At 41.4% G+C, this 66,971-nt stretch overlaps 1 protein-coding gene across 1 annotated transcript; it reads right to left on the minus strand.

Moving 5' to 3' along the window:
* Nucleotides 1-8,640: 8,640 nt before the first annotated feature.
* Nucleotides 8,641-60,662, minus strand: LMX1A (LIM homeobox transcription factor 1 alpha). The gene is made up of 7 exons (XM_081948920.1): nucleotides 60,584-60,662; nucleotides 30,407-30,639; nucleotides 25,393-25,559; nucleotides 16,551-16,628; nucleotides 14,535-14,604; nucleotides 12,470-12,643; nucleotides 8,641-11,048 (listed from the first exon to the last, which is right to left on the minus strand). Exons 2-7 carry the CDS (start codon nucleotides 30,579-30,581, stop codon nucleotides 10,888-10,890), a joined length of 825 nt encoding a protein of 274 aa, XP_081805046.1. The 5' UTR covers nucleotides 30,582-30,639; nucleotides 60,584-60,662; the 3' UTR covers nucleotides 8,641-10,887.
* Between the last annotated feature and the right edge of the window lie 6,309 nt (nucleotides 60,663-66,971).

Genomic DNA, 66,971 nt, shown 5'->3' on the forward strand with positions numbered 1-66,971 from the left:
GAATTGTGCACAGTGAACAACAGAGATCGATGTCTGCAGATCACATCTGGTGCTCACCTTTTCTGGGAGGTGAGTGGGCATGGGCAATATTTTCAGTCCTTCTGTAAATGGGAGGCTTTAAGAGGCAAAATGGTTGCCTTGCATAATGCATAGTGTTTACCTGAGACGTTCTATTTTCCTGAGATCAAGTACATCAATATGCCTTACATAATTTTTACACTCAACTAAGTCCCAAGGCAAAGTTCTATTCCAGTAAAGTGAAATTTTGTTTTGGATTTTTGATCCTCAGATAGCATATCTTATTTATTTATTTATTATTTATTATTCGTGTTTATAGACCGCCCCCTCTCCCGAAAGGGACTCGGGGCGGTGTACAGTCACTAAAATGCATTATAAAATACATACATAAAACAGTTAAATAATTAAATACGTAGGTGGAGGAGGTTGCAAGACTGTATATAGAATAATAAATATAGTACATTAAAAGCTCTAATAACCCAGGAGTTAAAATATTACCCAAAATTACCCATTAAAATATATCCACCGGGAGGTAAAAACTAAGAATGTGCCAGGCCAGCTAATCGAAACAGGTGAGTCTTTAATTTTTGACGGAAGGAACGGAAGTCAGTGGTAGTTCTAATGTCGGGGGGGAGGTCATTCCAGAGGGTTGGGCCCATCACAGAGAAGGTCCTACCCCTAGGTGTCGCCCGCTGGCACTGCCTAGTGGACGGCACCAGTAGTAGTCCCTCCCTGTGAGAGCGGATTGGTCGTAGGGATGTGTGCGGGAGGATACGATCCCGCAGGTAACTGGGTCCTGTGCCATGGAGCGCTTTAAAGATGGTAATCAATACCTTGAAACGCACCCAAAAAACCACAGGTAGCCAGTGCAGCTCACGCAGGAGAGGTGTCACGTGGGAGTATCTTGAGCTCCCCATAATCACCCGCGCGGCTGCGTTCTGGACTAGCTGTAGTCTTCAGATGCATCCCAAGGGAAGCCCCATGTAGAGGGCATTGCAGTAGTCCAGGCGAGACGTCACCAGCGCATGAGTGACAGTGCGTAGGGCATCCCGGTCCAGTAGGGGGTGCAATTGACGCACCAGGCGAACCTGGTGGAACGCCCCCCTTGCCACGGCTGCCACATGGTCATCCATAGACAGCCGGGCATCTAGGAGGACACCCAAATTGCGCGCCCGCTCCACAGGGGGGAGTTGTTCACCCCCTATGGCCAGCGATGGAGTTAGCTGGCTGAACCGGGGTGCCGGTAGCCACAGCCACTCAGTCTTGGAGGGGTTGAGTTTGAGTCTGTTGTCCCCCATCCAGACCCCGACGGCTTCCAAACACCGGGACATCACCTCGACAGTCTCTTTGGGGTGGTCTGGGGTGGAAATGTACAGCTGCGTGTCATCAGCGTACAGATGGTATTCAACCCCAAAACCACGGATGATCTCCCCCAGCGGCTTCACATATGCGTTGAAGAGGAGGGGCGAGAGGACCGACCCCTGCGGCACCCCACAAGAGAGTGGCCTCAGGGTCGACCTCTGCCCCTCTGTCAACACACATTGCGTCCGGTCAGAGAGGTAGGAGCCGAACCACCGTAGAACGGTGCCTCCGACTCCCATCCCCCCCAGCCGGCGCAATAGGATACCATGGTCGATGGTATCAAAAGCCGCTGAGAGGTCTAATAGGACCAGGATAGAGGAACAACCTCTATCTCTGGCCCTCCAGAGATCATCAACCAACGCAACCAAGGCTGTCTCCGTGCTGTGCCTGGGTCGGAAACCGGACTGGCGTGAGTCTAGATATTCGGATTCATCGAGGTGTTGCGGAAATTGCTGCGCCACCACATTCTCAACAACCTTCGCCAAAAAGGGAAGGTTGGAGACTGGACGGTAATTAGCTAGATCCGTTGGGTCCAGTGAAGGCTTCTTGAGCAGGGGCCTCACCACCGCCTCTTTCAAGGCGGTTGGCAAGGATCCCTCACCCAACGAAGCGTTCACCAGGCCCAGAAGCCAGCCTCGTGTCGTCTCCCAGGATGCCAGTACCAGCCAGGAGGGACACGGGTCCATTGAACATGTGGTGGGTCGCAGCCGTCCACGTAACCTGTCCAAATCCTCGGGGGCAACAGAGTCAAACTCCTCCCAGAGTGGTCTCACAAGACTCGCTGTTGACGGCTCGTCCGGTCCACTGAAGGGGGCCCATCCGCTCCGGATCTGAGCGACTTTGTCCTGCAGATATTCCCCAAACTCCTCTGCTCTTCCCTGCAGGGGTGCCCCCCGCGTCCTCTGTGATAGGAGGGAGCGGGTCACCCGAAACAGGGCGGCAGGGCGGTTATCGGCGGACGCAATAAGGGCGGCACAATGTCTACGTTTGGCCGCCCTTAATGCCACAAAGTAAGTCCGCAAGCAGGCTCTTACCTGTGTTCGATCAGATTCGGAGCGTGAGGACCTCCACCTGCTCTCTAGACATCTCCTGTGGCGTTTCATCACCCTCAGCTCCTCGGTAAACCAAGGAGCCCGGGTGGATCGCTGCCGCAGGAGACGCCGCAAAGGCGCAACCCGGTCCAAGGCCCCAGCCGCCGCCCTATTCCAGGCGGCCGCTAGGTCCTCCGACCGGGAGCGGGTCAGGGCTATAGGTATTGGCCCAAGCTCCATCTGGAATCTATCCGGTTCCATCAGGTGCCTGGGGCGGTACCAGCTTAGACAGTCTGGTTCCGCCTCCTCGCGGTGGGAGGTAGCGCCAGGGAAGTTCAGCCAGAGAGATGAGTGATCAGACCATGACAGGGGCGTGATGACTAAATCTAACCAGAAAAATATTCAGTTAGTCTGCAGATCCTCTTTAGGGTCAGCACTGAGATGAATTCAAATGATTCCACTCCTGGGCTGCAAATTCTTAAGAGGTAGCTTAAAATATATGGTTGGTGTTGTGTCCGAACCATGGCAACCGTGAGGTGTCAATCATCACCGGTGGGTATCAGGATTGGCTAGAATGTGCAGGCATCGTCAGCAGGAGCTGGTGTTGTTCTAATTGGTTGCCGGTTTGACAGCTGCACTATAGCTGTCAAACCGGAGTTCTCTGTTCTGTTCTGTCTAGCGAGTTGTTGTTAACTAAGTTGTTGTTCCTGAATAGATTGCCTCAGTTGATCTTACTTAAGCTGAATACTTAATAGTTAGTATGACTTAAAAATTTAAATATTTATTTCCCTATATTTTTCTGTCTTTGTTTTTTATTCATATGATTTATTTTTTATTATTATTATCCCAGACAAGTGAGTTGGGGAGTGGAGGAGATCATACGATTTTAAAAAGATCATTAACTAGAACTCCTGACACTCAAATTCTTGAATGGACCTTAAGAAAGAAGAATACTTCTTTCTATGTAATTATCTAATACATATTCTTAGTAGTGTGAAAACAGTCATACAGAAATCTACCCACATGGGATTGTTCTACTTTGTCTATTGCTATTTTCTGGTTCATTCCATTCTATCTTTTGGTTAGATGCTCTATAATTTTTCAATTAATATAATATCAATTTTTAAAAAAGAAAAGGTTTGCTTTTTTCTTCCTTTCAGAAGCATCTAATCAGCATCCTTACCTGATCATCTGATCTCCTGATGATTATTACACAGTTTCTGGAAATAATGGAGTCTTTGTTCAATGTTACAGCTGACACAGAAAGGTCAGAGGGCTCTCCTCCACCCTTCCTCTTCATATGTTTTTGGTGTGATGAAATCAAAGGCAGGGGCTACGTGTTGTTGGAGACTCAAAGCACCCCATATTTACATGTTAACTATTTTGTAGAGAAAATAGTTATAGAAGGGAAGCACAGAAAAAGTGAAAATACCAAAAAACATCACTATGCATTATTATTTTCAGATTTGTATGGAACATGCAGAAGATTCTAAGTTTGTGTGTATGTGTTTATAGGTTTCAACTGGGCCTAATACCCAATTACAGTGAGATTAATGCACACCTGTTTTAATGTTAGAATCAATGGGTTAATACCTGCTTCACTCTAATTCTAGGCCTTCTAGAAGTTCATCCCAATCTGTTTCTCTGAGCCTGCCCATTAGGGTCACATGTCTTAATGGTTGTTATGTGAATCATCTCACCTAACACCCCCCACCCACCCTTGCTCTCTCCAATGAATTGTTAAACAACTGCTGAGTCGTTAAGTGGAGCCCAGGGTGCAACAGGGAAGAGAGGCCCTTGGAGGCCTAACACAAGCACAGACACAGGGCTACCTTGCCCGGCCCTCCCAAGGCCTCCCCCACTCCCAGAAATGCCCTGTGTTCTGCTTCCCAGCCTTTTCAGTCTCCTCAGGCCTTAAGCCTAATTCCCACCCCACCAAGCCAATCACTCTCTTCCTCACCAGCCTGGAGACAAACTGCTTTATTTTGCTGCCTTAACAAGGTCTGCAGTCCTTTTCAGACCTAATTAAAGCAGCGAAACAAAGCAATTTGTCTGGTGGCTGCCATTTTATCCCTTGACAGGACAAAGTGGCGGCTGTGTTTGGTTTGCTAGTGCATGGCCAAATTACTTCATTATGCTGCCTTGTCAAATAAAATGGCAGCCTCATTTGGGTTGCTCTGTGCAGGCCAGAGACATATGGCCTGCTCTCCTTCCCCAACATGAGAACCAGAAAACTCAAGGTTGGTCATAAGGGTGAATGACTTCAGGAGCACTGCAGTCATCATAAGCTGTTCCGAGTAGCATAGTTTTTTGTAGTTCCGCTGATGTTATTGCAGGAAGCTGCAATTTGTTGATGTATCTTGTAAAATTCTTAGGCATGGTGCCAAGTGCCCCGATGACAATGGGTATCACTGTTACATGCTTCATCCATAGCCGTGTAGTTTCAATGGCCAGGTCGCAATATTTTATTATTTTTTCTATTTCTTTTTCTTCAACTCTGGCATCTCCAGAAACATCGATATCAATAAACTGTACACTTCGGCCCTCTACAACCATGAAATCTGGCGTGTTGTGCTCCAAATGATGATCCTTTTGTATTTGAAAGTCCCACAAGATCTTCACCTTCTCATTTTCAATAGCTTTCTCCACTTTATGTTCCCATGACTTTCTGGATACAGGTAAATCATATTTTTTACATAATGACTAGTGGATTAATTTAGCAACTTGGTCATGTCTAGCTTTGTAATCAGTTTGTGCAATTTTGCTGCATTTACATATTAAATGTGAAACAGTTTCAACTTTGTTATTGCAAAGTCGGCAGTTTGGGTTGTCAATGGATTTTTGTATCTTTGCTTTCATGGCATTAGTTTGTAGTGCTTATTCTTGAGCAGCCAGTATTAAACCTTCTGTTTCTTTCTTGATAGTTCCCATCTTAAGCCATGTCCATGTCAAGTTGTCATCACATTTTCCTTCAATGTTTTTCAAGTCCTGTCCATGCAAAGTTTTGGTTTTCCATCTATTTAATCTGTCATCCAGCTGTTTTTCCTTATATTCTGCCTTTGTTTCTGTTGTTTTTATGCTATTCTCTGTTTTTACAGCCTGCACCAATTTTTCTGTACTTTGGTTCACATAATCACTCAAACTTCGTTTTTCTTCTTCTACAGTTTGATGGATTTGCAATAGCCCCCTGCCTCCTAATTTTCTTGGCAGGTACAACCTGTCGATGTCACTTTGTGGATGTAAAGCGTGGTACATATTCAAAAGTTTGTGTGTTTTCCGGTCCAAGTTTTTTGTGTTGTTTGTTGTTGAATACCTTTGATCCAGGAGGCAGTGTTGTTGTGTTCCACTGGGTTTTCCCATAGTTCTTTCCAAAAGTTCAAAGTTTTTTCTTTACATGGGTGAATATTAGTTTGGATTCGATTTTCATCAAGGGACCAGTAGAAGAGGTGTTGGTTTCTTCTGAACTGGACATTTTCACGATATTGTTTTATTCGTCCTTCGTATCTTTCAATTTTCCTTGCTATTGCACATAGTTTTAGTTCTTCCATAATTTCCGTTATTGTTTTTTCCTCCAGGTTGTATTTTTTGTGTAAACTATTTTTCAGCTTTTTGTTCTTTAGTTTTCCTTCTTTTATGAACTTCAGATTGCTGATATCCCCTCGTAGTTTTTTAATTTTATTTTCAAGTTGAATTTTTCACTTTGGTGTTCCAGTGGGTTTCTTTTTGGGTATTTTATAACCTAGTTCTGCAGTTATAACGGCAGCTGTGCTATACATTAATTGGTTGGTTTCATATAGTGTGCTGGATGGGATGGAAGTTAAAATGTTGTTCATGGCAGTTAACAGATCTTTCACTCGTTTGCTATGCCCTTCGCAAATGATAGGTAGTCTTTTTCTTTCTACATTTTCTTTGATGTGGTTTTCAATTTTTTCTTTCAGCATTTTTGCTACATCACTTAACTCTACACTTTCAAGTTGTTGCACAGGAGGGTCTTCATCCTGTCCGCTTGTGTGAAAACTTTATTATGGATGATGAAGCGCCTTTGATCCATTAATCTTTGTTCAGTTATGTCACTTTCCGGATGTTGTTCCTTCCACAGTTGCATCATTCTTTTTTGAAACCCCCTGGCTGTTGGTTCTGCCTGATAGTAATATTTGAGGATTTGTCAATTTTCTTCGGTTGTCCAAGTTTTGCACTTTGGTTCCAGTCACTTTGCAGTTGCATGCCCTGGTTCCCTGGCAGTAACAACTGAGCCCTGTAGCCCTTTTTTGTGACAGATGTCCAGGAACCATTATTATTATTATTATTATTATTATTATTATTATTATTATTATTATTATTATTATTATTATTATTATTATTATTATTATTATTGCGTCAACAGAATTGTATCACAGCGGCCAGTTGTTTCGCCGGATTTGGCATTAATTACTAGTCGGGCCCCACCCAGGGGCCTAGGACGTTGTAACGTATTTTCGTAATATGTGTGCGGATCCAAGCAGTGTGGCCTTTTGCATTTGACTGATGGTGATTTTGTCAATTTTTAACTGTTTTAAATGTAATTCCAGTGCTTTTGGAATAGCACCCAGTGTGCCGATTACCACTGGAATTACCACTGCTGGTTTGTGCCATAATCGTTGGATTTCGATTTTTAAGTCCTGGTATTTCGCGATTTTTTCATATTCCTTCTCGGCAACCCTGCTATCACCTGGTATTGCGATGTCTATGATTGTAACCTTATTTTTCTCAACCAGTGTGATGTCTGGTGTATTATGCGCCAGTATTTTATCCGTTTGTATGCAAAAATCCCAAGATCTTGACCATCTGACCCTCGATGACTTTATTATCTGGATGTTTGATGGTGTTACAGATATCATCACAGGATGGAAGCTGTTCCCAGTAAAGCCGCTTTCTGCAATTAACTGGTAGTGAATTTGTCAAGTGGTGTTCCAGTTGTTTTGGGATTGCATCCAAGGCTCTTATTGCTATTGGTACTACCCTTGCTTGTTATCTTCTCCAATTCTTTCTCTTTTATTCTGCTGTCTCCAAGCACTGCCCCATCCACATCCAAAAATTTTTGTCTTTCTTATTGACAATTGTTAAGTCAGGGGTGTTACGTGGCAGGTGCCTGTCTGTTTGAATTCTGAAGTCCCAGAGCAATTTAACTTCTTCATTTTCTATGTCTTTTTCTATTTTATGGTCCCACCTGTTCTTGCTTACAGGCAAATGATATTTCTTACAGATCTTCCAGTGGACCATTGTTGCTACTTTGTCATATGGTAGCTGCTTGTAGTCAGTTTGTGCAATCTTCTTGCAGCAACTTACCAGGTGTTCCACTGTTTCTTCAGCTTCTTTGCATAGGCGGCACTTACTGTCACTGTCTTCTCAATTCTGGCTACATTTGTCCTTAAGGCTTGGTCTTGTGCAGCCAGAATTAATCTCTCAGTCTCTTTCTTTAACTTTCCTGCTCTTAGCCATTGCCAAGTGTTGTTTCTGTTGTTGTTAAAAAATATTTATAAAACGATTCAAAATGTTTCAAGAGACTGTTATTACCAACAAAGTGTGTTTTATTTTTGTAAGCAATTCCCCTCCCCACTCCACCTCAGTGACAAGTGTAATCTCAGTTATAATACAAGTGAGCAGGGCCAATTCATACAGGTTAGAGCAGATCCTTGTATTAAGAGATCCATTCTTGATGCCTGGCACATGCATGTCAAAATGCCACCTTTCAGAGCAACCAGCAATTTATTCTTTCAACAAGATCCATGGTGAGGATGATGCCTACCACTCAGGGCTGCTGGATACTCATGACAAGTAGGGAATCTCTGACCTGGAATAATTCAGGCTTATAGAAACACTGCAGCATGATGACCCAAGGAAGGCAAAGAAATGGTGACAAATCTGCACCAGAATCGGGCAGTGAATTGCACTCCCCTGTCTGAAATTATCCTTTTGGGGATGCCATGGAGTCTATAGACATGGGCTGTTTTCATTAACCCTTCAGAACCTGACAAAAGGCTAAGCCTTAAGGAGCTAGTTTATTCACTATTCTACATATACAGGCTCATGGTATTTCAACTTCAACCACTTTGAAATCATGTTATGACTGTAAAATGGAGCTTTACAACATACTAATGGTAATATGTTACATTTATTACATGAAAATCTACCACTCCAATTTGTGTACTGTATTTACACCAAAAGGGAAAAAATGAGTTTATGGTTATTAGTTCCCCAATCAAGAAAATGTAAATATAGACAAAAATCTTTTGCAACCCAACTTCTTTTATTGTTCAACTAAGGATTTAATATTTACTAATATCAATTCTGGAGATTTCCCCACTTCAATAAATGTGTGCATATGACAGTAGTATAGTAATGTGTACATTTATGTATATCTGTATACATTTGTCAGAAACTATTCTCCAAAAATGGGCATGACAAAAAAGATGCATTAATATTTGGTATAGTGATAAAGTAAGCCAATTGTACAATAAATTATTCTGACATCTTTTATACAACATAGAATCACACACAGAAGTATTTTCCTCTCCAGAATGTATAGAGCAGGGGTGCCAAACTCATGTTGTCACAGCGGTGTCACATGATGTATCAGGACTTTTTTCCTGTTTGCTAAACCACATGTGGCATGGCCAGCGCGTGATACATCTGACCCAAGGGCTGGGAGTTTGACAGCCCTGATATAGAGGAAGTAGAAAGAGCAAATACCCAGGGAAGAGATGGTAAGAAGAAACAAAAATTGGTGATGAGATACGAAGTAAAGAAAACTGAATAAGATAGGAAAGAAGAGAGAAGGAATTTCTGCTAATGTCAAGAAAAAATTGTCCCAAGGAACCATTTGCACTTCTGCCTATTTATTTGTTTTCAATCAGTGTTACCTATCTATTCCACTGTCACAATCCTCCCATTCTTACACAATTCATTAATAATTGGAGAGGAGTTATCATTTTCCTATTGATATATTTGAATGTCTCTGGCATTGTCATTTTCACACAGTTTGAAAATTGTAATAATTACAGAATTAGTTTTATGACCCATGGATTTCAGCTGGATTCTAAACTCTGTAAGAAGGCTTGGGCTTGCATATACATTTTGTCAATCCTCAGTTTGTAATTGGCTTTGTCAAATTAACTTTCCCTTCTCTTATTAGATAATTACCAGTAGTAATGGAAGATAGCTGTTTGAAGTCAGATGTTGCCCTTAATCAATGATAATAGTAAAATTTTAAGTTCTCCATGAAACTTAAATCCCCACAACATGAATATTCTGGAGTCTGAAATTTTTCCATTGCTTTGAAAATTGTACTGATTTAAACACAAGACAATTCCTGTATTGCTGGTTTAAGATAAGCCTTGCCTCACTTTTCTGTAGTGCTTTCTCACAGAAGGGAAGTCCAAATTCCATTATAGAAAATAGCAACACTCTTCTTGATTTTAATGAAGTTCTGTTTTATGCATAAGTGTTTATGATTATCCTGATATTATCATTTAAAAATAAATTTTAAAAAATTGGAAGTATCAAATTGTCTCCAGATGAGAATGGTAGGCTCTCAGCTTGCTCAATGTTCACAAAAATCCATTTTCGCATTCCATAAATTGTGCATTGAGCAATTCCTCGAATATGATTCACACAGAAAATAAAGTTATTTTTGTTGTACAGTACTATTCTATTGTTAAGGATAAACCTGATGCAATATTAGGCAAGTCTGTGCCTTAAATATATAAGTATACATAACTTACCCCAAAATTTATGTATTACAAACTTAGTCACACAAATATTTTTTCCTCATGGTAACTGTCATATATTAAAGTTCAAAAGCTTCTAGTTTGCAATCTCTGTACCTGCATGAACAAGCAATGAATGTTGTTTTGAACACAATTTTAGCAGTACTTATTTATTTCATTTTTGCTGATTTGTCATTTCTTGTGAAAGGATTCACTTATTTGTATACATTGTTCTTCTTTTCCTTTGGCTTCAACAGTTATGATAAGCCATGATACCAAAAAGTATTGTAAAATGATGAGTATTGAAAAGTATATGCATTTGGGGGGAGAATGTTTTACTTCATCAAAATTGGAAGTTTCGATTCAAACTTTAAAACTAGGGAAATATCTTGCAGATACAGTCTCAATAGAAAATGTTTTTTGAAATTCACATTAGATACATCTTAACTTCAGAAGAAAATATTTTATTTTCTTCCATACATTGCTTCTATAAATTGACTTGCAATGACAAAACAATTCTGAAACTATTCTTTCAAATATTCCTACTATTTTTTGCCAAATATTCCAGATGAGAAATGAATTTTAGAAAATTCAAATATATGAAATATTCATGTGATTTTTTTTTTGCATGTTGTGCCTTCCTGATGAAAAAGTAAACCTCTTCCCATTTTTTCCTCCATATGACTTCTGTAATGAATCCAGCACTCCGTTTATTCATGACCTCAAATTCCTCAAGATGTAAAGTAGGAGCTATGCATCGAGTACAGGTTGTCAATGGGATTGCCCACTCCTGATTGTAAGGGCCCAGGTTCTGTAGTTGCTAAGAAACAGTTGCTCTGGTTGCTGAAGGAGGTGTCATCACTATCCATCTCACAAAAAATGGGCTCAGAACCTTCACAATAGGAAAAAAAAGGTTAGTTGTAGCATCATCCTTTGAAAGAGACAAGTCATATTTGGAGCCACAAAAATGAGTCAAAACTATTCAATGCAACTGTACTCTAATACAATTTCCATTTATTTAAATAATGGATAGAAAAGTTGCCAACCATTTCTGAATATCATGGCTGCTAGATGTGAAACTGCAAAAATCCAGCTGATCACTAAATGGTGGCAAAAACATATTTAAAACCCTAGTTTGTTGCTGTTATCTTAGTGGTCATCTGGAGTTTTATAGTCTAGATCTGTTGGGGCTATAAGATAGGATAGTTGAACTGGCCTAGATACATACTATAGGTTGGAAATGTATAATGATCAAATTTCCAGAAAATTGATAAAATGAACTCATACATATGAAAACCAATTTGGTGTGGTGGCTAAGGTCCTGGGTTAGCAACCAAGATGTGTTGCTCAAATTTATTATCTTATCTTATTTTAAGCCAACATAGTAAAATTTATATTTTGAAAGATACTGTATAAACCAGGTGTGTCCAACCCATGACTGAAGCACTGTATGAGGATTGGACAGCTAGTAAAACAGCCCCACAAGATGATAAAAATGTTTTTTTAAAAAGGAAGTTCATTATTCATATACATTTTCTATATTATATATTTTGTTTGCTCCAAAACAATTCATCTTCACTAATTGAGGCCTAGGCGGTTCAAAAGGTTGGGCAACCATGGTACAAACTGTTATAATACAGAAATAATCATAACAAATAAGAATGGTTATCTGCTTCTCAAAAAAAGAACAAGAAAAAAAAAACCTAAGTCAGCCAGGAGCTGGATAGTACTCAGAGACCATCTGGAAATTGTTGTAAGATAACCTAGGAGACTAAAAAATGCTGGCTTGTTTTCTTGCAGATGTTTCATTACCCAAACTAGGTAACATCATCAGTAATGAAACATCTGCAAGAAAACAAGCAAGCTCAGAGAGCACCAAGGACTCCTCATTTCAACCCTGGGCTACAAATATTCTCCTTTATTGAAAGCCAAAAAATGTAGCAAAAATGAAAGGGCAAACTATTTAAATATTGTTGCCAAAAAAACAACAAGGAGAATCCATATACTGTAGTCATCTGGAATTAAGCTCAAACTGAGGGAATCTTTATCAGCGTCACATCACTTTAAACCTGACTGCCCAAACGAAGCATAAATGTAGTCTTAAAGGATTAAACATAGTTGTTAACTTTGGAGAAACTGAATTTTGTGCTGCTACTAAGAATTTAAGGTTAAATTCCTAGGAGGGCTTCTCCACAGATACTTCATGACATCTCAACTTGGAACTGTTAAGTGTTTCCCTTAGTTCAGGCAATACATTGCATCTACTTACATAGAACAGGGTATAGGTGCTATCTGACCTTTTTCAGTCCTTACCATAAGGGTGCATGTGGTCCCCTGGCATCTGTGGGGGAGTAAGTCCTTGCTGGAAAGAGTCTGAATTATAGGCACTATGATCAATAACCAACATGTGTTGTGAGGCTGGTTGCAAGATTGTATATGAATTCACGATTCCTTCAAAATTAGTGCTGTTGCCATTGCTTGTCTGAGCTGGAAGACAAGGAAAAATGAAGAGTTTTTAATTTTTATCTCACCTTTAATTTTGATCAACATGTGATGGTGTATCTACCTAATATTCCCATTTCCTATTTTCCACACGACAACAATACTATAATACAATACTATACTGACCTGAAAGAGAATGACTGACTGAAAGTCATCCAACCAGCTTTCATACCTAAGGGAAAACTAGAACTTACATCTTGGTTTCTAGGCCAGCATCTTAGCCACTACACCAAACTGGTTTCATATGTTTGAGTTCGTTTAATCAATTTTCTGGATATTTGATCATTAGACTTTTCAAACCTATAGGAGGTATCTAGGTCATTTCTGATATCTTATCTATCTATACCCCTAACATATCTGGATTACAAAATTTCAGATGGCCACTAAATATCAGCAACAAAGTAGAGTTTTAAATATGTTTTTGCTACCATTTAGTGATCAGCTGAAATTTTGCAGGTCCATCTAGGATAGAGATCTAGGTGTCCTACTGGACCACCTCTTAAGTATGAATCAGCAATGTGCTGCACCTGCCAAAAAAGTCAATGCAGCCTTAGGCTGCATCAACTTAACTGTGATTTCTACATACTTGTCTATGACCAAATAAAGATTTGATGATGATGATGACAAGAAGTGGTAGCACTACTTTATACCACACTGTTGAGACAACACTTGGAATATTTCATCCAGTTCTGGTCAACATGATACAAAAAAGATGTTGAGATCTTTAAAAGTGTACAGAGAAGAGCAACAACAATGATAAAAGGTCTGGAGTAAATCATATGACAAATGGTTGGGGAGCTTGGTATGTCTAGTCTATCCAAGAGATCATTAGGGGGACTTGGTATTTACTTGGGGGGTGTCACAAAGAAGAGGGGATTGACTTATTCGTCACCAGAGGACAGAACAAGAATTAATGGGTAGAAACTTGTTAAAGAGAAATCCAACCTAGAAGTAAGGAGAATTTTTCAATGAAAAAGCTTGCATGTGATGCATTATTGGAGGTTTCACAAATAGACTGGAAAATTATTTGACTGGGATGATATAAGGCTCCTACCTTGAGCAGGGATTGGGCGAAGACCTCCACTGTCCCTTCCAGCCCTATGAGTCTATGAATGCTAGAAGACTCATGATTTATGACTGGTCCTATCATCACAGCATCCCCACAGCATCAAAATTCGAGCACCTGGCAATCAGCATCTATTTATGACTATTGCAGTATCCCAGGGTCATGTCATCACCATTTATGACCTTCCCAATTGGCTTCTGAGAAGCAAAGTCAATGGAGGAAGCCAGATTTGCCTAATGAGTAAGCTTAACAACTACAGTGATTTGCTTAACAATCATAGCAAAAAAGGTCACACAATTGGCACCACTCACTTAGCACCTACTTTCCTTAGAAGCAGAAATTCTGATCCCAATTGTCAGTCGAATATATGAATAAATATTTGGCCAAGAATGGAGAACAAATTGTGCATGTATCTGTTTGTATGTGAAAGGGAAAACAAGAGTATGGAGATAAATGCTTAATGGATATGTATATTTCTGGGCATGTATTTTCAGGTTTACATATCCACAATAGCAGCATCTTCTCCCTTCAGGCTAGAGCTGTCCTACCTGGTTGTTTGTGGCTCCAGTACAGTTGCCTGAAACTCATTCAGGCTTTGGCTGAAATAGGTTAATCAAGCACTGTAATAAAATATATACAAAACCTGAATTTGTAAAGAGAAACAGTTGGAATATATTTTCCTTTCTTGATTAATAACCACTGTACTTTCCCTGAAAAGAATTTACATCTTATTTTCAGAATGGCAGCAGGTGGTGCATTTTCAAGAGAGAGAGTTTCCATGTGAAAAGAAAATTAGAGACCAAATCTTACTTGCAGTGAATCTTTGTGTGTTTTGCTGATCTTGCTGTTGCTGTTGTTGTCGCCTTGCTAATTTCTTCATCTGTGAGTAAAGTGGGAAGAAAATTCAGAACAACATAATAACCCTCCTTGGTTATCTTGAATGGTAGAGTAACCTCAGAGAAAATGGATGGATGGGTAAACAACTTGGATGATTCCTGGTGATGCTACTATGGTACTCTGATATCCTTCATCTGTTGAATTCTATGACGGATAACTGGGAGAAGCTCACAAGCTTCCTACACTTATAAAATGATGAGACATTCCTGCCTCATGTTTATTCAATCATCTTTACCTTTCTACCTAGAGATATCCCTACATTTACTGACTAGTTCAGCAACTATTTAAAGTTCCAACAGCACTTCATGAATGAGGGGTACTTACAAGAAATCCTCAAAATTCCAACTGCTGCAGTGCCCCACAGTCATGTGATCATAATTTGGGTGCTTAGCAAAAAGCTTGAATTTATGTTGGTTACAGCATCCTATGGTTGTATGGTCACCATCTATGCCAGTTTCCCTAAGCAAAGTCAATTGGGAAGCCAGCAAGGAAAATCACAAGTTGCTCTGTAAGTCCTACCTCCTATCTTCCAACGCACCACATCACACATTTTTTTCTATGGGCTTCCCTATACTCACACACATCCCCTCCCCCAACTCTCATGTGGACTCTGTTATGCTCCTTACCTGGACTCCTGGGACTTCCCAATTGTGGTTTCAATGGCAACTGAAGCTACTTTAATTGATCTTTCTAAGTGATACAGTCACATGACACCACAATTTATGACTGCATCCCAATTGTTGCTGTAATTTGAGTAGTACCTGGTACTGCCTACAGCTGCTGTTCATTTTTTGTACTCATCCAGCTCCCCTATCTTTATATTAATATACTCCTATTAGTACAAAAGAAATAATTGCATCTGGACTGAATAAACTCTTATGTAACTTTGTCCAAAAAGTTAATGGAAATATAATTTTCCCATAGCACCTCCTTCTATGTATATTCCTTGTACAGTCTTAGATAATTTCCTATACTAAAGAATATGCGAAACAAACATTTCCACACCCAATTTATTTTCTATAGAAATATCAGTCTTACACATTTTCAAAGGTTAATTTAAAAATCATACTGAAAGTTTTAACTTTTTATATACCAGGTTCATAAACTATTTTTATGTACAAATGCACCAGTTTAAAGTTTTTACCTGGAGCCTCCTCTATGAAAAAGAAAAGAAAAACTAAATGAACAAACACACACACACCGCCCCCAAATCTTTTAAATAGAATGGCAGTCTGGTCTAATGGTGAAGGTGTCAGGTCAGAAACTGAATGACCATCACTTCTTGTCCTGTTTTAATTATGGAAACCAGCTAGTGATCTTGGGCCAGCTACTTTCTCAAAGCCCAACTCACCTCACAAGATGATGTTGTGGAGAAAATAGGAGGAAAGAGGAGTATTAGGTATGTTCACTGCCTTAAGTTATTTACAAAAATAATAAAGGCAGGGTTAAAAAAATGTTTTTCATTCCTCAAACTTTCCTGGCTCCTTCTTTTAAAACTCTAGAGGTTTCATAGCTATAGACAGATCTGGGATGCATATAATTTTCATATAATTTGTTGAAGAAATTTTGACAAGGGAAATGGTGAAAAGATCTACTTGCCCCTTGTATAAAGTTGAAGAGGTCTTTTTCATAAAATCCTTCTGAAAAAAATCTTATTTCTTAGTTCCAACTTATTAATATGAAAACTTTGAAAGTACTGATATAAAAGTAGTAAAAATGCATGTCATCAAATGTTGGAAGTTAATGTTTTTCCTGTGCACATTAAGTATTCTGTGAGACATGATGGCTGGTTTGAGTAATATATATTGGAACTCTAGTCCATTAACCCCAATTTCTGACATTACTGGGGAAAGAGTATACACGGTTGATGTAGATAGGCATCCTCTCCTAGCAAATATCATAATATTTAATTATTAATGTAATTATTACCTTAGCTCTTTGATTCTGGAACCAGACCTGTACAACTCGGACACTAAGACCTGTCTCAGCTGCTAATGTTTCTCTTACCTTTAGGAAATGCAGAACATGTAATTATACTCAGTATCATGAGACAAATGATCAGCAAAATGTAAAATATGTCTGTTTACATAACATTTTCAGCTTTCAATCTGTCCCAGTATTTCAAAATTTCCAAATATATTGCAAGGTCTCTCAAAATATGAATGGCAAGAAATTTATTAAAAATTAAATTTAAAAGCTCCATTATGCCTTACCTTTTCTTTCTAAATGAGGTGTCTGACCACAGCAGTTCTGTTTTATTGGTAACCCATTACTACAGAATCTCTAGCTATCTAGGTGGTTTTAGGGGCTCTTAAAAATATATATTACTCCCTGCAAAGTAACTGCCATCTGCACAGTAGGAAAACATAAACTATGACAGATGGATCTCATTGTGATTAGTGGATCAGCATTTGCCCTAAACAAAATAATTTTTCCTGATTTTTTTTTCTAGAGAGTGATGGGAGAATGGGGTTGAATGTTTGACGTGAGAGTACTTGAATTATTTTTTTTAAAAAAATCTGTTTTTGAAGTTTTTAATTGTTCTTTAGGCATTTGTTTTGGAGTTGGGTTTTCTTCAAGTCAACATTGAAAGTTTTGGAGCAGACAAGAGTGAGTGAGTCAATAGTCTTCTGGTAGTGAAGAGACTGACCCTAGAACTGGTATTTTGGATGTGGTCATCATGTTTCCACCAGGGAAGATGAGGCCCAGTTCATTGTGGTGCTAGAAATTTACACAAAATTCTGCTACAGTTGACTAGGATGAGTCATGCTGGAAGGGAAGCAGATACTCTTTTTAAAAATTTTTTATTGTTTTGATTAAACAAAAAACACACAAAAAAATCATTCTTCATTACATCTTCCAGAAAGCATGTCGATTGGTTACAAATAAATTTCGTGTGTTACTACCACAATCATTCTTCATATTTCATTCATATTGGATTGTACATTTTAAATCAAAAATCTTTATGTATTTTACCATAAATGTACCATCATTATCATTTAACTATAATTGTTTAAATGTGCTTTCTTCTAAAATCATTTATATTTAAAGACACAACCACATACTGGCATTCATTAGCTGTTTCTGTAAACCTCAGGCTTATACCCAATTGCTTTCACCAATGCCAACACATATAAAATCATTAAACTATCCATTAACATTTCATTATTGTTATTGTAGTTATCTAACATCTTTATAATAAAACTAGACATACATTTATTAATAGAATTTATAAGTATCCGGGAGAGATTACATCTTTATAACAAAATCCAAAACAAAAAAGTATTAGTAAAATTGATAAATCTTTTTCTCAGGTCCCAAGTTATAGTTTATATCCAAATTGTTTTACTAATTAAAGTTATTATTTCATTATTATTATCATAATGGATTATTTGTTAACGAATAAACATTTTAAAAACAAAGGCATTCTATAATTACAAAATCCTACTTATTAATCACCAAAGATTAACTAAGTTTTTAATTATCAGCATTCATTGTCAACCTGTATCTTTCCAGTAATAAAACAATCTTATCTCTTTAGCCAGTTGTTGCATCAATTCGCTTATTAGCTTCTTTACAGAGTTCTTAAAAACTTCTCTCTGCTCTTTTTTGCTCAGAAGATCTCTCATATAGTCTCGTTGCCCTTCAGCTGATATTAAAATTAACATGTCTTTGATTATCAGACGTCTTTCTAAAGCTATTTCTCTTCTTAATTCCATCATCAAATCCATATCTTGACAAGAGAGGTAGAGCTCCAGGTAGTCAAATTCACTTTTCAATATCTTTTCACTTTCACTCATGGGTGCTTCATTAGTAGGTTCATCTGTTGTCTTGCCTTTATCTTCTATATCTTCATTCTCTTCTTTAGTTTTTGGAGCTCCAACCCCTTCATCTTTTGCTATGCATAACAATAATTTATCCAACTTCTTATCAAATCTCTCAGATTCTTCCAATAAATTTTGAAGTCCATCCAAAACATCTTGGAGATTTAAGGCTTCCTCATCTGTATATAGATACATATTTCCGAAAAAAGAAAAAAAAAGATCTAAACTCCACTGCCACTCTCGCCTTCAATATCTCTTTGATGTATAAAAATACTTTCATTTTGAAATCACTTGTGCACAAGTTTCTTCTAATTTTTTCAGAGATGGAAGGTTCTATCTTTTCTTTTCCTTCCCTTGCCCAAAATATTTCTCACAGACACCTGCAAAGGAACAGTCCGTGTCCTTGAGATGTTATCAGTCCACAAACAAGCTGCAAACCCTGCAACTTCAGTAAAATCAAGGAAAGTAGAACAAAGGATACATTGTTTCAAAAGAAAAAGAAAAACCAAGTTCTGGCTTCCCAATGGCAGATTCAACTTTCTCTTATTCGTTTCAGGCTTAAAAAAAAAAAAGCAAAAGTCTCTAAGTATCTTTAATAAAATTTAATAAACAATAGGAGGAAGGATTGTTAAAATAAAAAAGAAGTTTAGTTCAGCCAAAAAATAAAGTAACAGGGAATAGAAGAAAAAATCAATTCATTCACTTAAGAGGAGAAATGAGAAGCGTTACAATCACTTCAATCCACAAAACGTTGTTACATAGAAAAAAAAACTTTCTAAGGCAGTCCAATAGAGATAAATTTTGCTGCTTTATTCTTAGCTTAAAGGATTAATTTATCCTAGAAAAAAAAGTTTCTTTGGGCGATCATTCTCAAAGAAAAAAAAATCTCACCAAATAGACTCACTTCCACTTTCACTGCCTTTCCTCCGGAGCCATCTCCGACTTTGTCAGCCTGGGGGCTGTCTATTTACCGCCGCTTTGGAGAGCTTCCCTTGGGTCAAACAGGGGCTTTGCCCTGTGACCAGCAAGGATTTCTCTCCCTTTCACCATCCCTCCGGGTCGGCTTAGGTCCATATGGACCGTTACAGCAGTAAAAGAATCAACGGCAGTCTCGGACTATTAGTCGTTGCGACGTCTGGCTCTCGTCTAGAAAGCAGATACTCTTTATGATATTGTGGTGAGGAGACAAGGTAGTGGATTCTGAATTGGTTGGGGGTAAAAGTGTCAGACTTGTCTGAACATTGCAGTTCCTTGAGCATAGGCCTCTTAAATACACCTAATGGTTCCTGCCCACAGGTTCCATGCTAGACAACATTTTTCATTTGAAAGCTTGCAGAGCTTCCCTGCTGGACTGGTCATGTGATTCATGACTAAGATCTTTGACTAGTTTGGTATTGCAGACTAGAGTATATGATTTAGTATTATTCCAGCAACTGATACTGATGGAATTAGGGGCTAGAAAAGTTGTTAGAGATGTGTAGGATAATAGTAAGAATATATGGGCATCTTTTCTAAGAATCTGGCTTTCTTGTGCCTGCTGAATGCAGAAGCAGTGTGGGAGCCTGCTGTGACTGATGGTGGGATCAGGGTACATGTGAGTGACAGAGGGAACAGGGCAGGCAGTTCCATCTGAGCGGTGATCAGCAGAGAGAGATATGAGAGGAAGCTGGGAGTAGGCTATACACAGGGACGTCAGAGTCAATATTTAATATTGATGTCACCTTCCAGTTCCTAAAAGTGCTTTTTCAAAATGGCAACTGGACTGTTTTTTCCTTGAGGAAGGAGAAGAAGATGTTTCACTCTTCTTCTTCAAAGCTTTACCAGTTATGACAGTGGGGAGATGGAAGGATAGGTTCTGACAGGATGGTACAGGGGGGAATGGAAGGACTGTATTTCTTTGCAGTCATCTGGTCGTTAGCACTTTCTCAGAGATCCATTGAGGCCACTTGAGGGTTTATTTGTGTCATCAAGATCACATGAATCAGAGTGATTTGATGAAGAGCCAGTTAGAAACGTCTGCTATAAGACAGCACATTAGGCAACAGAACTATCCTCAGCCCAGATCACATATGTGCCATGTTGGACCTCTGCCTAACCACTACCTATTTTAAATACAATAAAGGTTTCTACAGACAAAAACATGGTTGCACCATGGGTTCACCTGTGTTCCCCATTGTGGCCAATCTCTACATGGAAAAGGTAAAAACCAAAGTTCTAAAATCTTTCACAGGTTTTCCACTCATTCACTAGTATATTAAACCAGTGGTATAGGTATATGGACCATACTTAGGTCAAGTTTGAAACACAGGAAGTGGAAGCTTTCACTAAACATATCAACTCTGTGGACATATATATTAAGTTCACGTGGGAACATGTTAAAGAAAACAGTCTTGCTTTCCTGGACTGTGCAGTGCACATTAAAGAAGACAGAAGCCTTAACTTTGAAATTTACAGAAAACCCACACACAGTGCGCTCACATTTGCAAACCGGTAGCGAAGGTAAGTTGATTTCACTCCTGGTCAGTGCCTATCCTTCCATTTCCCCACAATTATAACTGATGAAACTTCTTGGATGAGAAGTGAAATGCTTTCTTCCTCCTCAAGGAAAAAACAGTCCAGTTGCCTTTTTGGAAAAGCACCTGAGAATCTCCATAGACGTTTTCTTCCAGTTTCTAATATCATCCTGTTGCCAGGTCTTTAGATAATGATCCTGTTTAAATGCCAGGTTTGCTGGTATGTCGGCTACAGTGACGTGCAGTCAGGGGAGGCAGGGGAGGCACGAAAAGAAAAAAAATGTAAAAGGGAAAAGACGAGTGCTGAGGTGAGGCTAGCTAGCTGCTGCCTCACCGTGAATGACTGCCTAACTGTTTAAAAAAGCCTCTAAAAAAGCGCCCTCTACTATGAGGCAGGAGAACTGCATGCCTCATCTAGTCTGACTTTTTAGGCATTTTATAATCACTCGAGCAGAGTTAAGCGAGGGTTAAAAGCCTAAAAAATCCTGAGGTAGGTAAGGCACACAGTTCTCCTGCCTCATAGTAATACCCCAGAATCACGGTGGTGGGGACAGCAACTCCTTCCGCTGTGCTGTGAAGAGCCACGCTGTGCAGGAGACTCCTCAGCGCTAGACTCAGGTCAGCGTGAGCTGCAGTCCCCTTCCTGTTGGCTCAGGAAGGAGGGGAATGGGACCGTGGCTCGCGCTGACCTGAGTCTAGCGCTAAGGAGTCTCCTGCACAGCGTGGCTCTTCTCCGCAGTGCAGCAGAAGGAGTTGCTGTCCCCGCCACCGTGATCCTGGGGTATTTTGTTTGCACGCGCAAGAAAGAGATGAAAGAGAAAAGGGGAGAAAGAGAGATAGATAGAGAGAAATGAAAGAGCTGGAAGGAGAGAATGGGAGAGAGGGAAAAGAGAGGGAAACAAATTAGAGAGATAAGGGGGAGAGGGAGAGAGAAATGAAAGAGAGCTGAAGGGAGAGAATGAGAGACAGAGAAAAGAGAGGGAAACAAATCAGGGGGAAAGAAAGGAAGAGAAAAGAAAGAAAGAAAGAAAGAAAGAAAGAAAGAAAGAAAGAAAGAAAGAAAGAAAGAAAGAAAGAAAGAAACTAACTTTCTCAGACCTATGACGAAAGCAATGGCAAGCTGGATCACTTGCCAAGAAAACTGCAGTTTGCCAGAAGGCACAAATTGGAAGCAAGTCTGATTTTTTAAAAAGAAAATAACAGATGGCAAAAAAATGCATCTGAAAATAAGATTATTTATAATTTTGGATAAGGTATTATATTGTCAAACTCAAAAGGTTTTTGATACTTAATTGTCATCATCATAATCATCTCCTCCCCCCCCCTCGTAGGGACTGTCCTCCCTTGTGGAAAACACAACAAGGAACTCCTCGGCTCCTTGCTCCCCACCCCCAAATCTCTTTTGTTGTTGTTGTTGGCCACTGATGGTCACCGCATAAGGTCCTCGGCGATATGCTCTTGTCCACCACCCCTTCAAAATGTGCAAGGATGGGACAAAATGGCATGAATCCTTTTATTAAAACCCCCTGTATTACAAAGGCATTTTAATAAAAAGATTGTGATGACATCAGTGCCTCACCAGCCATAAACCTCACCGCACATCACTGGTCGGCTACTACCAGAAATATGTACCAATAATGACTTATTTTTGGCAAATGACAAAGCCAAGAAGGTGGCTTCATTTTGGCAATTTAAATGTTGATCTAGACACAGAAGAAGAAGAGGAGGTAGAGAGGTTCTTTGAGACTGTCAGTAAGGCCGCTTGTTTATTAGATCCATGCCCCTCCTGCTTAGTTAAGGCCACCCAGGAGATGATGTATGGTTGGATCCATCATTCTTGAAAGAGAGATGGTTTAATCTCCTTGAAGACAGTGGTGCATCCCCTCCTCAAGAAGCCATCATTGGATCTGTTTTAATTCAGTCTCCAATCTTTCTAGGTAATATTGAGGAAAAGGCAGACAGGCTCCAGCTCCAGATGATTGTTAAAGAATTAGTTATTCTACTTATCCAAATAGAAAATTTGGATGAAACTGAAGACCTACCTGTTTCGACTAGCCGGCCTGGCATAACTCTACAACTTCTCCACCCCTTGGGCATTTTTTAACTGTTAATTTTAGTTTTTAAATTTTTAATGTTATTGGGGTTTTAACTTTTTCTAAGCACTGTAATTTATTTATTTATTTTTACCTCCTCTATATGATACTGTTTTGATTGTTGCTTTTGTACGTCGCCCCGAGTCCCTGTGGGGAGAGGGGGCGACTAATAAGTTCAAATAAATAAATAAAATAAAATAAAAAATCTAGACCGGGTGTTGGCAACCTAGAGTTGCATGCAGCTCTTTCACCCCTCTTCTGGGCCCCCAGTGGCCCTGTCATGGCAGAGGGATGAAAGAGCTGTCACCCTCTCATGGCCATGGTGATGGGCAGAGCCTTAGTGTGGGAGCGAAGTTATGGGGCAACAGCATTCCACCTTTGTCACAGTACATTTGCTATTGCTTCCATCAAAGAAGGCTGGGAGAGAAGTGGGGGGGGGCAGATCTTTCAGGGTAGGGGCCTTCCCCCAAGCCTGGCTTTCCTTCCTCCTCATTGGTGAGGCCAAGAGAAAGAAGGGGGCAGCTTGGGAAAGTGTTCCCCTCCCCCGGCTGAGCACCAGGCACAAAAGCCCAGTGGGGGGAGGTGGCTGGCTCGGCAGAAGTGTCCCCATTGGTGAGTCAGACAGTGGAGAGGCCTGGCCCAGCTCTCGCAGCTGTCCCACTGTTCAGCACCTCCAACGCGAGCTGCTGCCTTTGAAATGTGGTGCCCCTTTGAGGAGGCCGGGCAGCGATGGCTGCGGCAATGGGGGGGACAGAGGATGCATCAGGGCTGCTCCCCCCTCCTCAGCAAGCAGGGCCTGGAGGAGTGCAGAGAGTTGCGGGCTGGGCACCAGAGGATCAGAAGGCGTGCTCCGATGTCACCCCAACAAATGTTTCAGCGCATGCTCCTCCCGAATTGGATTTGGAAAGGGGGAAGGAAGCAGGGGGAAGGGTAGGGGGGATTCTAGGAGGAGAAGCCTGGCTGGCTTTCCTTTTGGCATGAGGCAGGGGGGAAGATGCAATACCCCCTCCATGATCCTTCCTCTGTTCTTGCAGTTCCTTGTGCAGCACAGTGAAAGCTAGTGTGCATCACAATGGGGGAGATGGGGTCCCCCCCTCTCCTAGAGCCCATTCCCTGCCCCACTCACCCTTGGCAACTCACTCTCTCAGGGAGCACATCCAGCACCAACCAAGGCCAGAAGTAGGGTTGGGATGATGCTTCTTTGAAGTGCGTGCAGCGATCTAAGGCAGCAATCTTGTGGTGCTATGATGTAACAGCCTGACAGTCACTCCTTTTGCAACCCAAGATTTATTTTTGTATCTTTCCAGAGAGAGAGAGAGAGAACGTGGCCAAATTTCCTTACAGTTATTCCCTGGGTGTGGGGGTTGGGAAGTGGGGATGGGGAGTGGGGGAGGGAGGGAGAGAAAGAAAGAGAGAGAGAAAGAGAGAAAGAGAGAGACATAGAGAGATGAGAGAGAGAGAGGTATAAGAGAAAAAGAGAGATATAGTTAGAGTCATAGAGAGAGATGGGGGGAGACAAAGAGATGAGAGAGAAAGAGAGAGATGAGAGAGAAAGAGAGATAGAGGGAGAAAGAGAGAAAGAGATGAGAGAGAGAAAAAGAGAGATAAGAGAGGGGTAGGGAGATAGAGAAAGAGAGATGAGAGGGAGAGAGGGAGAGAGGGAGAGAGGAAGACAGAGGGGGGATAGAGAAAAAGAGATGAGAGAGCGAGTGAAAGAGATATTAGAGAGAAAGAGAGAGATAGAGCCATAGAAAGAGATAGGGGGAGGAAGAGAGGGAAAGAGATGGGAGAAAGAAAGAGATGAGAGAGAGAGAGAGAGAGAGAGAGAGAGATGAGAAAAGAAAACACCAGGAGACACAAAACCTGGATAGACATGGCTGGGGGAGGTCATGTGACTGGTGGGAGAGAGTGATGTCAAGTTGGCCATGCCCACCCAGGTTTTGTAGCTCCCGGTGTTTTGTTTTCTGTGGGAAGCGGGTCCAAATGGCTCTTGGAGTGTTTAAAGTTGTAGACCCTTGAGCTAGATGAATTTTGGTTGGGTTTCAGATTAATATGGAGGAGCACTTACTGCATTTTTAATGACTTTTTTATGGAGCCAGGACAGAAGCGATGTATTAGATTTAATTGCATGCAGCCCAGAGTCTGTGCTGAATGGGGTGACCCTTATAAATTAAATTAGAAATATAAAGAATTATTGTTTTTGGATCACAATATGCATGAGTTATGGAAACATCAATCTCTATAAGTATCTTGGGATACAAAGACCTTAGTCAGTAAAAACTGCCAACCATAACAGATCCTACATATAGGATTCCAATGTCTTCTAATTATTAAAATGTACCTTCCTACATGGCTTAGAAGATACTTCAAATGATGCTTTAAATGCTCGGCGTTGCTGTGTGGTTAGGATTGTCCGGGGCCGCTTGGGCCGTTTATGATCCCTGATCTCTTCAGATGCTTTCCCAGTCTCTTCCATTTTGCAGAAGCTGGCCTCCTCATCACTTTTACCTTATAATATGAAAACAACCCATTGCAATAAAATTCACAAATTGCTATAATTAAAATATTTAGCTTTAAAATGTTGCACAAAAACTTTAATAAATGAACACAGATGCAATTTGTGAAGCTACTTCCAATAAAGTGCCGTGCAGTACATGTGTGTACATGTTGGTATGCACTTGCCTCACAGGTGTGTGGTTGTCAGGGAAACAGGAGGAAGAAAGAATATTAAGTATGTTTACCACCTTATAAATCACTTTGTATTATGACTGATGTCTACATTCAGAGAATGTAGTTTTAAACAAACATGTGACACATTCAAATTTTAACTCCAACTTGCAATCTAAATTGAGTACATTCCATTGTATCATGTTAATATCATGTTAATATTTAAGTCTATGTAGTCAAAGTCTACATGAAATCAAAATACCATTGTAAAAATGACAGAATATATGAAAGTATTGGCATAATGAGATTACTGTTCTAATTTTAAAAAATAGCTTTTTAAAATGTGTTTTCAGACATTCAATTTCTTTTGAATGCAAATCACAGAACATGAGACAACTGGAAGTAAAAGGAATCAGTGGTTTTTCTCTTCTAATTCTTGATCTTGAAGAATTGCATTGCAGCCCTACCAGGAATAGCTGGATATATTGCAGCTATAAATGAAGATTAATGAGAATTTAAAATTAATTTGCATGGTAGGGTTAGTGGCACTTCTAATTTTGTGGAAACTAAAAAAAAATGATTTGCATTGAATTCGCTTTTTAAAACCCCAATGCAAGGCAGGGATAAAATTTTGAAGCAAGTGGCTGTAGGTAGGAAGTTTATCCTGGTCTATTTGCATACTGTTATCTCATTTAGGGTCATTTATTTTTTTACACTCTTACTCTTTTAAACTCTTACAAACTATTTGCAAGTTTGTAAATGTGTTTTGGAGCCTTAACCTGGATGTGTAGCTTACCAATTACCAAATTTTAAACTAGAACAAATAAACACTTATCCTCAGTATTCTAAAAAGAATCAGACTTTATTCCTGCTGTATTTCCTTTGTCCAAATCTATTATCCCACAACTGTACTGATTTGGAATTCCCACCACTCCCAACAAGGCTAGGGGATTGTTGAGAGCTTGAAAATGGAAGACTGAAGAAAATTTAAGAGAATTAGAGTGATAAAATATTTCCCACCTCTGATTGCATTTGAAGCATGAAACAGAGAAAGTTTAAAATGACCGATTGGAAAAATGGTGCTGAGAGAATCCTATCCAAAGAAAGAAAAATAGCTTCAACATCCCCAAACACCTGCTTACCAAATCCCCCCAAATAATGGAAAGTTGATTCTGCTTTAACATAAGCAATGCTTTTAATTAACTCTCCTCCACAGACAGGGTAGGAATTAATTAATCTTTAAAACTCCACCTTATGTCACATGGCAAAGGACAACAGGCGGTGTATATTGTCTGCACTGACCTCGACTCAATAGGGAAAGCAATGAAATACTGGATTCATGAAAAAGATGAAAAAATTCTTTGGTTTGAGGGAATTAGGGGAAGGAGCGATGTTAGTGCACTTTTAATTGGAAAGAAGGCACTTCTTTCACAGGCCTCTGTTTACTTAGGCTTGGCCACTGGGGGTTAGAAGAGGGAATCATTGAATGAGGGGCTTTACAGATTATGGACAACATATGGCTTCCAGTATTTTGTGCTTTATCTTCATTTTCTCACAAAGATGGTCCTGCTACTTGATCCCTTGGGTTTCTAAATGGGATTGTAAAGAAAGATACTGACCAAGCAGGAATCTGCTGCCATTTCATAGCTGGGGGAAGCTGACTAAACGTCCCGGAGAAGGTCTGTTCTTGCTTGCATTCCTACTTTGTTCTGAGTTACTGTCTACTTATGCTGCTAAGCTAAATGTGCTTGCAACAGAGTGTGCAACAAATTAAGACAACCCTTGGAGATGCCGGGCCTCATACAGGAATCTGGAAAACTCCAAGAGGCTTTCCATTTAGAACAGTGCTTTAGGATTGTTAAATTATATGCAAATAGTTCCAAAATCAAGTGGTTTTAAGTAAAGAATAGCACATTGGCAATGGTGACAAACAATGAAACAAAAGATGCTGCACAAATTGAAACCAAAATTCTATCCAGTGGGCTGATCTTCCACAAGGATGAGGGAATTCCCATGCGAATGATGGAGATCAATAGCTATTTATATTATAATAACAATATTGTTTCTGATCACAAGTACAAAGATGAGAAACTCTCTGCTCAATTATTGTGAAATTTTTTTTATTTGCATTGATACTGCTGAAATAGCATAATTAAATCTGGATGGATTTTATATAAAATGGCAAAGTAATGGATAAGACAGTGGTATCATTAAGAAAACCCTTTACCTAATATGGAACAGGAATATTAATGCTGGCCCTAAAGACCAATGCAGTGGTAAGATGTTACCGTGAACATCTTCACTCTAACAAGTGGGAAGCAACTCCTGTTCAGAGTTGGCAAGAGATGGCTTGGTACAATTGTATTAAGTAATTTTTAAAGTAATTTAAAAGTTTAGTTTCAAAGTAATTTTTGCAAACCAGGCTACTAGCAACTGAAAGAGTCTCAGCCAGCACTGGGGAAAAATCATTGTATTTCTTCATTGATTTTTTTTTCATTTTTAAGCTATCCTATTACTTAATTTTGATAGCCAGAAAACTACATATTTGCCAGAAGATGGCAGTATTTTGCTGATTCTGTTTTAGATGGGACTATTATTTTCAAATAATGCATTCCTGTTAAAACTGGCATTTCCAAAGTAAGCAATAAAACACAATTCATCTAAAAATGGGAATTTATATCTATACTTTCTTTAAAATGATTCTAGTTTTGATGAAAAGCTTCTATTGACTATGAGATCCAAATTTTAGGAAACTCAAAAGTATGACAGGCAGTAATAGGAGATGCAGAGGATGGGCGTGGCCAGCCTCTGGCATCAAGTTCAATAGCTAATAACATTTGAACAGGAAAGCAGCTCTAAATCAGATTCTTTTATCATGGGATTGAAATACTTCACATAAACATCTTAAGAATTTCCAAAGTTACTTGCAAATCTGTCAATATGGAATTAACAGTGAGGTAATGGGGTGATATTTCCAGACTCAGAAGTATTTTCCTTTCTTTCTTCTGTGCTCCATAGAAAAGAATAAGTTACCCAGAGGAAAAGGAGCATAATGATTCAGAGAAGTACTCATCAACAAAACACCTAATTAGTTCAAGAGTCTAAAGAACAATTTGTAAGGCTGAACTTCCTTTTTCCTTTGGCTCATTGTTTTTGGCTCTTGAGGTTTGTGTGTACATATAAGATTTATGCCCTAGAGACAAGCAAAGTTATAATCAGAAGCCAACACGAGTTTGTCAAAAATGGACCATACCAAACAAATATTATCTTTTTGACAAAATAGTGAACCAGAGAAATGCTGTGGACTTTAGTAAGTCATTTGGCAAGATAGACCATAACCTACTACTTGGTAAGATAGAAAAATGTGGATTAGACAGTATCACCACCAGATGGATTCATAACTGGCTGACTAATTGACACAACCTGTAGTACTTATAGGAACTATATCTATATGGACCGACTGATACAGAGGAGTCCCTCAAGGTTCTGTCTTAGACCCAGTATTCTTCAACATCTTCATAAATAATTTAGATGAGGGGATAAAAGGGAAACTCATCAAATTTGCAGACAACATCAAGCTAGGAGGAGTAGCCAATACTCCAGAAGATAGGCTAAAGATTCAGAAGGATCTCGACAGACTTGAACACTGGGTCCTATTCCACAAAATGAAATTCAGGGGTGAAAAAAATAAGGTTTTACAGTTAGGCAAGAAAAACCAAATGTACAAGTATGGAATATGTGGTACTTAAGCTCAACAGCAGTAACTGTAAGAGAGATTTAGGAGTTCTACTGCACAATCACTTAAATAGAGCCAGCAGTGTGCTGTAGCTGCTAATTGACAGCATTAACAGAGGGACAGAATCAAGATCATGTGAAGTTTTAGAACTGTTTTTAAATGCCTCGGTAAGACCACAATTGGAATATTGCATCCAGTTTCGTTCATTACAATGAGAAAAGCAACAAAGATGATTAGGGAGGCTAAAACATATGAAGAACAGTTGCAGGAACTGGATATGTCAAGTCTAGTGTAAAGAAGTACTAGGGGTGAAATGATCAAAAATATTATTTCAAGTTACCTCTGGTAACTTCTTTGCCTCTAGAAATGTGACTTCAAGGAACTGATGTCTTATTTATAAGATCAGAGCTAAGAGCAAAAATTCTGACAAACTGTACACAAGTACAGGGGGTGAGCATGTTATTTACTTTATTACCAGCCACATCTGGATCCATTGTAGAATGTTTGAAATTATTGATGGATTAAGCAGGTAAAGAATTAATCATACTTTAATTTTAATCACTATTTTAGGCACAAAAACCAGCTGGGTGACTTTGGGCCAATCCCTCTCTCTCAGCCCAGTCTTCTTTACAGGATTGCCGTGGGGAAAATAAGAGGATGAATTAGGTACATTTGCTGCCTTGAATTGTTTATATAAAAAAATAAGGTGAAATAGACATACGTAAATAAATTTTATCCCTTAGTTTTAATACTTTTAAGTGTTGTTGCCTTTGCTTAATCTACTGGAATAATATGAACTTCTTAATAAAGCATACTTTTCTATTGTTGTGCGATCCTTAACCTCAGGGACAGCTATTTCTGGGAAATATTAAACCTTATAAACAGCATGATACTAACAAAAAACGTTGCTGCCTCATCAATGCTCCCAACAAAATAAGTGGTTCTGCCTTACCAGAATCTGATGGGGCTGGACTTCCAATGCTGAGCCTTTCATGTTCCTTCTCATAGTCATTCCTGCACAGCAGTTGGCCATCCTTAAGGACAAATTCATCTCCCTTCTGAAGCTGTTTCTCACAGACACAACAGCAGAAGCAACCTACATGGTATACACTTTTCTGAGCTCGCATAACAAACTCACTGGGTGTAATTGCTTCCAAACAAGTGTTGCACTTCACTGCAAAAATCCTGTCACAAAGAAAATCAAAAATAGATAGGTCAGAATTGTGCTTTGATTATGTTGATCACTTAGGCAATCAGTTAGGAGCCTGGTCTTGATGACAATTGCATATTTTACAGAGGTAAGCCCTCCTTAAGAGCCATGATGGCACAGTGGTTAGAATGCAGTACTGCAGGCTACTTCTGCTGATTGTCAGCTACAGCAGTTGGGCAGTTCGAGTCTCAACAGCTCAAGATTGAGTCAGCCTTCCATCATTCTGAGGTTGCTAAAATGAGGATTGTTGGGGGCAATATGCTGACACTTTAAACTGCTTAGGGCTGTAAAGCACTAAGAAGCAGTATATAAGTCTAAGTGTCAGATCCCTAAACGTAATACTGCCATTCAGTTGGGAGTCAATTTATTGGAGGTGCCCATGACAACTGATATTTTACAACTGCTTTCCTGGTGCCAGAAGGCCGGAGATCTCAGTATCTCTGGAGGGATGTTTATTATTATTATTATTATTATTATTATTATTATTATTATTATTATTATTATTATTATTATTATTATTTATTAGCGTTTATATACCGCCCCCTCTCCCGAAAGGGACTCGGGGCGGTGTACAGTCCGTATCAAAATACAACAAATTAAAACATAGTAATAACTACATAAATACATGTATGAGAGGAGGATAAAATATGCCAAACTGTACAGCTAAATAAATAAATCGGTACAAAAGTTTAAAATCCCAATGTCATATCAGGTTAAATTTAAAACACTATCCCTCTAAAAACCAGTAAGAATGTGTATGCCAGGAGGTAGACGTTATAAATTATGCCAGACCAGCCAGTCGGAACAGGTGTGTCTTCAGTTTCTGTCGGAAGGAGCGGAGGTCAGTAGTGGTTCTAATGTCGGGGGGGAGGTTAGTCCAGAGGGTTGGGCCCATCACAGAGAAGGCCCTACTCCTCGGTGTCGCCCGTTGGCATTGCCTCGTGGACGGCACCAGGAGAAGGCCCTCCCTGTGAGAGCGAATTGGCCGCAGGGATGTATGTGGGAGGATGCGATCCCGCAGGTAACTAGGCCCTATGCCATGGAGCGCTTTAAAGATGGTGATCAGAACCTTGAAACGCACTCGAAAGACTACAGGCAGCCAGTGCAGCTCGCGCAGGAGAGGTGTTACGTGGGAGTACCTAGTACTCCCCATGACTACCCGCGCGGCTGCGTTCTGGACTAGCTGCAGTCTTCGGGCGCGTCCCAAGGGAAGCCCCATGTAGAGAGCGTTACAGTAGTCCAGGCGAGACGTCACCAGTGCATGAGTGACTGTGCGTAGGGCATCACGGTCCAGAAGGGGGCGCAATTGGCTCACCAGGCGAACTTGGTGGAACACCCCCCCTTGCCACGGCTGCCACATGATCATCCATTGACAGCCGGGCATTTAGGAGGACGCCCAAATTGCGCGCCCGTTCCACAGGGGGCAATTGTTCGCCCCCTATGGCCAGTGATGGAATCAGCTGGCTGAACCGAGGTGCTGGTAGCCACAGCCACTCAATCTTGGAGGGGTTGAGTTTGAGTCTGTTGTCCCCCATCCAGACCCCGACGGCTTCCAAACACCGGGACATCACTTCGACAGCCTCGTTGGGGTGGCTTGGGGTTGAGATGTACAACTGAGTATCATCAGCGTACAGATGGTACTCAACCCCAAAACCACGGATGATCTCACCCAGCAGCTTCACATATGCGTTGAACAAAAGGGGTGAGAGGACCGACCCCTGCGGCACCTCACAAGAGAGTGGCCTCAGGGTCGACCTCTGCCCCCCAGTCAACACATATTGCATCCGGCCGGAGAGGTAGGAGCCGAACCACCGTAAAACGGTGCCTCCGACTCCCATCCCCTCCAGCCGGCGCAGTAGGATACCATGGTCGATGGTATCAAAAGCCGCTGAGAGGTCTAATAGGACCAGGATAGAGGAGCAACCTCTATCTCTGGCCCTCCAGAGATCATCCACCAACGCGACCAAGGCTGTCTCGGTGCTGTGCCCGGGTCGGAAGCCGGACTGGTGTGGGTCTAGATATACGGATTCGTCGAGGCGACGTGGAAATTGCTGCGCCACCACATTCTCAACAACCTTCGCTAAAAAGGGGAGGTTGGAGACTGGACGGTAATTAGCTAGCTCCGTTGGGTCAAGTGAAGGCCTCTTGAGCAGGGGCCTCACCACCGCCTCTTTCAAGGCAGTCGGTAAGGAACCCTCGCTCAATGAGGCGTTCACCAGGCCCAGAAGCCAACCTCGCGTCACCTCCCAGGATGCCAGTACCAACCAGGAGGGGCACGGGTCCATTGAACATGTGGTGGGTCGCAGCCGTCCACGCAACCCGTCTAAATCCTCGGGGGCAACAGAGTCAAACTCCTCCCAGAGTGGGCTCACAAGACTCACTGATGACGGCTCGTCCGGTCCACTGGGGGGGGCCATCCGCTCCGGATCTGAGCGACTTTGTCCTGCAGATATTCCCCAAACTCCTCTGCTCTTCCCTGCAAGGGTGCCTCCCGCGTCACCCTAAACAGGGCGGCAGGGCAGTTATCCGCAGACGCAATGAGAGCGGCACAATGTCTACGTTTGGCCGTTCTCAATGCCACAAGGTAGGTCCGTAAATAGGCTCTTACCTGTGTTCGGTCAGATTCGGAGCGTGAGGACCTCCACCTGCTCTCTAGACGTCTCCTATGGCGCTTCATCACCCTAAGCTCCTCGGTGTACCAGGGAGCCCGGGTGGGTCACTGCCGTAGGAGAGGTCGCAGAGGCGCAACCCGGTCCAAGGCCCCCGCCGTCGCCCTATTCCAGGCGTTGACTAGGTCCTCCGACCGAGCGCGGGTCAGTGCTACAGGTAAAGGCCCAAGCTCCGTCTGGAACCTATCCGGTTCCATCAAGTGCTTGGGGCGGTACCAGCTTGAACAAACTGGCTCCGCCTCCTCGCGGTGGAGGGTAGCGCCAGGGAAGTCCAGCCGGAGACATGAGTGATCTGACCATGACAGGGGCGTAATCTATAAATCCCCTATTCCCAGATCACTCGTCCACTGCTCAGATACAAAGACAAGGTCCAGTGTGTGGCCGCCTTCGTGTGTGGGGCCCTGAATTAGTTGGGTCAGGCCCATGGCTGTCATGGAAGCCATGAACTCCCGAGCCACCTCGGACGCTGCTCCCGTCGACGGCAGGTTGAAATCCCCCATAACCAGAAGTTTGGGTATCTCAACCGCCGTCTCCGAGACCAGCTCGAGGAGCTCAGGCAGGGCCGCTGACGTATAGCGAGGAGCCAAGTATACAATCAGCAGACCCCACTGCCTCCCTGGGCCCCATTTCATACCCAGCGACTCACACCCAGGTATCTGAGGAACAGTGAACTCCCTCGGCTCTAGACAATCCCGTATAACTACCGCCACCCCACCACACTTACCCAGGGCCCGAGGCTGATGGAATGCACGGAAACCCGGTGGGCACATTTCCACGAGGGGTAAACCACCCTCGTGACCCAACCAGGTCTCCGTTATCCCTGCAAGGTCCAGCTCCCCCTCCGAGATCAACTCGTTAATGAGGGGGGCCTTGTTGGTCAGGGACCTTGCATTGCAGAGCATCAGCCTCAGGCCCTGGCTCTGTAGTTCCTGGCCACCTAGGCTGCGGGGGTTGGTACAAACGACCGGGCGTAGCTAGCAGCCATGGTCTCCCAACCGACCTTGCGATCTTTTCTTGTCCTCGCATCCCCCCCTCCCCGCGACCGTTGTAATAAAACAACCCTCTGCTGGAATAACTTGTTCCCTCTCCCCCCTCACCCCGCTCACTTCCTTCGTAGACTCACCTGTTCGTCTGGCGCTATGATGGCCATGTGAGATACCTTACTTTAATGTCTAACAAAAGATAGCCATGGGAATGTATGTTTATTCGGCTCTCAGGGCAGTTGGTAAAGGAAACATTTTCACACTTGTGTATTGGCCAGAAACTGCATTCTGAATAAAGGGGAGGGATCACTATTACTTTAATTCCACTTGCATTGCCTAAAGGGATTCAGATGTTGCTTTGCCTTAACGGCATACATTCTTCTTAATTAAAGGTTCCTTTTGAAATAATCCGTTTCAAGAATCTTCACTTTCTTAAGTTAGGAGAGGAGTCCTTACATAAAGAAACATCTCTGCAAAGTGGTCAACCAGGAGAGACAATATTTTACTCTACCGAGGGGACCCTACAAATCATGTCTGAACATAACAGCGAACAAGGGGAAAGTGACTGCTGGAGGGAGATGGACACCCCCCCCCAACCAGAGACCTGTTCCTTGTACCCTGGCGGAGAGAATGAGGTGAGCCTGGAGGATCCCAAGAAGCCCCGCTGGTCAATCGGAATCTTGAAAAAAGACGGCTGGGATGGGAGAACCAGGGAAGTCACTCTTACCTGAAGTAGCCGAAAACAAGGGTGGAAATTGGAGCTAGAATCCCCCTCTGACCAGGAGGAACTAAATGAAGCCTCACTGAGAGAGGATTGTCTAGAAAGACATGTAACCCAGTTGGTGATGGAGATTTTGGAAAATCTCAACATCCGGAGGGAGCCAGAAGGCAACCGAGAAGCGTTGGAAGGGCTGGATGATGCCAGGGGAGCTAACCCCCTCTGGGCCCTGCTGATCAAGTTGACGGCACAGCAGCAACCGCTAGGAACCCAGCAAACCCTCCCCCCAGTTGGCGCACGGATTGGGGACTGCTCCCAACCAACCCCGAAACCTGCAATTAGAAAGGAAAACTCCTTCCCTGGGGGTAAAATTTGATGGGAACCCCCAAAAATTGGGATTGTGGCACACGTGCTCACCTACATGCAAGAATATGGGTGTGATTTTCGAACCCAAGGAGCCTGAGTGCGAATGGTTACCCTAGCCCTGGAAGGAACCACCACCAGATGGATGGTGACTTTACATGATGCCAATGCACCAGAACTGCGGGACTTCGACCGTTTCATGATGGCCCTGCAACAACAGTTCGAGGACCCCCTCTCAGACTGAAAAGCGCGCGATCGCATTAAAGTTGTGAAGCAGGGACGCCAGCCAGTGGCAGAGTATACCAAAGAGTTCCAAGACCTGGCATGTCGTGTGAACTGGCCAGAAGATATCCTGGTAAGCTGGTTCAAGGATGGGCTGAGTGATGACCTCTACAATGCCTGCGTGGCCCGAGGGGCACCGAACCACCTATATGAGTGGTATCTCATTGCTGAAGAGGCAGAGATTGACATGGCCAGGAATCAGTAACTAACTCAGTTAATCCAAGACTCCACCCATAACAGGGGACACACGCTCGACCTGATTTTTGTCTCTGGGCAGTGGATGAATGATCTAGATTTAGGGGATATTTCTATCCAACCCTTATCATGGTCTGATCATTTCCTTATCAGGCTTGACTTTCATACTGCTACCCCTCGCCGCAGGGAGGTGGAACCGACTAGATGGTTCCACCCCAGGTGCCTGATGGACCCTGAAAGGTTCCTGATGGAGCTTGGGACTTTTCCTGAATCCCTTGCTCACAGCTCAACCAAAGCCCTAGTGGAAGCCTGGGATAGGGCGGCCTCTGGGGCCTTGGATCACATTGTGCCTTTGTGGCTTCTGACCCGGTGTCGATCCCAGGTAGCTCCCTGGTTTACCGAGGAGCTCCAGGAGATGAAACGCCGGAAAAGACACCTAGAGAGTGGTTGGAGGGCCAGCCGGTCCTAATCTGATTGAACACTAGTAAGAATTCATATTAAATCCTACTTAGTGGCGATAAAAGCGGCAAAACGGCAACATTTCCCCCTCTTATCGCGTCCGCAGATAACTGCCCAGCCGCCCTGTTTAGGGCGACCCACTCCTTACTTAACCAAGGAACTGGGAAAGACCCCTTGCATTTTAGGGCTGAATAATTTTTTCAATATCTGCAGGATAAAATCGCTCAGATCTGGACAGGCTTGGACTCTGACTGGGTAGATTCGGGTGAGTCCATGGGGATGAATCTTGTGGAGACTATCTGGGATGAGTTTGACTGTGACCTATGACCCCCGAGGGCATGGACAGGATTATGGGGAGACTCAGTGCTTCCACTTGTCAGCGGGACCCGTGTCCCTCTTGGTTAGTTTCGGCTTCCCGGGAGGTGACATGAGGCTGGCTCCAGGCAATTACAAACGCTTCATTGAGAGAGGGGTTCTTTCCCACCACCTTGAAGGAGGCGGTGGTGAACCTTCCCTGGACTCAGCTTCTTTAGCCAACTATTGTCCAGTCTCCAACCTTCGCTTTGTAGCAAAGGTTGTCGAGAGTGTGGTAACACGTCAGCTTCCCCAGTACCTGGATGAAGCTGCCTACCTGGATCCGTTTCAGTCAGGTTTCAGGCCCGAGTACAGCACGGAGACTGCATTGGTCATGTTGGTTGATGATCTCTGGTGGGCCCAGGACAGGGGCTGCTCCTCTGTCCTGGTCCTATTAGACCTCTCGGCAGCTTTCGATACCATAAACCATGGTATCCTACTACGATGACTTGGGGGGTTGGGAGTGGGGGGCACTGTTTTACGGTGGTTCTCCTCCTACCTATCGGATTGGTTGCAGTTCATGTTGACTGGAGGACAGGGATTGACCCCGAGGCACATCACTTGTGGGGTGCCCCAGGGGTTGGTTCTCTCACCCTTCCTGTTCAACATATATATGAAACCGCTGGGCGAGATCATCCATGGTTTTGGGATATGGTATCATCAATATGCTGATGATACCCAACTTTTCATCTCTACCCCAAAGCACCCAAACAAGGCCCTTGACGTGATGTCCTGATGCCTGGAGGCTGTGTGGATCTGGATGGGGAGGAACAGGCTCAAGCTCAATCCCTCCTAAGTGGCTGTGGTTTCCATCATCCCAATTTGTGCATCCTGTTCCATCTTTTATGATAGGGGGAGAAATTTTAGCCCGCAATCTGGGAGTCCTCCTGGGTACACGGCTTAGTTTAGAAGAACACCTGATGGCTGTGACCAGGGGGGCCTTTTACCAGGTTCGCCTGGTACGTCAGTTGCGCCCCTTCCTGGATCGGGATATTCTGTGCACAGTCACTCATGCCCTCATCCTTTCTTGCCTGGACTACTGCAATGCTCTCTACATGGGGCTGCCCTTGAAGAGCACCCGGAGGCTTCAGCTGGTCCAGAATGAGGCCGCGTGGGTTATCATGGGGGTACCTAGGTGCTCCCACATTACACCCCTGGTTGCCGGTTGTTTTCCGGGTGTGATTCAAGGTACTAATTATGACCTTTAAAGCACTCCATGGCTTAGGCCTAAGGTACCTGCGAGACCACCTACTGCCACCAGTAGCCTCCCACTGCCTTACACCCTGAGGGGCTTTGGACAAAGGCTGGAGGGAAGGGCCCTGGCTCGGTCACACTCTCTCCCTCCCTCCCTTGTGTAATTTGATGCAGCCTGCAGTCAGTGAAGCTGGGTGCGTGCACACACAGAAGTTGGATTGGATCTCTCTCCCATTGGCTTGAAAACAGCTCCTCTGCCATCCCCCCCATTCCCTCGCTGCCTTCCACAAACACCTCCCCCATTGCAAATGCAGTGTGCTGTCCAAGTGGGAAATGCCTGCAACACAATAAAGCCCACCCACTCACCTCTTGCTGGCAGGCTGGGGTGAGAGGAGAAGCAGAAAAGCTGGAAGAGAGCCAATCGGAGCCCTATGAAAGAATGGGGCTGGGGAAAAGTGTGTGTGCTACAGCATGGCTCTTTGCCTGGCTTCCTGCCTCCTCCTGTGGTCTCCTCAGTGCCCACTCATGCTCTCCCTCCCCAAGTGTAGTTTGATTGCAGGCGGAGCCACGTTGCCTTTTCAAACCTGTAATCAGTGAAGCTGGGCTGGATTTTTACATAGCTTTATCCAGCTGTGTGGGTGGGTGGGAGAAATGGATGGGGGCCTGGGGAGGAAATCATTCCCCTTCCCTCAACAGCTGGATAAAGCTATGCAAAAATCCACCCCAGCTTCACTGACTATAGGTTTGAAAAGGCAACGTGGCTCCGCCTGCAATCAAACTAGACTGGGGAGGGAGAGTCCCGTTCTTTCAGAAGGCTCCGATCGGCTCCCCTCTGGCTTCTCTGCCTCTCCTCTCACCCCAGCCTGCCAGCAGGAGGTGAATGGGTGGCCTTTATTGCATTCCAGGCATTTTCTACCCAGACAGCATGCTGCATTTGCAATGGGGGAGGTGTTTGGGGAAGGGGAGGATGGCAGAGGAGCTACATTCAAGCCATTGGGAGAGATATCCAATCCAACTTGTGTGTGTGTGTACGTGTGTGTGCATGCATGTGTGTGTGTTTGAGAGAGAGTGAGAGAGGGAAGGGGGTAGGAGAGATAATCCAATCCAACTTCTGTGTGTGTGTGTGTTTGAGAGGGGGGAGAGAGAGAGGGAGGAGGGGAAAGGAGAAGAAAAAGAAAGAAGGAAACCTCTTTCAGAAAGGAGGAAAAAAATGCTGTCGCTTTAAATTGGAACTGAGCATGCCTGGCTGTGGAATTCTGGGAGTTGAAGTCCATAGGTCCTAATGCTTATACCTTTAAATTGAAAGGTGCAGGGAAACAAATTGGTTATATGGTTTCATGTTTTTGAAGTTTTGTGGTTTGTGCAATATGGGCTTTGTGTTTCTAAAAGGGTTTGGATGATTCCCTGCTTGTGAATGGAGCCAAACTTTCTCTAGGGTCATTATCTCATTATCTCTACCTGGCAGGGATGTGGAATGAGTCTCAAGCAGGTTTCTTTGTTAGCAGAAAGAAAGAAAAACAGCATCACAATTTAGGGCTAGAAGGCTACTCGGAGGCCATCTAGTCCAACCCCCTGCTGCAGCAGAAAACCTTACATTGTCTGGATTATTTTGGTGTCTCTAACAGAAAGGAAAATTGCCAGAAAGGAGAAGGAGTTTACTAGGACAAGGCTGCCATGCAGAGGAAGGCAGAGATAGTCCTTGTCTTATGACTACAATTGAGCCCAAAATTTTGGTTGCTAAGCAAGAGCGTTGTTAAGTGAGCTTCACCACATTTTACCCAATCCATGACATCTCCTGGTGAGTGACACTCACCAGGAGATGTCATGGATTGGGTAAAATGAATAGGTTCTAAAAAAAATTGAAACCCACCACTGGTATATACTTACTGGTCTAGCCATCTGACAAAAGTTACCTCTTCCCCCAGCCTTGTATTAAAGGGAGTGATTGGTGGGTGTTTTCCTATTAGCTGGTGACATTCCATGAGAAGGGAAGAGAAACAAAATTGAGGAAATCTACCAAAACAAACTTTAGATAACATTACTAAATACATTTCCATGACATCTTTATTGGGGGAAGGGTATCAAAACCTCATTTGTTTTATGATTTTGAACAATGTTAGAATTCAGCACCTGCCTACACATGAAGTTCATTTAGTTCAACAGTTCAAAGTTGCAATGGAAAAAAGTGACTAATGACCACTTTTTCACATTTATGACCTTTGTAGCATCCAAATGATCATATGATCAAAATTCAGATGCTTGGCAACTGGTTCATACTTATGATTGTTTCAGTGTCCCAAGATCAGGTGCCTTTCTGACAAGCAAAGTCAATGGGGAAGCCAGATTCACTTAACCGTGTTACTAACTTAACCACTGCAGAGATTCACTTAACAACTGTGGCAAGAAAGGTCGTAAAATGGGACAAATCCTACTTAACAAATGTCTCACATAACAACAGAAATTCTGGCCTCAATTGTGGTTGTAAGTTGAGGACTACCTGTATTCTTACATCTCCCAAAATGATTTTGAAAGTTTGACTCAATACATTAGTAATAATTATGTTGCACCAAAAAGAGGCAACATGCCTATGTATGAGTTGTAATTGCTTTATTCTTTCATTTCTATTATTTATTATTATAGAAACTGGTCTCTGAGAAATGTACCATAAGTGGCTATTTTTAGAATAAAAAAATAAATGTTAAGACAACAGCCTCATGACAGTGAACTAAGCTGCTTCCCAAAAACAGCCAAGAAGAAAGAAAAGAAAAATATTGCCGCTCTAGCCACAGGTATCAGAGGAGGGGAGGTAAAATCCAGCAACAGATACCACAATGAGCTGATTTATAACAGAGCATTAGAAAGGTCTTGATCTATGGATGGGTGGCAGATTCCTCTGCTGACTTTTTGGATCACCATTTAACTCTGACAACTGTGTGGTTTCTGTAAAATGAGTGAACATCACACTGGATATTGTGCTATGCCAGGTATTTGACTCCAATTCTGCCTGGAAGATGCCAAACACAAACCGTATCACATGGCAAAGCTAATTGCAAACATTTGCTGTTGTTACCAAGTGCCCTATTTTCAAAAGTCTATGAAGATCCAGCAAGAAAAACAGTGAAACCCTCAACACAATATGCATGCTTTTTTTCATTCATTCACGTGTACTCCAGAGATTTTACTCATATGGATGAATTCTTGTCCACACTGATTTCAGAATTAAATGGAAAGAACACAAGAAGTCAGCAAGAATATTTGATCAAACAAAAATAACTGGCTATGACCAAATCTAACAGCTCTCTTCATCATCTCAGAGAGTTACATTTGATCAAGTGTATGGAGAGTTAATTTGATTTTTAAAGGACTTTCCTTTGCATTGAACAATAATTTTGAATTGTCTTTACCATGATTGTCACGTCAACCACATTTTGGCAATAACCCTCTCTAGTACTAGGCAGTGATGCTATAATAAATATGGGTGTAGGAAACTAAAAAGTGCTCCTCTCACAAGGAAATAGTAGTAGAAGATACAGCTATTGTTTTGGTTTCAAAAATTGGACTACCTAAAGGTCTTAAATATCTATCAACTTATTTTACTAGAAACATTTCAAAATAAACTCATCCATCAAATTGAAGTTAATTGCAGATCTATTGAGCTAGTGAAATTATTTAAACACCTAAGTGTTTTCAATCTTCTACATGCTAAGATAATCAAATAAGAGATATAAAAGCTCAAAAAGTATATCTGATATAAATCTGAAAGTATCTAACAAATACGCAAGTTGGTGGGGGGACCACTTTGTTCCTGCAACAATTAAATTATTCAAGGTCAAACTTTTTAGTGTGATCTCAGATGTGTATTTAAAAAAAAACATTGAGTCCTTCAACAAATTCAAACAATTTTTTAAAAATCAATAGCACATATTCTTTATTCTATTTCTAATGCCATTGCCAGATTAGACTTATTTGACATCTCATTTGAGGCCCAGGCCAGATAATATTGGTTAAGATTCTGGACAAAACAAATCATTTGTGGGACTTCATTGATACAGTTCATTCCATATTATATACATCAATCTACTCTGCAAAAAATAGAATAAGATCTATTTTTTTCTATTATTTCAAAATAGAACAAGATCTGAGATAGTCAGGATTGTTAATACCAACCTCACTTGCTGTAGCCCAGAAAAAAAAACTTAGTAGAAATTAAGCAGAGGGTACAGAACTTAGATTACAGATGAATTGCTTTCTCTCCTTGGACATTCCCCAAATACCTCTATAAGATTCTGTACACTGACATATCTTTAGCTTGTATAGATGTTCTCCTTACTAAAGTGATAGCTGGCCAATATGCCAAACATTCGTATGAAAACTGAGTATGTATTTGCTCCTACAGGCGGAGTCCATTTCACACATTCTTTTAAAGTACCCAGTGTACTTTCATTTGCAAACAGAGCTAATACACTCTTTCTTGAACCTGATAAGCTCCATTCAGGATGAGGAGATTGAGGTATTCTCACTAAATAATTAATATGCAAGTGTTTTGAAGACAGCAGCAAAAATTGTATTTATAGCCTTAGCTTATAAAACTGGTGCCTTCAATGAAGTATAAATTTTACATGGTTTTTTTCCTTTTATGTACAGTATGTATGTATTATTATTATGTATGTATTCATTGTCTGTTGTATTTTAAATTTTGTGACTTAGTCTTGAGCCATAAATAAATAATGTGCAGTTCTGAGACTAAGGAGGCCATATCAGATGGAGAAGACAAAAAGATCTTTCAACTTACCTGGTTTATCTTCTCCCTCTTCATTTTTAATTGCATTTTATATAACATTTTTTTGGCTATGAGAAAAGTCATTTTATAAAAGCATTTTAATCAATTGATAAGTAAGAAAACATTTCTGCTCATCAGCTAGTTTTGTGAAAGGTAGAGAAGAGGAGCCATAGCTAAATAAAAGTGTTGTGTTCTACCAGGCCCGGCCAGCAGATGGCGTTAGGAGAAACGCCTCTGATTGGCCCAGGCACGCCTGCCGGCTGGCGGGACAAAAGCCAGCCACCCATTGGTTCCCCGTCTGACAGCTACCCATATAAATAGCTGTCAGACGAGTTCAGTGTTGCTTGTTCCTGTCAGCTGTTCTGTTTAAATAAAGGGTTTCGTTTGAACTTCGCCTCCTCAGTTATTGCCGCCTCAGGCTTTAAAACTGGCGACGAGGACAGGCGAAACGGACCCTCACCAAGTGCCTCCCATGGCTGCTGCTACTATCTTTTCTCCTTTCCACCCTGAGGCTGAGGCATGGGACGTGTTCCTCGAACGCTTTGAATGTTTCCTGATCACCCATGACCTCACCAGCATTTCACTCGACAGGAAACGGGGCATTTTTTTTTATTATGTGGCCCTGAGATGTTTGCCACAGCTAGGGCACTGTCTTGGCCTACTCCGGTCCACACGATGCTGTGGGATCAACTTCTTGCCAAGCTCATGAACCACTATGAACCCGCTCCTTCCCAGTTCGCACGCCGACAGTTTTTCCACCGTTGTGTCCAGTCTGAAGGCCAGCTTATAAGTCACTATGTGGCTTCCCTCAGGGCAGCGGCCATTAACTGTGAATTTGCTGATCTCGATGAGGCACTGCTAGAGCAGTTTATCTATGGCCTCAGAGATCTCAAGCTCCACTGGCGCATCCTCTCACGCTCGGAGCTCACCCTTAAAATTGCTGTGGACGAAGCCCGCGCCTCTAAGATGGCTGACCAGTCCACATCGAATCTCCGCCGTTTCCCTCATCCAATGCCTCAGATGCCTCCTTCTTCCTCTGTCCACCATCAGCAAGATTCTGACTCTTACAGGTCCGACTTGGACCTTGCCATCGACCGCTTGCAAGCCCTTTCGCACAAAGACAGCCGTGCTTGCCTCAGCTGCGGGGGTCGCCACCTCCGCTCCTCCTGCCGTTTCCGCTCTGTGGTCTGCCGAAAGTGTGGCAAGAAGGGCCACTTGGCCTCCGTCTGCCGCTCGACCCCTGCCGACCATCGCTCGCCGCAACCGCCTGCTTTTCTTCCCCACGCCTCTACCAACCCGGCCGCCCGCCACCAGAACTGCCTCTCTATTGGTGACCCCGAAGACTCCTGCCCCAAATGGATCATCGACTCGGCCTCGTCTACTGGGGGTGGTCGGGGTAAGCTGCATCTCCGCATCTTCCTGGAAGGCAAACCCTGCTCTATGGAAGTGGACACAGGATCCGCCAGATCCATCATGTCCTGGGACACTCTGCACGCCCTCTTGCCCCACTTACGACGGCACCACCTGTCTCCCGCCTGCTACCACCTCCATGACTATCAGGGGAACCCCATACCTTTACCTGGCTGCGGCCACTTTCTTATCTGCTATGGCTCTTTCCAATCCCGCTTACCTCTCCTTGTAGTTCAAACCCCCTTAGCTTCCTTGCTGGGCCTCGATTGGTTCCGGGCTCTCTGGCTCTCTATCTCTGGTATCCATTCAAGCTCTCTCTTTTCTCCCCCCGATGACAACTTTTCCTCTCTCCTCTCTGAATTTGCTGACATTTTTTACCCTTCCCTGGGCTGCTACACTGGAACGCCCATTTCCCTTAATCTCGATCCTACTGTGGCCCCCATCCGCCTTAAAGTGAGACACCTGCCTCTCGCATTGAAACCTAAGGTTGACTCCGAGCTGGACAAGCTCATCGCTCAAGGAGTTTTAGAACCTGTCGACTTCTCCCCATGGGAAACCCCTATCGTGGTTCCTTTAAAGTCCGACGGATCTATTAGGATCTGCACGGACTTTAAGTCAACTGTCAATAAGGCCTTGCACTCCCACCCTTACCCTGTGCCCGGAATGCAACATGTGCTGCACTCTTTGGGCCAGGGCAAGGTCTTCGCTAAGCTGGACCTCGCGCAGGTGTACCAACAGCTACCTGTTGACGACACCACTGTGACTGCGCAAACCATTGTTACACACCGTGGCGCTTTTAAATGCTGCTGCTTACAATTCGGCATCAGTGTTGCCCCCAACATTTTTCAAGGTCTCATGGAGCGTTTGCTTATTTTGACGATGTCCTGATCGCTGCCACTGACCAATCAGGACTCGCCAAAACGCTTCGAGCCGTCTTGCTACACTTCTGTGCCGCGGGCTTACATCTAACGAAATCAAAATGCCAGTTGGGTGTTCCTGCCATGACGTTCCTGGGCTATTTAATTGACCAGCATGGCATTCACCCATCCCCTTCTAAAGTGGACGCTATCCTCTCCACGCCCACTCCCATTAATAAAGTGGAACTACAGGCCTTCTTAGGCCTCCTCAACTTTTACTCCTCTTTCATTCCCCATAAGGCCACTCTTGCTGAACCTCTCCACAGGCTGCTGGACAGCTCCACGCCTTGGAATTGGACAAGCTGTGAGACGCATGTGCTCACGGCTGTCAAGCGTTCCTTAACCGCCCCTCCCGTCCTGGCTCAATACGACGACCGTTTTCCCTTAGTCCTTGCCTGTGATGCCTCCCCCTTTGGCGTCGGGGTGGTCCTTAGCCACTCCTACCCTGACGGTTCTGAGTCTCCTATTGCGTTTTACTCTCGTACCTTATCCAAAGCTGAGCGCAATTACAGCCAGCTGGATAAGGAGGCTCTTGCCGCCGTTGCGGGAGTAAAATGCTTCCATCACCACTTGTACGGCCATCCCTTCTCCCTGTTGACTGACCATAAGCCCCTCCTCGGCATCTTAGTCGGAGACCGCCCTACCCCCCTTATTCTCTCCCCTAGGATGTCCCACTGGGCTGAGTTCCTCGCTTCCTACACCTACTCCCTGATCCATAAGCCTGGTAGCCATATGGGCCACATGGATGCCTTGAGCCACTGCCCTCTGCCCCTCGACGTCTCTGATCCTGCTCCTACTCACTCGCTCTGCCTCATTGAGGACCTGCACCTCCCCATGTCGGCTTCTGACACGCTTCCTTCTCTGACCCAGTCCTAGCCTATGTCATTAATGCCCTCCATGGATGCCGACATTGCTGCCTGGGTGCAGCGGTGCCTGCCCTGCCAAAACGTACAGCTGGTGCCTCCCGCCATGCCTTCCAGGGACTGGGAATGCCCCATAACTCCTTGGAGTCACCTCCACGTCGACTTCCTGCGCCCTATGGCCGGCCACACCTTCTTCATAGTGGTTGACGCATGGTCCACATGGGTTGAGCTCTTTCCCATGACAAGCACAACCTCGGGGGCCACCATTTAGGTGCTTGACTCCTTGTTCACAACCCATGGTCTCCCTATGTGCTTGTCTCGGACAATGGCCCCCAGTTCACCTCTGAAGAGTTCCAACGTTACCTGTCTGACTTGGGCATTTGCCATGCCCCAGTCGCTCCCTTCCACCCAGCTGGGAACAGTTTGGCTGAACGCACTGTCCGTTCAGCCAAGGAGGCCCTCAGCTGGATGGCTCCCCTTCCCTGGCCCACCAGGCTCTCTACCTACCTGAGGTCTCAGCGCACCATTCCGTGCCCTATCACGGGAAAAAGCCCTGCTGAGTTGTTAATGGGTAGACGACTTCACACTACCTTGGACTGCCTTCACCCTCTCTATACCCCCTCCTCCTTTCACCACTCTTGCCCCCTTAGGGCCTTTCTGGTGGGGGAGGGGGTCTTCGCCCATAATTTTGCAGGCGACCCAAAATGGGTTCCCGGCCAGGTTACAGAGATAACAGGACCCTGTTCCTACAATATCCTCCTCGACGACAGGAGACATTGGCGGCGGCATATAGATCAGCTTCACCAATGACCTGCGGAGAGGCCCGTGAACAGACCAACCAGTCCAGAACAAAGAGGCCCTACCAACGCCGCCTGCCGGCCAGACAATCAAAAGCATACTAGCTCCAAGTCCACGCCTCCCTTTCCGTTCTTGCCGGCTGCCTTACCTTTGAACACTGGCGCCATGCTCAGGGCTGGGCCTTCTGTGCGTCCCATGCTGCCGATTCGCCAATGCAGTGGAGCTGACACTCCTCCTCCTTTGGCATTGACTCCACCTGTGACCAGAAGATCCCAGCACATGCGCAGGCGGCCTGCCTATCTCCAGGACTACGCATGTTCAGTCCAGGGGAAAGAGGTGTTGTGTTCTACCAGGCCCGGCCAGCAGATGGCATTAGGAGAAACGCCTCTGGTTGGTCCAGGCGCGCCTGCCGGCCGGCGACACAAAACACCACCCACCCATTGATTCCCCGTCTGACAGCTACCCATATAAATAGCTGTCAGACGAGTTCAGTGTTGCTTGTTCCTGTCAGTTGTTCTGTTTAAATAAAGGGTTTTGTTTGAACTTCGCCTCCTCAGTTATTGCCGCCTCAGGCTTTAAAAAAAAAGCTTCATGATTGGTAGTATACCTTAGCATACTTCCTCCCCTTCTTATCTATCACCATCAACAAGAAAAATTCATACTAGCATTTTGTTAAAATCTGCCAGTCCTCTGTAACAATGGCTAGTTCTTATTTAACTATATGGTGTTAGTTGTGAGATACAAGAAAAATATCACAAGAATGTAGTTTAAAAACTACAATATAAACAAACAAACAAGCTACAGTATATAGCCAAACTAAGAAAAGTTCTCCAAAGGATAAGATGTAAGAACTCAAAGAAAGTATAGTTCTTAATTCCATAGTGCAGTTTCTTATGGGGTCTTTATTTGCTTTATTATTTATACATCCTTTCTAGCATATTTAAAAGGATAGAATAACTCTGTCCAGCCACCTTGGAAGGGATGTCACTGAGGAAGTCATCAGAAGGACCCTGGAAAGCCAGCAATCATCCATATACAGAGAAGAAAAGGGCAAGGCTGTCTTTCAACATTGTTTAAAATTATAGCAGCTTAATCTTTAGGAGATCCAGCAATAAGAACACAGTAGCTGCATTATCACCATACATTGTTTCTTACTTTCCACGGCGTTTGTGTTTCAGAATAAGAAAGCATTAGGGAAAGGAGTCCATCTCCACCCCATTGTATTCTGGTTCTAAACTTATGTAATTTTTTGTTAATTTTAATATTTAATATTTTGTTTTGTATTTGCATTTTATCATATCAAGTCATCCAGAGTCATGTAACAGTGAGATGGGTGGCATAAAAATTGAAAAATAAATGAAACAAAATATCAGAAGACCAGCAACAGGTCATCAGGATAAAATGGGGTTGCTATATTCTAAATACAGCCTTGAACATCATTTGAGAAGATTCCACATGTTTTTATACATGTTTTCTTTAAAAAAAAGAAACGATTCTTCGGTTCCATAAAAGGGCAGCTGAAGGGCGCCAAACTCCCTCTCCACCCAGAAGATAAAGAAAATGCATGATCACTGGCCATTACAGAATGTCAGAGAATTCTACGGCCATCATTACTTCATTTTTTTTTGAAATATATTTTTATTATTTTTACATTTAAAACAATGCAATACTGCAGAATCAAAGTGACCATACATTCGCATTATACACAATTAGTCTCAACCATTAGCTATTAGCCTACTTAGTGCATTATCTATCCTTCTGTCCAATCACAATATATACAGTTTATTCCAGTCTTGTCACCTTGTCTTATACCAATCATAAAATCTGTTCCAGACTTCAAAATATTTTGATTCCCCTTCATTTTTAAGTTCAAGAGTGAGCCTATCTGCTTCTGCACAGGCCAACACTTTTCTGATTATATCTAGCTTTGATGGTATATTTTCTGTTTTCCAATACTGCACAAAAGTTATGCATGCCGCAGTTAGTACATATATAATTAGATAGAATACATTTTTCTTAAACCCCTCCGGTATTATGCCTAGGAGAAAAAATTCTGGTTTAAACAAAATTTGGTCTCCCACCATTTTTTCCAACCATGATTGAATCATATTCCAATATCTTTTGGCCTCATTGCATGTCCACCACATATGATAAAAAGTGCCTGGCATTTTTTTACACTTCCAACAATTTGGAGCCAGATTTTTAAACGTTTTGGAGAGCCGTGCTGGGGGGAGATGCCATTTGTAGAAGATCTTATAAAGATTTTCTTTATAAGTAGCCAATGTTAGTTTCCGATTAAGTATCCAAAGTTTTTCCCACTTAGCCAATTCCACATTATAACCAAAATAATTTGCCCAGGTGACCATAGCTTCTTTGACATGTTCTTCCTCGATTTTATATTCCAACAAGAATCTATACAGCACTTTGATCAACCTGTTTGATCAAAAGTTTATCTAATACTATGTAATCTTTAGCAATATCTTCCTTCTTCCTGTCCTGTGCAAACCTTGACTGTATCTGTAAATAAGACCACCATTCTACTTGTACCCCTTGTGATGCCAATTCTAATCTAGTTTTAATATCCCCCTGTCTGTTCAATAACTCTTTATATGTAACAATATTTTCCATATTAATTAAATTTGGGTATATATATATATACTTCCATCGTAGATAGCCAAATGGGTGTTTCGGTATAGTGGTCGTGTTTAATTTTGTTCCATATTAATAACAGGGACTGTCTGATATATTGTCTATTGAAATATTTATGTGCAGATCCTTTTTCATACCACAGGAAGGCATTCCATCCTGCTTGGAGGTCATGACCTTCCAATTTGAGTAATTTTTTATTTCACAACATTATCCATTCTTTTAACCATGTTAGGGTGGCCGCAATATAATAAAATTCCCAGTCTGGTATGCCAAATCCTCCTTTTTCTTTAGTATTTTGCATGGCTTTGAGTTTCATTTTTGGTTTTCTTCCCTGCCAAATAAATTTCATAACCAATTGATTCAAATCCTTTAAAAAACCTTTTTCTAATTTAATTGGAATATTCTGAAATAGGAAAAGAAATTTTGGTAGTACATTCATTTTTATGGCTGTGGTCCTACCCATCAGGGACAATTGTAGGTTTTTCCATCTTTCTAGGTCTTTCTTAGTTTTGTTGATCAGATAAGTATAGTTGTCTTCTTTGATGGATGCACACCTCACAGATAAGTGTATACCTAGATATTTCACTTTTTTAACAATTTGGATACCCAGTTTCTTCATTAACTCCTCTTTCAATCATATTTTAAACCAGCATTTTAGTCTTTGTCATATTTATCTTTAAACCCGCTACTTTCCCATATTCTGTCAATTCCTCAATAAGTTTCATACCAGACTTTATAGGATCCTCTAACACAAACACTAGATCATCCGCAAAAGCCTGTAACTTGAATTGTTCCTTTTTAATTTCTAGTCCCTTTATCTGTTCCTCTTTACGTACATTCCTGGCTAAAACATCTAAGGTTAATATAAACAGCAGCGGGGATAGGGGATAACCTTGTCTTGTACCCTTCTGGATTGCTATACTTTGCGTTAATTCACCATTAATTATTACTTTTGGCTTTTTGATTTGTATATATTGCTCTAATTGTGTTTATAAATTTATCCCAAAATTCCATGTGTTCCAATTGTTGATGCGAGAATTCCCAGTTCACATTGTCGAATGCCTTTTGGGCATCGAGAAAAAATAGTGCAATTTGTTTTTCATTATGTACTTCATAATATTTGAGAATGTCCAGCATAATTCTCATATTGTTTTTAATTTGTCTTCTGGGGAGGAATCCATTTTGATCTGTGTGGATAAACGATGTGAGGAATTTTTTCAACCGTTCTGCTATTATCAGAGCAGAAATCTTGTAATCTGCATTTAGCAGTGAGATTGGTCTGTAATTTTGTATGAATGTCTGATCTGAGTTCCCCTTACGTTAGTCTCTGTCCATGATAGCGGTGTCTTCGCCTCTTTCAACACAGCTTTATAAACTTCCAACAGTGTTGGAACAAGCATATCCTGGAATTCTTTATATATTTCCACTGGCAGTCCATCCAGCCCTGCAGCTTTATTAGTCTTTTGTCTTTGCATGGCCTCAATTATCTCTGATGTTTTAATTTCTTCATTGAGCATATCTTTTATTTCCTCTGGAATCTTTGGCAGATCTGACTTTTCCAGATATTGTAGTATTCCTTCCTTTGTATAGTCTCGGTTTTCTCTATAATTGTTCATAGAACTCTTGGGTAATCCTTTTCTTTTCCTCTAGTTTATAGCAGATCTCGCCTTTTTCATCTTGTAGTTTAGTGATCCAGTTCTCTTGCTTCTGCTTCCTCAGCCTATAGGATAGCCACCACCCCGGTTTTTTTGCATTCTCAAAGAAATTTTGTTTTGCTTTTTTTATAGACTGTGCCAATTTTGCTTTTGCAAATATAGCCAATTCATGTTTAATCAGTTCCATACTTCTTTTTATACTTCTATTTTGTGGTTTCTTTTGAAGTTCACTCTCTAAGTTTCTATACCTTTCTTTCAACTCTCTTATTTTTTGATTCTCAATTTTTTTCTTCCTAGCTGTAGCCAATATCGTGACCCCTCTTATAAATGCCTTAGTTGTATCCCATAGGTTTTGTATGGATGTGTCTCCTGGCCAGTTTTCTTTGAAGAAAAATCTCAATTCCTGATTAATTCTTTTAATATATTCCTGATCCTTTAGGATTGTTCTATTGAATAACCAACAATAACAACCCTTTTGTTTTTTCTATGTAAATCAGCCCATAAATTGGGTTCTATGTCTATCTCCTTCACTTCCGAGATTAACTCCATTGACATCCAGACCATATCTATCCTTGACCAGGATTCATGTCTATTCGAGTAAAAGGTGTATTGCTCTCCCTCTGGACATCTTTCTCGCCATACATCATAGATATTTAATTCTTTGGCCATTTGGAAGAATGACTTGGGCAAAATTCTCCTAGCTCCTTTTCCCCTCTTTCCACTTTTATAGTACCACTTCTGGTCAACTATAGCATTGAAATCACCCATTAAACAGACATTTTCGTTTTCCATCTCTCGAATAATGCTATGTTGTCTATAATAAAATTTTCTCTGACCTTCATTAGGTGCATATATTACAACCAGTAGCACCTTTTTTTGGTTTAACATTATTTCTACAATTAATATTCTCCCCTCCTCATCATGATAAATTAATTTAGTCTGGATCGTGCCTTTAACTTATAGTGCTATTCCTCTTTTCTTTTGATCAGCTAATGCCATGTACAGTTTACCCAATCTAGGATATTCCAAGGTCTGGATCTGTCATTTAGTTATGTGAACCTCTTGCAATGCAATAATAATAATAATAATAATAATAATAATAATAATAATAATAATAATAATAATAATAATAATAATAATAATAATAATAATAATAATAATAATAATATTTATTTCTTAGCCGCACCCTCTCCCGAAGGACTCGGGGCGGCGTACAATAAAACACATAAAAATACAAATATGGACAAAACATACATATAATATAGACGTATACAAAGAGGAGGCGGACAAATGGATGGAAACAATTAAAATTGCAATATTAAAAATCCCCTAAATAAATTAAATAAAAAATACAAAAATAAAAAACCCGTCAGGAGCGATATGATCAGACTGTGGCTGAGCCAGGCCAGCTACTTGGAATAGGTGGGTCTTGAGCTTTACACGGAAGGAGCGGAGGTCAGAGGTAGTCCTAATATCCAGAGGGAGGTCATTCCACAGGGCTGGGCCCGCCACAGAGAAGGCTCTACTCCTAGGCGCCACCCCTCGGCACTGTCTGGTGGACGGCACCTGGAGGAGTCCCTCTCTGTGCGAGCGAATTGGTCGCAGGGATGTATGGGGCAGGATACGATCCCGTAAGTAACTAGGTCCTGAGCCATGGAGCGCTTTAAAGATCGTTATCAAAACCTTGAAACGCACCCGATAGACCACAGGAAGCCAGTGCAGCTCGCGCAGGAAAGGTGTCACATGGGAGTACCTGGTACTCCCCATAATTACCCGCACGGCCGCATTCTGGACCAACTGTAGCCTCTGGGTGCATTTCAAGGGAAGCCCCATGTAGAGAGCGTTACAGTAGTCCAGGCGACTACTTGAATTATATAGTAATTCAAACTTTGTAGTTTATTAAAGGTTGTTTTCCTTTTCTGGGGCAGGTTTAGACCATTGATATTCAATGATAGAATCATGATTTCTCCTGACATGATTCTATGTGTATTTAGGTCGTGTACTTCTTGTTGCCCTTATCACTCTCACTTCTCTTAGTTCTTCCTCTTTTTTCTCTAAAACAACTTCTTTCTCCTTTCTTGTCTCCACTAGTTCTTTTTCTCTTCTTATCTGTGCCCTGAGTCCTTGCATCCTTGTTTCCAACAGTTCTCCTTTGTCTTCCTCAACCTCCTGCCCAACCAGATTATTGTAGAAATCTTCCGCTTGTTCCACCGTGTCTATTCTGAATCTTCTATCTCTCCAAGTTACCAGTATACCCTCCGGCATCAACCATCTGAAGTTAATTTCGTATTTATTCAGCACAGATGTCAAAAATTGGTAGGGCCTTCTCAGTTCTCTGATTCTCCTCGGTACCTGTTTTAGGACTGTTAATTGTCGTTGACTATGTACTATCGGATCATCTCTTGTTCTATTCAGCACCTCGTCGCGTATTGATTTTTTAACGAACTTTACATAGACTTCCCTCCGGAAATTGTTCTTTTTTGCCTAGTTTGTCTGGATTCTCTATGTCTCATCGATCTCACTTGCCATCTCATCCTTTTCTATTCCCAAAGCCTTTGCCATAAGTCTGCCATCATATCTGGTAAATCCTCGCCTTTTTCTTTCTTTACATTCTGAAACCATAGAAATTGGGCCGCTTTCTCCGATTCGAATGTAAGGACCATTAACTCAAGTTCTTTGTTTGCCTGGATCAGCCTAGAACTCAGCTCCTCCATTTTTTTCTCCTCCTTCTCTATCCTTCCTTCTATTATGTTTATTCTTTGTTCATTTTTATTGATCTGTTCCTGGAACTTCTCAAATTTATCATCCATCTTCTGGATCCTCTCCTTTAGTTTTCCAGTATCATTTCTTATTTCTCTGATATCCTTTTTCAGTTCTTGGTAATTTTTAGCCATTGTCTCTTGCATAGTTTGTAATATCATCTGAAGCTCCTTGGTTGAATTAGATCTTTTGCTCTGGAGCATATCAGAGGATCTTTGGTTCGAAGGACCGGTGGCCGCTAGAGATAGCTGGGATGCTGACTTCCTCCCTGTGCCAGTTTTTGATAGATTTGGAACGCTTGTCATTTTTTTGAAGAATTGGATCCCTAATTTAGATATTTTCCAGAACTCCTACTTTCTTCTCTCACTCGTAACTTCCTCCAGTCCTTCTTTTTCTTTCTGTCTTTCTGTCTTTCTTCCTTCCTTCCTTCCTTTCTTTCTGCCTTCTTCCCTCTCCCTCTCCTTTTCCCTCTTCCTTTACTCAATAATCAATTTTAAAGGGTATTAAGGGGTAGTATGATCTATATATCAATAGATTCATATATTATATGAAAACAGTTATCATAGGATAGAAAGAGAATGAGAGAGACTTGTCAATTTATCACTATATATATATGTATGTATGTATGTATGTATATGTATCACACTTATAATATTCCTATATTTCTATATTTCTAGCCATCTATTCTATTAATTTAAGAGTAAATTCTAAGAGTGAATTCCTTATAATTATTGATTATATTGTAATCAAACCATCTCCTTGATCAATACTAATGCCAATAATGTCAAAAATGGTGGAATTAATAATCTTATAGCAATACCAATACCAATGACAATAACAATATGTTCCTTTGATAGTAGTCTTATAACATTAATTCCTAACCTTTAAGTTCAACCTTCCATATGACCCTCCTGAATTAAGTGATTATATAAATATTCTGAGTCCCCTTGGTCGGGTAAATTTTCTTTCTCTCTCTCTGATTGTTTCTTTTAATAATGTCCAAAGATTAACATCAATGTTCTCCAATAGTCAGGTCTCTTGTTATCCAATGGGTATAGTCACCAAAAGTTCTGTTTTCTCTTGAGGTATACCATGAGGGGTTGGGGGTTGGGGGGAATTCCTGATTTCGCCAGTAGATGTCACTCTTCCACAAGCTAACCAGATACAAACTAACAAGATACAGATGCCATGAGTAAGCTTTCTTCTTCTTCTTCAGGCCTTCAATAGTTAACTCATTTCCCCCTGAAGGTATCCATGTTATCAGAGTTATTTACAGCCGGCCTTTGTTGTGTTAATTAATTAAGTTTAGATTCGGCTCCTCAGACAGTTCAGAGAAGAAAAGAAAAAAGTCTCCAGCCTTCGCTCAGCGTATTCCTATCGCCGCTACAAAGAGGCAGATAGAAGGGGGAAAAACCACCCCACTCCTTCTTTGAGCCCCTTAGTCTCTTGAGATGTTTAGGAATAAAAATACCTTCCACCAAGATCAAGAATCTGATAATCCACTCGCGACTCCTGCAGCTTCTCTGCAATAAATCCTCGCTTACTTTGAACTGCTATCAGCACTCTGGGACGGCCTTTACAGATCGCCCTCTTCCACACCCGGGGTTATGAAGGAAATTTCAAGCACAGACCATGAACTGCCATCCTATGGTCCTGCCAAACCAACCTTCTCTTCAGATTTCCCTACAGGAAATCATCGGTTTACAAAAGTCTTTCAAGAAACCCCTCCAGATGCCAGACCCAGCTGCTCTTCATGGAGCTCTCCGTTCAAGCAGCTATTCGTGCTCGCAAATAGCTCCGCCTTCAGTTTTTTTTTTACTTCAGTTTTGATGGAAGTGGACAGGACTATACCGTACTGAGAAAAGAAATGAAAGACTTTACACTCCTGGATCCATATTCTCTCAACTCACCCACTTCCCTCAAAGGAGAAATCTCTAGCCTGGAACTGGTAGATATGCTTTATTTCTTTTGAAAAATGTAAAAGGGGTCATAGGAGGAGAGAAAGGAACTGCATTCCAAACACCACATATATTCTTTTTCTTCTTCCTCCTCCACCTGATTACTCAGTTCCAGCCTCTTCATATACCAAACGTCATTGAAGCAAAACTTCACTTTGCCATTATTGGTTACCTGCAAAAGGCAATGGTATATCAAATAATAGAATGGCCTACAACAGAAGAGTACGGTGTCACATTTTAAATTATTTCTTTTATTAAAATATTTGCTTTCTATTTATAAGGAGGGAGTTGTGGTTTTTGTTTAACAAAACAGCATTAAAAATTAGCTGTCCTACAAGTAGGCTGGCATGATTCAGTCCATTTTATCTTCCCTTCTCATGCAAATATGCTTTAGCGTTGTATCGATCTATAGACATACAAGTTCTTTATTTTTAATTATTGTGGTTTATTACCATTGACAGAACTGATTTCCTCCATGAATTTATCTAACCCTTTTTGAAAATCATCTGGAGGCAATACTCCATGCAATGATTGATCACACGATGAAGCATTTTCTTTCATTTGTGCATAATTGAATTTATATCATGACAAAGTGAGGAAGTATTCAATATATCTTTTCTGCATCATGTATTATGTTAAATTCTGAACCTTATTCGTCCTTATAAATACATGGCTCAATAAGAAATGATATTAATATTGTGCAGCTGAACAATTTTAGATAGTTTCAACTGGGCTAAAAGCATTCCCATTGAATTAGAAATGTATCCAATCCTTTGTCACAACACACAATACTTAAGAGTGAAATGCATCTTTTCATCCTCCATTAATTTTGGAAAAGAAAATGGATATACAGTGGTACCTCGGTACTCATCATTAATTGGTTCTGGGAGATAAGTACCAAAAATGATGAGCAGCAAACTATTTTTTTCCCATAAGGAATAATGTAGTGAGTCACAAGGCAGCCAACACCAATAAGTTCTAGCTTATGCAGTGAGTATCAAACAAACAGTACTGGGACAAAATTTCTATGTCAAAATATGTTAAGTCCTAGACTCAATGAGTTTCAAAGCAGTTGAGTACCAAGGTACCACTGTGGAAGTGGAATTACACTAGAATTCAGTGTCTAGCTTCCAACTCTTCAGATATTTATAGAATATACAGTGACCACTGGAATAAAGGCATAGAATCACATTCTATATTTGTCCTAACAAACATTCACTAAGTTTGCACAGTTCCTATAATTAAATTAACTTTACTAGTATAAGCTTGGTCCTAAAATTCAAAAACTCAAAATAAGTTCTTTGAAAATTCCTGGTTAGATGCATATTATCTGATATATACAACTTGTTTATATAATTATATGAATAGGTCAGAGAAGCTACACAGTATCTTTCAAAAATTCAAATTAAAGTTCATACCACAAGGGGGCTGTAGAAGGTAAGACAGAGAAGGATTTACTCTATGTGTCCTTTCTTGGCTATGACTTGCCTGTTCTTTGTCTAAAAGATCACCAATCTCAGGTCACTTCTTTCTGCACTTCTTCCTAGGCATTCATGTGTTCTTGGATGCTATCTATAAAATCCTTCCTGTAAATAAGTCTTCTGATCATAACTATAAAACCGGCTCACCAATCAGGTCAGGGTCCTATCAGGAATGCTAGGTTGCACACCCACAATGCTTCAACTTCCAATGGTATCTGCCACTAGCAGATGTTCATCACTTATAGTGCAAACATATGAGGACACTGTTTTTCTTAAAGTGGTCCAAGACTCAGGATGGACATAGAAGCTGTAAAATTGCTGATGAGATTTAGTCACTTGTATAGGTAAAAGTCTGTGGAGATTCTCAGTCATCCTGGTCATGGTTGTCCCAAAGGTGCTTTTTCAAGAGGCGACTGGACTTTCTTGCTTTTTCTTTGAAAATGTTTCACTTCTCATCCAAGAGGCTTCTTCAGCTCTGACAGGATAGTGGGAAATAGGTATGGGAATAAGAATAGATTTCCAGAGGAAAAAGTAGTCTGCAATTTTTCAACTGTCAAGCTGAAAAAGCTTCTTGGATGAGAAGTGAAATGTCTTCAAAGAAAAAACAAGGAAGTCCAGTCGCCTCTTGAAAAAGCACCTTTGGGTCACTTTAGATACTTTTTTTTTCAAAAATTAAAAAAAATCCTAAGATTCATTAGATGGTGTTTATTTACTTCAATTTTTCAATAGAAAATTCTGAGTTTTACAATTAAAAGTTCAGTCTTTTAAATCTTTATGTTTTCTTTCTAAAATAAAATATCTTCATTGCCATCTATCATTTGAAAAAAGACCTTGTTTTTGGTGTTGTGTGCAAAGGCCTTTCCCCTCTCTATTCTTATCACATACCCCACCTCCCATCCCTACGCAGTGGTAGACAAGAGTTAGTTTTACTGCCTGGCAACCGGGTTGGGGCTAAGCCTGCTAAACTATGAGTGGGTTTTTTTGGCTGGAGTACTGGAGGGCCTGCAGCCCTACCGAGAGAGAAAAATTAAGCACCCCATGCCATGGCTCCAGAAAGGGGAAGAATTAGGTTTCATACCGAGCAGGCTGGACCATGGCATTCTTTAGCTAATGCTTAACAAACCCCTTGACAAAAGAAACCAACTTAGCTGCATGTTTGTGAAATGTATTCACAGCAGAATTAGGTTTGTCAGGGAATGCTGTGATCTCCTACAGTGGCTGTGGAATCCATGCTCACTTCTGTCAACTTAACACTTTTAAGTTTTAACTACCTGGACAATCAAATGCCTCGTTACATATCAAGTGTATAATGATCATGAAATTATATCTGATGCTCCAATAGAAACTAAATTCTGCACAGAGCAAGGCATTTCTCTACTTCTGATTTGAAATAGGGTGTACAGAGAAATGCAAGAAAGCAACTGACACTAGGCCAAATTATGGGGACATGCTCCACTAGATCCTGTACCAGCCACACTTTAAATTCAAGGGCAAGCAATAGATTTTAAGAGAGGTGACTGACAAGCCATATTGTTTGAGTTAGAGGGGGGGGGATATCAGTTTTTCATTAACATAAATGGTTAAGAATATAGTGGTGTTTTTCAAAGCAATGCAAAAGTCTAAAAATCCCACCAGGATGATAGTAGGAATAAAAGATACAAGACTCTACACAAACTTCACTTTCATTTAAAATTATTTATTTTTCTCAATGTTTTAGCAGCAGTCTAAACTGCTCTCTTCAATAAATTGAAATTCAAGCACCATACTTGTACCATTCATTTCAACAAAACTCCTCAAAGCGTATTTTTAAACTCCATCATGGCCTTCTTGAATGGATCATCTTCCAAGAAAAGGAAGGAGACCAGAGTCTTGACATGGCACCAATAGGCCAGAATCTGGCAACCAGGCCCTAGAATCAACATCCCAGCAGAATCAGGCTTCATAGCTTAAGTTTGCAGTGACATTTTTTATTCCAATATAGAAATAAGTACAGGTAATTCTCGACTGTAATTCTCTTGCAACAGTTCAAATTTAAAATAGCACTGAAAAAAGTGACTTATGACCATTTTTCATACTTATGCCCATTGCAACTTCCCTGTGGTCACATGATCAAAATTCAGACTCTTGGCAACTGGTCGATATTTATGATGGTTGCAATGTCTCAGGGTAATGTGATCATCTTTTGCAACCTTATGATAAGCAAAATTAATGGGGAAGCCAGATTCACTTAACTGTGTTAGTAACTTAACTGCAGTGATTTAACAAATGTGGCAAGAAAGGTTGTAAAATGGGGCAAAACTCACTTAACTAATGTCTCATTCACCACAGAAATTTTGAGCTCAGTAGTGGTCATAAGTCAAGGACTACCTGTATCCACAAATATCAGTAACAATGCATTAAAAACCAAGAGGAAAGAGGCATCTGGGAAGTAATATTGTTCTTGTATGTAGCCTTTGTTCCCATGTTAATTAATCAGACAATCAGGGCTGATCCATACCAGTCCCCCTTGGTTGGAGGCTGGAGACTTTTAGCATAAGCCTTCAGCCTGAGAGCAATAAAGAACAGTCTACACAGCAGTTAACCAAGGCAGTGCTCTGAATCTTGCTTCTTTACCTGGATTTTTATTTATATCTGTAAAAGTGTAGTCATCTACTTCTAGAAAGCCTCTTTCTCTTTCTAAGGAAGACATACTTTCAAATTGTTATAGTTTACTCATAAACTTTATTTTACAAATGTCACTCATGCTCATCAAACATACTTATCAAAATTTCGATTAACTTCATTCTGTTTATTTTCTGTGATCTCAATATTTGCTCAAAGAATACTGCATCTTCCCAATTTCCTTGTTTTTATTTATAAATTCTATTTCTGTTGGTGCTCATTTTCTTGTAATTAGTCGGGATTTTGCAATTCCCACTCTGATTTAGGCATTACTGTTTAGTACAAGGGATACTTCTTTAGGGATGGCATTTAGTACCAAATAGGAAAAAATCTAAATTTGATTTGCAAACCAGCTGTTTAGACTATTTGACAGACGCAGAGTGGCTGGAAAAACTGGATTGTCAAATGGAATTATCTAATTTTTCATCTTTTCATTTATCAACTCATCCCCTTGTGGCAGGTGGGAAATTATTTTTGTTGATCCTTCAGTTTTTAAAAAGTATGTATAACTGAGACGTGCAATCCACTGGTTTTCAGAAATTATAGAATGAAAAACAGCTGTTAAGCCAGATGAAAATCTTCTGAACTCGAACTGGATAATGGATCTGAGTCTCAGAAGCATTTTTTTGCTTCTTTACAGCCATGTGTTCTAATCATGTACACAAAACACAGCTCAGCAGAAGAGCAATCATCAGTGAAATATGCCGCAGAATGAATTGATATGTCCTGTCCAAAATAAATGGGCTGCAAATCTTTGAATACTGACTTACCAAAAGCAAAGACCAAATGAATGTACAATGGGACCTTGGGTGCTGATCGTAATCCATTCCAGGACTTCAGTCGGCACCCGATTTGGTCGTGACTAGAAGCAAGACTGATTGCACATGCGCAGACACACAAAAAATGGCGCAGAAGGGGAAATTGCCGTGGCAGGGGAAATCACAGCAGCTGTGTTTATTCGGCACCCGAGGATGTGTTCATGACGTGAGTGAAACATTTAGTGGATTTTTTGGTCGGCACCTGAATTGTTTGTAGTCTGAGCCGTTCAGGACCCGAGGTCCCACTGTAATTCCAAATAAGCATGCTTATGTGGTTCTTAGTGAAATATATCATTTTAATACAGACAGTTATTTCTTTATGATACTTCAGAGTTTAGTTTGTATAAACCTTTACTCAGTGAAAACAAGATGATGTGCTCTATTTGAACAATGTTGTTAAAGATCCTAGTACTTTATGTTGTCTACTCTAGAATGTACAAGTAACAAGAAAGCAGAATGGTATGAATGAAAAATTTAATTTCAACAGATATCAATACATCATTTGCTTTCTATTAGGAGTAAAGTAGGACATTAACAGCATTTTTTAATAAAGTTCACAATAAGCCTTCATATGGAATGTTGGAGGTTACACACCCAGTAAGCAGACAAAGATCAGAGAAAAAAGTGGATGGAAGCTGGAAGAAAACTACATTTGATTTAATGTAAGTTAATTTCCATGTAATTGCATTTAATATTAAAATTAATCTGCACAAAAATATTCTCTGTGTATGAAATATTTTATTTTAAAAAACCCACTAGTGTTTTGGGGTGGGTTACATGCAGTGGTGGGATTCAAATAATTTAACAACCGGTTCTCTGCCCTAATGAACGGTTGGGTAGGTGTGGCTGGGTGGTCATGTGACTGGGTGGGTGTGGTCAATTCATCATCACATTGAGGGGTGCCGGGCCTCATGCGGCCTCTCCTAGCCATGTCTGGCCCTGCCTCACCCCTCCCAGCCACTCCTTGTCATACCTGGCCTCTCCTTGACTTACAACTCCAATAGAGTCCAAAATTTTTGTTGCTAAGTGAGAAATTTATTAAGTGAATTTTGCCCCATTTCATGACTTTTCTTGCCACATTTGTTAAGTGAATCACTGCAGTTGTTAAGTTAATAACACGGCTGTTAAGTGAATCTGTCCTCCCCATTGACTGTTCTTGTCAGAAGGTTGCAAGACTACAACCGTCATAAATGTGAGACAGTTGTCAACCATCTGAATTTTTATTTCGTGACCATGGGGATGCTGCAACGGTCATAAGCGTGAAAAATGGTCATAAGTCACTTTTTTCAGTGCCATTATAACTTTGAATGGTCACTAAATGAACTGTTGTAAGTCAAGGATTACCTGCACAAAAACATAAATAGCTTCTTTGCTTGCAAAAAGCTGCCCTAAATACCAATCATTAGATTAGAAGTGAGGGAATATGCACTGAAGTCACAGTTATCATGGAAACCTAAACCATTCTGTCAGAATACTTTTCTTTTCATCAGCAATACCTGCAACCCAGATTTACAAATCAGACAGAGTGCCAGAGTACTGAAGGGCATCCAAAGGGGTCCTTTTTGATGAAGCCAAATGTTCTGGCTCTAAGCCACAATAAAGATAAAGAAAGGTAAAGCCAAATGTACATAATTTGCTGCCCATCCTTCTGTCTTGTGAAGGTCTTTAGGCAATTTAGAAACATTTAATATGTACAAAAAAAATCCTGAAAAGAATTCAGTTATATTGCAAGTAATTTAGTTCTCTTCTGGGGCAAAAGATTCATAACCTCCACCATTTCTGTTATCCAGTTAGATATAACAGATATAGATAATGATGCCTCATACTTTTCTTGAAAACAGTTCAGCTATTAGAAAGGATTTTAGGTTGTGTAGAAAGTTAGCACTCACCCACCCTCCTAGAAGAATGAAATATTTTGAGGAATATTTTAGAAAAGGCAGGATAAAATATTTCCCCTAAAATAGAAATAAAAAATCTTAAGGGAGACAAAACTCAGAGCCCCACCTCCCTGCTCCCAAGCACATACTGAGTTATGGCAGCTTTTAGAAATGCAGATTTGGTAATCCATTACTCCCTGCAGCAAAGTCTGAATAAAGACAGATTAGCCCTCATCCAAGAGCCAAAATAGGGCAAAGCCATTAATTATTGCATCAACCTCAGAAACTTCAACCAAACTTAACTCAGACAACCTACAGACTTCCATGACCTCTTCATAACCCCTACAACAGCCAATAGAATACATGTTCTTGCACAGGAACAGGAAGCTCAGGTGCAAAGTCCAAGAGAAGGTATAAAAACCCCACACTCTCAACTCCATATGGTCAGCTGCCCAGAATCACAAACCCATGTAGTTCTGCTTCATCATTAAGCCATCTTTCCAATCAGTCTCCAGTCTCCACAACTTCTAGTCTCCAGTGCCTTTCTCCGGGCTTGGAACTGAACCATATGGATATTTCTTCCAACAGTTGTAATTTCTGCAGCAAAGAAATTGTTCTCATCCCTACTATATAACTTCTGCTGAAGAGAAGCTTACAGAAGGGGGGAAAGTCCCAGGGTACCCATTTCCTTATTTAGGTCTACTCCCCAAATCTCCTCAAAATGAAAATGACCAGGAACATACTTTGTAATCCTTGGAATCTATATTACATGTTTTTGATTGCTAGAGAACAATCTCCTCTCCTCCCAAAAGCTTGTCCATAATACATGGATTTTATTTCCTCTCATACCTGCATCCTAGATTTGAAAGGGGGACGTTTTTCTGCATCCTAGCTGTGATGGAGGACAAGGGAAAGGGGCCCTTCTCAGTGTGTTCTCTGTGTGTACACAGTGTCTATTATCAGTTCTGTTTTATAGCAATTGAGTGATACAGCATCACAACTTTCACCCTGATTTTGGAGGTTATTTCTTCAAGCACCAATGTTTTAGGAAGAAGAGATTGTCTCTAAAACTTCAGTTTACTGCTTCTGCTTTTAAAATATTATAAAATAAATATAAAATATCACCAAAAAGAACAGGTTTATTTACTTTTCACGTAGATGTGTGACTTTAACTCCACCATTGACCGTGAAGTTGCTAAACCCATGCACATCAAAGGGTTTCAGGCAATCTCAGAAGGTCTCAACAAACATATTGGGTTTTTAACATGTTACAATTCTTAATTGATAAGGGACTTGTACTTAACCTGCATCTGATACCGGTAACAAGCCTATCTTCCTCCCTTCTCATCTCAATTTAAATCCTACATCAATCAAGTCACATTACAAATCCAATGAATGCTTATGCCTTTTAATATTGTTAGAAAACATGCTGCCAATTTCCTTCTGATTTTATGTTCCACAATATCTATTGCAATGGACTTCTTTCACTTCTGCTTCTCTTAATGTTGACTTTCCCTCAACTACACTTAACAAATACTGATCATAACAACTACTTTCTATTATGTATAGATAGCAACAGTGGTGGGTTGCAGGCGATACGCCCCAGTACAGGCATACCGGAGCCAGCCCAGAGCACCTAATACTGTTCCGGTATGGTGCTCCAGAGGGCCCATCTGTCTGTCCTCGCTCCTTACCTGTGCTTTAAGCTTTTGGCACATGGCATGTACAGCTCCTATGCAACACTCCACCAAGCAGATGGAGCATTGCGGAGGCTTGCGGAAGTATCACAGGCAAGTGCATGCATGCGCCGCATGTGTGTGCGCGCACACCGTGTGTGTGTGCATGTGGTTGACGCCAAGGACGTTCCAACCATACCAGTTAGAACAGAATCCGGAACCCACCACTGAACAGCAAGGTGATCTTTAAGAAAGCCATGGAAAACTAATTTCATAAATACCATCTCAGTTAAACTAGCCTCATAAGCACACTTAGTATCATCAAAACTCATTCAATTCAAGTAAAGAATGAAAAGATACCTTTAGCAACCACTTTCTGGATAACCCTAAAGCTGATAGTAGCTCATGGTCTTTTGACAAAGGCAAATACCTTATTTCATCTAAGACCAGGAAATGTTAAGAGACTCATCTAGAATGCAGATGGCAACCTATTTATTTTCCAAACAGGTCCCCAGGTATGGGACAGTCATAAATCCACTACAGGAAAAAAATCATGTCAGGAATCTCAGCAACAGGACGTGTTCTCCGGGGGGCTCTCAGAAGAATCGTCAGACTCCTTGCTGTGCTGTGGGGTAAATAGCTGCTCTGTGGGAGCAGTGAGGAGGGGGGGCACAAGTGGGTGTGGTCGGGGAACCCGCAATTCCCCTAAAACACCTGCAAAATTGCAAAATTGCTTGCGATGCTTCTGGACCTAAAGCAAGGAAGGCAGCCATTATGAGCTGCCCAGCTGAGCGACTGCAACAAGCCTGGAAAAACAGACCAGCTGGGTGAGATAATAAGATTGCTTGAAGTACAACATTCCTTTAATTAACTTTAACCTCTGATTAAAAACTTTTTAAAGAAAGAGCGGCAGGAGAAAGGGGGGAGTGGGAGGCTAGAAAGCTCTCCCACCCTCGGGCTAGCAGCGAACAGAAAGATGGAGTCATTAACAGAATAAAAGAAACGATATATCTTGAAAATTGTTTAACTGTTTAAGGGCTAGAAAGCAAATTGGAATTTTGACTTTTTACTCTTTATTTGGACTTTCTGCGAACTTTTTGCTTTTGAAGCTATAGATTTAAAAGACAAATACGATGAATTACTTGTCTGCATTGCCATCTAGTGGTAAATAAAAGTTGCTTGAATAAGGAAGGAAGCTGGCTAAGAAGAATTGACCTTGACTTTTTTGCTGATAACACTGGACTGCTGATAAAGTCTCTCTGGAAGAAAGAAATTAAGACCAGCTGTGTAAACATGGTGTTATACTCTTTTGCTACATTATCCTTCTGACAGCTTCCTCTTCCTCTTGCTTCCTCTTCCTCTTTCCTCTTGCTTTTTTCCCTTTTATAGGAAGAAGAACTTAGATAATCCAGACAACTTATACTAAAGGCTCTTTTTTCTCTTCATTTTTCTTTCCCTTTATTTTTTTCACTTGGCTACTTTGGGTCCTTTTTTGCTTACCCAAATTTTTATCTTTTCTTCCCTTTTTTACTCACCTCGCTCTTTTTTTCCCTCTCCTCTTTTTGCAATGAAGTGTGGATTACTATTGAGGAATTAATTTTGTGTGGTGGGTTGTCTCTTTGCTGGGGTGAGTGCCTTTTTTTGTCTTTTCTCTTTTTTTACCAGAGCTCTTTTTTCTTGTTTCCTTGCTTCTTTTTCTTTATTACACGTTGGCATTTTAAAACAAATGGACGAAAATAGCAAGAACCTGAAGACTGGGTCCAAGAATAGGGGTTGGTTTATTGGAGGCTGGTGTTTGAGTTGCTGTGGATGGCTTCAAGATTACAATTAATTTACTAATTCACCCTTTGGATTATAAATTCAACAATAACTCAGTCACAACAATGTCAGAACCAAATACCAAGATGAAGAAAATAACATCATATGTGTCTGCAATAGCTACACTGCCCGGTTCAGCGACATAGAAAGTAACAGGCACAACAACTCAATATAAACTCAAGATAAAGCTACCTTGGAGTTTAAATGTATGTTGCAAGCCATACACACAGATCTGAAGGAGCTTAAGGAGCAAGTAAACAAAGTAGAAGATAAAGTGGGCAAGGTGGTAGATGAACTGAAGGAAGTCAAGGAAATGATGAGGAAAAACGAATAGAGAATGCAGAAGGTGGAAGAAAGAACAGAAATAACAGAGAAAAAAGTGGAGGAGATGGATCATAGATTGCTAATAATTGACAGAAAGCAAGATGAATCCACCATATTTTAGGAAATGGAAAGATCTGAATTCTACCTAAGATTTCAGAACATTGAAGAGAGAAAGGAGAGAATTTAGCAGAGAATATTGCAGAAATACTTTCAGAGATCACAGAAATGAGTAAGGAATATATTTTAGGTGGAATGGACAAAACATTTAGAGTACATACAAAATACGCAGTGAGAAACAACCTGCCCAGAGAGGTACATGTAAGATTCATTTTAAAAAAATTTAAAAATGAAGTATTGCAAACAACAAGAAGTACCACAATTAAATACACATCTAGAGAGATAGTGGTATTGAAGCAAATCCCAAGGAAGGTTAGGGAAATAAGAAAAGAATACCACTTCCTGACTAAGAGTCTGATTAAGAAAGGGGTGAGTTTTAGATGGCTGGTTCCAGAAGGGATCTTGGTAAACTGGAAATAACAAAGGCACTAGAGAAAGCAGAATTATTTTATGAACAACATATAGCGGCACAGGAAGCAATGTTGGTAAGAGAAGAGGGAGGAGCCAAATGCCAGGAAGGAGAAAGAT

The sequence above is a fragment of the Natrix helvetica genome (assembly GCF_964273705.1).
Source record: "Natrix helvetica genome assembly, chromosome: 3".
NCBI classification, from domain to species: domain Eukaryota; kingdom Metazoa; phylum Chordata; class Lepidosauria; order Squamata; family Natricidae; genus Natrix; species Natrix helvetica.

Excerpts from the sequence above, each read along its gene's own strand:
- LMX1A (XM_081948920.1), bottom strand. The coding sequence starts at position 30,581 with ATGCGAGCTCAGAAAAGTGTATACCATGTAGGTTGCTTCTGCTGTTGT. Across the intron at positions 25,560-30,406 it reads TCCAGCCCCATCAGATTCTG|GTAAAAGTGATGAGGAGGCC; the intron begins GTAAGGCAGAAC and ends TCATATTATAAG. Across the intron at positions 12,644-14,534 it reads CACACAAAGATTCACTGCAA|CTCAGACAAGCAATGGCAAC; the intron begins GTAAGATTTGGT and ends CTTGTCTTCCAG.